Source organism: Podarcis cretensis (genome assembly GCF_951804945.1).
Source record: "Podarcis cretensis genome assembly, chromosome: 8".
Classification (NCBI taxonomy): domain Eukaryota; kingdom Metazoa; phylum Chordata; class Lepidosauria; order Squamata; family Lacertidae; genus Podarcis; species Podarcis cretensis.
In genome coordinates this window covers 78896058-78966924 of record NC_137177.1, presented here as the reverse complement: position 1 = coordinate 78966924, position 70867 = coordinate 78896058, and the positions used below count along the sequence as shown (strand labels likewise).

The 70867-nt window shown below is 47.4% G+C and overlaps 1 protein-coding gene and 1 long non-coding RNA gene across 6 annotated transcripts; one reads left to right on the top strand and one right to left on the bottom strand.

Moving 5' to 3' along the window:
• Positions 1 to 15906: 15906 nt before the first annotated feature.
• On the bottom strand, positions 15907 to 28558 carry LOC307222224. 5 transcript variants are annotated; one of them, XR_013841643.1, is made up of 4 exons: positions 26918 to 26948; positions 26381 to 26576; positions 24235 to 24859; positions 15907 to 16036 (listed from the first exon to the last, which is right to left on the bottom strand). It is a non-coding gene; the product is annotated as an uncharacterized lncRNA (long non-coding RNA). The 5 variants fall into 5 exon arrangements; XR_013841644.1 differs by lacking the exon at positions 26918 to 26948 and adding an exon at positions 26798 to 26908; XR_013841640.1 differs by lacking the exon at positions 26918 to 26948 and adding an exon at positions 28542 to 28558 and having other exon boundaries at positions 16022 to 16036.
• Positions 28559 to 30146: 1588 nt separating this feature from the next.
• On the top strand, positions 30147 to 46095 carry LOC307221971 (uncharacterized protein). The gene is made up of 21 exons (XM_079986926.1): positions 30147 to 30243; positions 32524 to 32591; positions 32739 to 32907; positions 36807 to 36948; positions 37026 to 37144; positions 37276 to 37425; positions 37840 to 37982; positions 38136 to 38250; positions 38362 to 38498; positions 38684 to 38803; positions 38937 to 39051; positions 39430 to 39558; positions 39704 to 39868; positions 40161 to 40319; positions 40428 to 40532; positions 40650 to 40755; positions 41011 to 41073; positions 41324 to 41506; positions 41596 to 41765; positions 44420 to 44641; positions 46027 to 46095. Exons 1-19 carry the CDS (start codon positions 30220 to 30222, stop codon positions 41607 to 41609), a joined length of 2226 nt encoding a protein of 741 aa, XP_079843052.1. The 5' UTR covers positions 30147 to 30219; the 3' UTR covers positions 41610 to 41765; positions 44420 to 44641; positions 46027 to 46095.
• The last annotated feature ends 24772 nt before the right edge of the window (positions 46096 to 70867 follow it).

The window sequence follows — 70867 nt, the reverse complement described above, 5'->3', positions numbered from 1 at the left end:
CTTTGGAGGTCTTTAAGCAGAGGCTTGACAACCATATGTCAGGAGTGCTCTGATGGTGTTTCCTGCTTGGCAGGGGGTTGGACTCGATGGCCCTTGGGGTCTCTTCCAACTCTATGATTCTATGATTCTATGTTTTTACATGAGTAGAAGGTGTGCTTTTATTTAAAATGCATCTTTGGGTTATTTGTGGAGCATAGGAATTCGTTCATCCCCCCCCCAAAAAAAAATAGTCCATCCCCCCCCAAGGTCAGAGGGACAGTGGACCAGCCCCCTGCTGAAAAAGTTTGCTGACCCCTGCTCTAGTTAGCAGCCATCAGCCACCAAAAGCCATCAATGCCCATTTAAGCAAGCAGCCTCTACCTGTCAGTGACCATCCAGGAACCATCCTTAGCAATCAATTAAATAAAGAGAGTAAGCCTTTAGAAAAACAAACTCGCTTTTTAGATGTGTTGGGAAGGAGAACAGATCAGAGCACAAATGTACATATTCTCCTTCTCGGCTCAATAAAACCTGCGCCTTTAAACATCTTCTGAAAGGCAGGATTTCTCGCCCTCCACCCCACCCAGCTGACTGCCCAAGAGTCGCCTTCTGACAGCTTCATTACGAGTGACCTTCAGCACCAGCTTTGTCGGAGGAATGATTTAGAACCAATTTACCAACACATTTTCGCCTTCTGACTCTCACACATACACGCACACACCCCACCAATTCCTGTTTGGCGCATTCAAGTGCAACACACGTCATTCCTCCCAAAGGCACAACAGAACTTGCAACTTCCAGAATACCGATTTCAAAATCATCCCCAAAGTTCCCCTGAGCTTGTCCAATCTTCTGTCCCTATAACCCAAGGGAAGGCACCTTGCAAACGCTGCTGAAGGAGCTCGCTTGTTTGATTTTCACCCTCTGGACATTCCACTGGTCCTCCGGGGATGTCTCGAGTTCCCACAAGTCCAAGTCCTCTGTGGGAAAAGGGCCCAGAGAGAGACAACGCTGTTGTCAGACAGCCCAACATGGTCAGCGGGTGTGGAATGCTCACTGATACTTAGAGGAGGAGAAATAGAAAACAGGAGTATGGAAGGGGAATGGAATGGAGTATCTTAGAAAGGGTATGCCTAGCCTAAAAACATAAGAAGAGACTGCTGGATCAAGCCAGTGGCCCATTTAGTCCATTTGTATCTGGAGATTGCTATGGTTCATCCCGTAAGACACAAGAACGCAGGAAGCTGCCATTTGTCCATCTAGCTTGGTCCATCTAGCTCCGTATTGTCTACACTGACTGGCAGCAGCTCTCCAAGGTCTCAGACAAGGCCTGTCAGGGATGGAACCTGGGATGCTCTACCACAGAGCAACAACCTTCATCTTCTTCCTTCTCACTTTCCCACATGCATATTGGATAAACGGCGCTGAAAAGTCAAATGCCAAATCTCTTTGACATCTGATGTGAGGGCAGGCGCCACTACCAAGAAGGCCCTCTGCCTAGTTCCCTGCAGCTTGACATCTCTCAGTGAGGGAACTGCCAGGAGGCCCTTGGAGTAGGACCTCAGTGCTGGATGGAAGGAGACCCTCCTTCAGGTATACAGGGCTCAGGCCATTTAGGGCTATTAAAGGTCAACACTAACACTTTGAATTGTGCTCGGAAATGTACTGGGAGCAAGTGTAGATTTTTTTGTGATGCCTTCCCAGCTCCACACACCCAGGGTGGGGTGTGAGTGTGCTTGTGGGAGGCAGAACTTCCATCCTCAAACCTTTCTGTGTCCCCCCAAAAAATCATGTAGCAGATCCGCTCTTTTAAAAAGGGCTTTGGATCAACAAATCCTTCATGCCCTCACCCAGAAGAGAAAGGGAGGGTGACAACACAGAGAAACCCAAGCCATGATCGCTCCAGCTTTATTATTTATGATGCTTTAGTTAGTTCACATATAAATAATCCATGACTGCAAAGCGAGGTTTGCACACTGAATATTCATGGCTCATATTTCGTAGGGAGGTTTTAGAGTTGTGATGTCGGGGGTGGCAGTGAAGGTAGGCTGTGTGTGTGTGTGTCGTTGTTGAGAATCCAAGATGTCAAAAAATTCCAGACACAGAAATCATAATAATAGCATTAATAAACAGCAATCAGACAAAAGGAAGCCAAAGAAAGGGAGCTATCACAATAGAGACCTCATCTGTCATCTGGTGCCTTGCAAGTCAGAAAAGGGAGGAATGCAGCGATCCGTCACCGTCCCTCTGCCTCTAAGGACTTGCCTGTGCACAGCAACAGAAGAGGGGGGGTGTCTGGGTTAATTTGCAAGGCAAGCGGACAACTCCCAGCAGGGGGGTGGGGGTAGGTAGGAAGGATGGTGCGGGACTGACTGCAGAACTCTTTGTTTTTCCAAACTCCTTTTCCAGAACACAGGGGGTAGTTTTTAACACCACTGCTGCTCAAAAGTCTCCACTGGGACCCGATCAATTTATTGTACTTTCAGAGATTTTCCTCGCTGTGCATGAAAGCAGCGCGTTAGACCTCGAATCATTTAACTTGCCCAAAGCATTGACGACATAAGCATTAGCTGTCTGCATTCTGTAAATGGCTGGGCATCTTAGGAAGCTGGCTTTTTCTTCTTCTTTCTTTTCTTTTATCAAAAATAAAAATAAAAATTGAAGCTTCTAGCACTTACATTGTTGGCATCCATCTGTCTCAAAAGAAAACCGAGTGTGTCCCTGGGGGTTGGCCCAACCACTGGAGAATCACAGCGCCTGCTGTGGCTGCAGAAACCAGTAACTCGTAACTGCTGCCTCCTGCATTGGTTTTGCTGCATTAGCAGCACCAAAGTGACCTGTCTGAGGTACAAGCTTGGGCAGTGTGTATGGAGATCCTGGGCTGCCCAGATGATAAAACCTCCCTCTCAGCAGCACTGATGTGGTCCAAAGGAAAACAGACCAATACATCTGGCACCAGTTTGGCTGCCAGAATTGCGTGGCAAGTCCCCTCCCCCATGTGAAATGAAGACACTGGACACATTATTTAAGGTTAATGGGCATAAAAAGGCCACAAGTTTATTGATTACAGAATTGAAAGGTATTGGCCTTAGGCATTGGCTCCTATCGACTACCCGGCATGGAGACCGGGAAGGGTTATCCACAAGCCGTGGGAGTCCTGTTGGAGTACGCCAACTAGGATCCCATGGGTGTCACCGCTTGGGGGCGTGCCGGAGGCCCTTACCTCCCTAGGTTACAGACAAGGCAACGCCCCCCGGAGTCCTCTACCGGACTACCCTTTTCATTGGGGGAAGGTGATGGCGCTTCCTTCCCCCCTTCATTTGCATAACAATTAACCCCCTGCCAATGCCTAACCACCAATACTGCGGAAGTTGTGACGTTTGCTACGAGGTAGGCGGAAACCCCCCCCCAAAACCCCCGCTCAGCTGGAAAGGGGAAATAGGGCGGTCCCCGGGCATGCATGGCCTTAAATAGGCTAGGCCCCGCCTCTCCAGCCTGCCGATTGGCAGGCTGGGTCGAAGGCATGCCCGGGGATTCCCTGTTCTCACGGGGGCAAAAGGCCAGCCCCTGCGTGTGTGGGAGGGGATAGCCCCGCAACACCCTCTCCTCCCAAGCTCAGAAATGGCTTTGTCAGAAGGAAGCATACAAGATGCCATCAAACCATCTTAGGGACTCCACTCCAGATTTGTGAAGGGTTGGTTGGTTTGCTTGCTTTACATTTGTATACCACCATTTTATCCATAGATCTCAGGGCAGTTGACAACATAACACAACAACATAAATTTACTCCTTAGCCTTTTCTTCTCCCAAAGATGTCCCGCAAGGCAGCGGGTACGGAGTTTTCCTCTGAGATCCAAACAGGGGCGTCTTACCCATAGAGACTAGTGGCACAGGGTGCCAGGGCGCCAAGATCTGTAGGGCGCCAAAGCAGCACCGCACCCGGAGTCTCCACCTGCCGTGGCCACCATGGCACAAAGTGGCCAGCTGAGCCGGGAGCTGCCACGTCCAGCCTCTGCATCTTCCCCACCGAAGGAGCTGCCCTCCAGCCACTGCCCACCTGTGCTTGTTCCAGGGGTTAACCGTGAGGTGAGGTCCGAGTCCAGTCTGAGGTCGAAGGTGCAATATGGAGGCAGTCCGTCAGAGCTGAAGCAGGGTGCAGGGCAGGGAGTTGGGTGAGGTCAGGAGCTCCAGCAGGAAAGCAGGACAGGGTTCAGGCAGGAACTGGCTACCAACAATGTTGCTCCCGCAACTTGGGACTGGGGCTGGCTGACTTTTATCTGCCCTGCGACATAGGGCAGCCCCGGTCCACAGGTGACTCACCTCTCCTGGCCTGGAGGCAAGCACTCCTCCTGTGAGAACTTAGTTCCCTCCGCCTCTCCGCCTCTCTGCCCTGAGCCTCTGCAGCTCAGGAGAGACTGGAGGGTTACCGGACCCAGAGGCAACCTCAGCTTCCCCTGACGGGGCTGAGAGTGGAGCACCTGCAGGCAATGGGTCCTCCATCACCTCAGGAGCCAGAGCAGACTCATCTGGTGCCTGCACCTGAGGATCCAGCACAGGTGAGGACCCTTCAGGCTCAAGCCCCAGCCTGGGCTCAGCTGGTTCTGGAGGAAGGGAATCCTGTGCAGGCTGGGATTCCTCAGGTTCAGCATCTGAGTCCGAATCCCAGGCCATCACACCGCCTCCTCCAGCCCCACAAAGCTGGGTGCGTCGCTGGCAGTGCCATCCTCCCTAAAAAGGTTGACAACTCTGGGAAATGGGGAGGGGGCCCCACCGGAGGGATCTTTGCACCACAGCACCGGATATGCTTAAGACGGCCCTGGTTCCAAAGCCTCTCTCATGGATGAGAATAGCCAAAAGGCAGTAGAGGTTTAGGAACAGAGTTTACCTTCTCCAAGATGGGCTCCCTTTCCAGGTTGATGAGCCTCATCTGCCCCCCACTTCCCTCTAAAACATGAGCAGAAACTACCTTCTTGAGCATCTAACCCACTATTGGTCTCCTCTGCTCAATCCACTGGAGCCTGTCTTCGCATGCATGGGAAGTCCCTAACTCACTTAGGGTTTGAGACTCATCGGCTACCCTCATCTGGTTTAGCTGGTCATTCAAAGCCATTCCTGGGGTGTGAACACTGTAACATGCTAACAACTTCTACGAGCCACAGGTGACAGCTGAGTGGAGGCTGGCGACCAAAGGTGGACTAACAACCCCTCTTAAGATGACAAAAAAATAAAGGTCGATGGAAAGGATGCAGGCAGTGTGTTATAACCAGAGGGGGGTGGGGATTGAGGCTGTGTGCATACCATATATTGAAAAGCAATTTAGAGCACAGGTCAACAATGTTGGGAACTGTAGTTTACTCCTCACAGAGCTACAATCCCTAGCACCTGCAACAAACTACAATTTCCAGGATTCTTTGGGGAAATCCATGTGCTGTAATTGTATTGACTTGAAATTAATCAGCACAGCTGTGGCTATTCCACCCCTCCACCCCCAAAAAAAGGAAACCCTGCCCTAATACAATCTAGGGATGCCCACCCCTTCATTCTGACTACACCTGGCTTGTAGAACACCAGAAAGAATTTCTGCATCAAGGAACATAGGAAGAGTCCTCTGGGATCAGATCAAAGACATATCTAGCCTAGCATTCAATTTTCAACAGCGGCTGATCAGATGTTTGTGGGAAGCACCACAAGCAGGAAATAAAAAACACTAGCTCGACCCAGTTTGTGGTGCTTAGGTGAGGCACACGACAGGCTGGAAGCTGCAGCTGTACTCAGTTGAGCGCAAAGCTTTTCTGATTCTTCAGGCAGGAAGGAACTACAGTATATCAGCCTTATATAGGAGCAGCACAAATGCCTCCAAATTGTCCCCACCAGAAGGCACTGCTTTGTTTAAAAGGACCCTGACCTCTGCAGCTTAGTGGTAGCACATCTGCTTTTGATGCAGAAGGTCCCAGGTTCAGGTTCTGATATTGGTGTTGAGAATTTCCATTCCACCTTTAGTTACAGACATGGAACTGTTGCATGTCACATGTCTGTTTACATTCCAGCACAGTCTGCTGGAAACTTCCATTTGTGTATAGCTTTTGGGTTTCTCTGTCTCTCCAAGAAGACAAAGAGAGAGATGACACGTTTCTTTGTCCTGATTTATGATTAATAAATCCGTAGTTGTAGTATGCTTCCACAAGCCTCACGCCTATTCTGTGTGTGCAGTTCGCTCTGCTGATATAGTGTGCCCTGGCTTTGAAGCCTGGGTCACTGATTTACGTCGGAGCAGAGGCCAATGGGTCTTCGCAGAGGGACGGCTGGAAGGAGACGACCCAGCTGGGGCTAGCCAGCTGGCATTACGACCCTCTGCATGCTGACAATTGGAACCTGCCTACTGGTGAATTAGGCCCATTGGTCCACCTAGTTCAGTATTGTCTACACTGACTGGCAGTGGCTCTCCAGGGTATCAGGCACAGTTTCTTCCCAGCCCTGCTTGGAGATGTTGGGGTTTGAACCCAGGATCTTCTGCTTGCAAAGCAGATGCTCTGTTATGAGCTAAGGCCCTTCCCTCTATAGGAATATAGGAAGCTGTATTATATTGAGTCAGACCGTTGGCCCACCTGGCTCAGTATTGTCTGCACTGATGGACAGCAACTATCTAGGATTTCAGAGTCTGTCTAAGGCCCACCTGGAGATCCCAGGGATAAAACTTGGGACCTCCTGCAGGCAAAGCATTTACCCTACCACTGAGCTAGGGCAGAAACCCTCAGTTCTGGCATTACAGGAAAGAGGAACCTTTCTTTACCCAGACAGGATATCTTCCTTTCATTTGATGCCCTGATACCCTGCTGACAAGGCACCCGGGTCCAACTTTATCCAGTCCCATTCCTGAACACTAGGCTGTGTACATGGACAGCAACTCAGTAGAGCCATAGTAGAGGGTCAGTATCTTTTCAGCACCATGGATAGCAACCATCGTGGTTCCAGGAGTCTTGTTGTGGGTGGAGTATACCTTAAAAGGTAAAGGGACCCCTGACCCTTAGGTCCAGTTGTGACCGACTCTGGGGTTGCGGCGCTCATCTCGCTTTATTGGCCAAGGGAGCCAGCGTACAGCTTCTGGGTCATGTGGCCAGCATGACTAAGCTGCTTCTGGAGAACCAGAGCAGCGCACTGAAACGCCATTTACCTTCCCGCCAGAGCGGTACCTATTTATCTACTTGCACTTTGACGTGCTTTCAAACTGCTAGGTTGGCAGGAGCAGGGACCGAGCAACGGGAGCTCACCCCGTCATGGGGATTCGAACCGCCGACCTTCTGATCAGCAAGTCCTAGGCTCTGTGGTTTAACCCACAGTGCCATCCGCATCCCCGGAGTATGCTTTACATGTGCTTAAAATGTGTGTTGTGTATCCAGCCCCTGTATCCAGACTCTGAGCACAGAAGTTGTGCTGACACATGAAAGTTGCCACTCTATGACTCACCCTCCTCAGATGGTCTTAATTATTCACAAATGTTCTCCAGGAACCTGGCTCCTCTTGGGAGGAAACCATCAAAGCCACCCTGCTTCACAGAGAGCTGAGTAGACACCTCCCTAAGCACAGTTACTTATCTCCCCCTTTGAGAGTCAAAAGCTTTCTCAAATTGCTTCAGGGGAACATCAAGTGAGAGTAAGATACACCTGAATCAATCAGCAAGCAATGATCATGATTGTCTGGAGATAGAAATGTAAACAGGGATTTGTTCTCTGCTGGTGCAATCTGCAAGAAACTCGATTAAAGCTCCATTGCGCAAAAGAGTATTTAAAGGGTGCCTTTGCTACAGGGAAAGTCTTGTTTAGGGGGCATTGCAAAGGGCTGAGGGCAGGGCAGGGCATGCTGCCACTTCTGAAATTTTAAACTAGTCCAGTATCCTGTTCTTACAGGGGCCAGCTAAATGCTTGCTGGGAAACCTTTGCAAGCCAGACCCAAGCACAACCACACTCTCCCTTCCTGTGTTTTCCAGCAAATGATATTCAGAAGCATTGCTGCCTCTAACTGTGGAGGCAGAGCACAGCCATTGTGGCTATTAGTCACTGGTAGCCCTATCCTCTTTTAAAGCCATCCAAGTTGGTGGCCCTCCCTGTGTCTTGTGGGAGTGAGTTCTGCAGTTTCAGCATAGATTGTGTGAAGGAATTTCCCATGAGTTTTAGTGTTAGGAGAGAAGGAGCCAAACTTTCCTCTAATCACTTTTGCCATGCTATGCATAACTTTAAAGCCTTCTATCATTTCACCTTTTACCTGCCTTTTCTCTAAACTGAAAAGTCCCAAAGGCTGCAGCCTTCCCTTACAAGGAGGAAAGCCCTCTCCAAGAAGCCTAAACAGTAGGTGGAGCCAGAGCCAATGACAGTCAGAACCAGAGCTATTTCATCCTCCTCTCTGCTGAGTTCTTCAAGGGGTAACACTGAGAGTAAAGAGGACGAAGCTGGTCACACTACTGGCAGCCACATGAACTGCTGTGTGATGACAGCCTTACGTTTTTAGTTATATAGGAAGATACATACAGAGTGGTACTCATTGAGACAGGTAGGGAAGAAAGCAAAGAGGCCAATAGGAGGTGGAACCAAAGCCATTGACAGGCAGACCCAACTAATTTCATTTTTGTCCCCATCCTCCCTTCTGAGTTCTACAAGGTGCAGCAATGAGACTGAAGAGGAGGAAGCTGTCAGCAGAGCTATCTCTAGTCTGGTTGTACGTAGGAAGGAATACAGGCTGCAGTTGGTGGGACAGTGCCCCACTGACCCTAATGGACTTGTTTAATAATCCTCATTTATCCTACTACACCTGACCCTTGGGGTCAGCCTCTCATCAACAGCTGGTGACAGCACCCTGCAGAAAGATCCACCGTGCCTTTTCAAAGCGGGTTGCCATCTGGAGTGATTTATGGGCCCTGTCAATCTGGCAGTGTGAACTGTAGCAGTGGCTGGAACACGCAGCAAGCTGAAAAGCAATCCATCAGCGCTGGCTGGGAGTCTCCAGCGAATCCATCAATGGGTTCATGATGGTGACATCACAGGGAAGGCAGAGAAGAGGAACTTGGTAAGAGTGGGGTGGGCAGCTTGGTTGTCAGAGTGAGGAAACCCGGATGAGTTTCTCTGCTTTGTGAGATACATTCTTTTAAAAATATATAAAAAAAATGAGGGCTGAAAAATATTTGCCTATGTTTTTGACAAGAACTTGGAACAGACCATAGGAGCTCTCATACTGCTGCAATTAACACATATTTGGGTAGAGTCTGTTGCAGTCAGATGTCTTGGAAATCAGACAGAGATCCATTGAGGGAAGGTGATGACAAGTCACAGCTGTTTTATAGCTAAGGTGAAGGTGCTAAGAACATAGAAGACCAAACAATTAAACCCCTGTGTTGCAAAAAATCATCAGTAATATCCAAGGCAGCACGATGACCAAGTACAACAATGCAATGTCAATATAAACTTTATATAATCTATACGGAACACTGAACAATATGAAATATATGAAATATGCACTCTCTGCAAGACCAAAGAAACAGAAATCTTATAAATCTCTGAAAGTCATAAAATGTGCATTCTTGATGGTTTCTCTTGAAAACATAGAACCAAATAAACATAAGTTCTATAAGTCTCTGAAAGTCTTTGTAGACTATGCAAGTCTCTGAAAGAAGCAATGGATCAGATTCTTATCTGGTGAAAACAAGCCATAAAGCTTTGTTTTATGATGTCAAACGCTGCTGAAGTGGTCCGCAAACAGACATAGTGAACAGTGATTCTGGATAGTTCTTACAGTTGGCAACCATATGCCCTAATGTGATTCTCAGCAACTGGTATTCAGAGGTATACTGCCTCCAACAGTGAAGGTAGAACATAGCCATTGTGGCTACTAGCCATTGAAAGTCTCATCCTCCACCATGAATTTGTCAAATCTTCTTTCAAAGCCATCCAAGTTGGTGGCCATCACTGCCTTCCATTATAATCTACCTGGACAATATTTTATAGAAGCTCCCTGTGGAACTGGGCAAAGTCAACAAGGATGGTCTTATTTAACAGCACACAGCCAAACTCTCCAGAGGAAAGAGAAGAAGAGTTTGGATTTGATATCCCACCTTTCACTCCCCTTCAGGAGTCTCAAAGTGGCTAACATTCTCCTTTCCCTTCCTCCCCCACAACAAACACTCTGTGAGGAGAGTGGGGCTGAGAGACTTCAAAGAAGTGGGACTGGCCCAATGTCACCCAGCAGCTGCATGTGGAGGAGCGGAGACGCGAACCCGGTTCCCCAGATTACGAGACTACCGCTCTTAACCACTACACCACACTGCAGGTCTTCTTTCCCCCAAAACCTTTGTCATTTATGTTAGAAAGGTGAAGGGTGTTCTGTTTAAAGATAAAGGTAAAGGGGCCCCTGACCATTAGGTTCAGTCATGACCGACTCTGGGGTTGCTGCGCTCATCTTGCTTTATTGGCTGAGGGAGCCGGTGTACAGCTTCCAGGTCATGTGGCCAGCATGACTAAGCCGCTTCTGGCTAACCAGAGCAGTGCACGGAAACGCCGTTTACCTTCCCACCAGAGCGGTACCTATTCATCTACTTGCACTTTGACGTGCTTTCGAACTGCTAGGTTGGCAGGAGCAGGGACCGAGCAACAGGAGCTCACCCCGTCGTGGGGATTCGAACCACCAACCTTCTGATCGGCAAGCCCTAGGCTCTGTTGTTCAATCCACAGTGCCACCCGCATCCCTGTTCTGCTTACATATAGGAATAACAAAATTATTGCAACCTGGTTAATAAGAAACAAGAAAGTAGCTTTGCAGGAAAGCAGCATTGCTTGTCAATAGCACTCAAACATTCCATCCTCCCTTCCACCTTTCACTCACCTTCATTTTGACCCTTTCTTTCCACTCTAAGGGAAATGTGGCTTTAAGATAGAAACCAGCTCAGGCCTTGCAGATCCCAGAACCATACATTTTGCTTCCGCAGGGGCATTGCTGCCTCCAACAATGGAAGGGTGAAGAATTAAAGCACTTGACTTTCCCCAAAGGAACCTGGGAACTGGAGTTTAGCCCTCTCCCACAAAGCTACAATTCCCAACACCCATAACAAGCTACACTTCCCAGGATTCTTTGGGGGAAGCCATGACTGTTCAAAGTGGTACCATAGTGCTTTAAATGCATGATGCAGATGCGGCCTTAGAGTGATATGAATGCCTTGTATACCATTTTCCTATTCCCAAAGTGGAGATGATGTACAGGTAGGAGACAAGAGAACACAGGGCTTACAGAAACCCAGCTATGATGTTTACTAGCTTTAGGCCGTTCCAGCAAACCCTGAGCTCTTTCCAGCTGCGCAGTCCTGATATAGCAATTTTCTGGCGGCACATGTGAGCAGCAGGGGCACTCAGTGCATCATGTCATTATTTCAGAGAGTGGAGAGAAAGATGGTGTACGAGTAAGGGATGCTGGTGAGGAAGGGTTTCAGAAACCCATCAGTCATCTTACGTGATCCTCAGTCCAGAAAGAGACACAAGGTTTGTATCCAAAGCTAGTCCTATACCCAGAGGAGACCCATTGAAATGATGGATTTTGTAGGTAGGATGGGATATATTGTCTTACAATTATTCTCCCTGTTGCATGTGTGTGCAGAACATTTAAAGTAATCAGTTAAGTGTTTAACTTTTTTTTTTTTTAATAATATTTATTGAACATTTTCAAATATAACAGAAAAAAGAAAAGAAATAAAACATCCATTTTATAACCTTATTTCCATTGGCATCTTTCCAGGATTTCCCCACCCCACCCCTCTTGTATTCCAATTCCTTCAAATAGATTCAACAAGTTCTTACCCCAAATTTTAAACTTATTATAATTAACCCAATGTTAAAAATGTTTTTCCATCCCCTAAAATCGACCCCGCTCCCTTCCACGAGTTCCCCTCTTTAATATGCAGAACAGATTAAAATAAAAGAAAATAGAAAATAGAATAAAATATAATTTAACACCCTTTGGATTCCAAATTTCCCTCCCCCCTTTCCCGGTTGCGTTCCCCAATGTCCATCAATGCCTGTCGTCATCCTGGAGATCCCACATCTAGGCCGAAATCCTTCACAAGTCCACTTTGCCGTCTTTTTAATAGTCTTTGCCATCTTTTTAATCATCTTTAGTTTCGAGCGTCCAATCTCAGAAAAAACTCTATCTCAAAAAGATCCATTTTTTCCATCCAGATCTCTGTATTTAAGAGTAAAACTCCAATTTTGTTTCTTTAAACCTTTCAAATCTGGATGTCCCAAATGTTCCCACTTCCAACTTTATCCAATTCTTGTTGTTCATGTTGTTCTTATTATTCTCTCTCCTCACTTTCCTCTAGTTTCTTTTCCTGCTCTCCTGCAAAAATGTTCCAATTCCAAAAGCTTCTAAATCCCCTACAGAGCCTTTGTTATTCAGGAACAAAACTTTACGTCAAGTCCCTTCCATTCTTCAATAGATAAATCTATTGTCTCCTTTAGTGTAGAGACCTCTGTAGACAAAATAGTGTTCCATTTCTGCAGTTTCCCAGGAGATAAAAAGTCCAATTCAAATTCCATGCCAGCAATACTTGTAGTGTCCCACAGCCCCTCTAGAGGGATTATAGTAACTCAGTTTCCTTCCAGATCGCACCCAACAGTCAAAGTAACTTGTTATTCCTTGTTTTAAACAATTTATATCTAATTTGTAACAAATATAACCGGCAAAGTCCTCATAACAAAATTCTCTTTTTATTCTTCAGCTTTGACAGCTCCTTTGACAGCTGTCAAAGCCACTGTTTCTCCTCTCCCGGCGCTCTCGCAGATCGCTCCCAGTTCCCGGGGGGGGGGGGTTGCATTTTAGCTCACGTTCTACTTTTCTCCTCCAGCCCAGTCTTATAATTTTCCATCGTGAAATTAGTAACTTTATCAAACCAAGGTAGCACTCGATCTTAGTTTTTAAATCCTTTGCTTTAAATCCTCTACGACAGGGGGGAGACGGACTTCCTCTTTGCACCTCCCCCGCTCGCTCTGAATTTAATTTTTTTTTCCTTTTTAAGTCCAGTTTCCAATTACTCACGGGTTATTCTTTTTAATCCGAATTTTCAATGGAAGAAGTCAGCGCTCTCCGCCAAATGGCATGCGGCTTCGCTCGGCAGGTGAAGTGGAGGACTCATAGCACCACACCCCCCCTGGCACCCGCTCCGTAGCCTTTAAAAAGGCTCCTTCGCGGGTCGGGGGGGCGCAAACGGTGCCCGCCGAGTCACCATGCCCATGGGTTTCAGCGCCCATGGGTTTTGAGGGTCCCCGCGACGCCGACGCGGTAGAACCCAACCCCTGCCGAGCAGGCTCCCTCCGGAGCTCGGAGGGAGTCCGCCATTTGGCGATGGTGCCAACCCGGAAGTCCCAGTTAAGTGTTTAACTTAAAACACTTAGCAGAGTTTAAAACACCACCCCTTGCAACAGTAAACTGGAAACTTTGAAACTAGGCTGTATAGTCTTATTTTTAGCCAGGCTGTGGTAACAGTCTGGATTTTTCCCCTCCCCCCTTTTCCCTTCTTAATAAAAGACTCACGTAGCAGATTGTAAAGTAAGCATAAAAATAGTGTTTACTTACATAAAGTCTTGCACTCAGTTCCAGCAGCAGCAGTAGTAACCAAAATAAGTCGGGCAAATTCTACTTCTAGATTACAAAACACATAATTGAGTTTTTAAAAAATGGACTCTCCACTGGAGTGGAGACCACATGGGCATCTGTCTGCCTCAGAAGCATGGTGGGAAGAAAGAATGAGTTCTGAGGCAGCAGAAAAAATTAAAACCTTTTGTCTTTTTCCCGCCAGGTAACTCAAGGGAAGTGACATCTCATAGAGCTCTGTCTCTGACAGTTACACTGCTTTTGTTTGCAATCCACCTGTCTAGTAATTTGCAGCTCTGTGGTTGCTACTGCCTAGAATTACTAAACAGTAAGAATGTGCTGTTATTTTGACTGCAAACCCCCACACAAATATGGCTAGTTCAGGTCCATTATTTCAATGGGTCTATGCTGAGTAGGGATAGAAGACTCTGCCAATTTCAATTTCTCCCTCTTTTTCCCAATCTTAAATTCAGTTTTCCACAGTCCCACATCAGTTTGCAATATAAGTCCTCATTCAAATTCACCCACGTGTGTGTGCACGTGCGTGCACACACACACACACACACACACACACACACAACTGCCCCACTATAATGCATTTTTGCATTTTAGCTTCACTAATCGATGCACTTTTACATAACACTTTCCCCAATGTTATAACATTGTTTAGAGATTCAGTGTGGTGTAGTAGTTAGAGTGTCAGACCATGACCTGGGAGACCAGGGTTCAAATCCCCAGTCAGCTACAACACTCAGTGGATGATGCTGGGCCAGTCACTGCCTCTTAGCCTAACCTACCTCACAGTTGTGGGGCTTAAATGAGGAGGGGGGAGAGCGTAACATCTGGCCATTTCTGGCTACCCGTAGGAATCCCAGCAAAGGCAAACCTTCTCCTGTTATGCTGTGAATGGGAACAAAATGATCTTTGATGTCCTGAAAATAAACTGCTTTCTTTCTTTTCTCTTTTCTTTTCCTTTTAAAAAGGCAGCCAGCTGAGATTATGCTAGCTACTGAGCTATCAAGAAGCCGCATTTTTTAATCCCATTGTTCTCTGCATGCAGAAAATCGCCGCCTTCCACCCAGGCCTTCAGGTTTCGGTTACGGCTTGTTATGTTCCTTTCATTATTGCTATTCGGATGTTTTCGTCTGTTTCTGCTCAATGCAGTGGCCTGTTTGTTCTCTAGGCAGTTTCTTGCCCCTCAAGACCGTATCAAACTACCTGACAGCATAAGTCAGCCTGGGCGCTAGACATACGCCCACCACCTGGCTCAGTGGCTTAAAATATTCAGGGGTGGGATTCCCACATTCTTCCTGTGCCTCCGTGGCACATATTTCTCCATTCGGTGCATCCTAGTTGGCTCCGTCTCCGAGCTCGTCGGCAAACCGTTTGGAGGATGTGCATATCAGCCGCCAGGGCATTCTGCCCAATCTCTCTCCCTCTCTCGTTCTGCCTGCATTACCGTTAATCTTGACAAAAACGCATTATATTTAATACAGCTTCTGCAGGCCTCACTTGCCGGATGCATAAAATCTGGGAGACGCTCCGGCGGAGGGACGTAGCGCAGAGGCAAATTGGGCATTGCTAACACTTTGCAACCGGCACAGACATCCCCCCACGAGAAGAAAGATGGAAGAGAGAGGGAGGCGGAAGAAGGCATTCGCACAGCCAGCTCAGGATGGGGTTGACATCGGAAGATGCCTTACACTGAGCCAAGGTGGTCCATTGTTCAGTATTGCCTACTCTCTCTGACAGTGGCTTTCCAGGGTTTCAGGCAGGGTTTCCCCCCACCCCCTACCTAGAGACAGCAGGGATCAGTGATGTGACAAGGGTGGGGCAACAGGGGTGCTTGCCCTGGGCACAAAATTCTTAGGGGCACAAAATTTCAAGTAGTAATAATACATTTAAAAAATAGTACATCTCCCACCTCACAGAGAAAACCTACCAATATTTAAACATTCTACACAGTTTTCCTTTTTTTAAAAAAAAAAATATTCAAAATTAAAACAAGACATATTATCCAAAAACATACCATCCTTGTTTTTTTCCCCATTTTTGCTCCCTCCCCCCCCCTCACAAAACCCATCCGCCCTCACTCAACCCCCCCCCCCGAACTTCCCGAACTTCCAGTCTTTGGTTTCTCTGAGACTGCTGTTTTCTGCATGTTACAAAGCTGTATAGATCCTCAAACTATTTAGCTGATTACTATCACAGTTTTCCAAAATGTCAGGGAAAATAAACATTGTATTCAGAACATGGGTGTGACCAGGATTTATGTTAGTGGGGGCAGGACACCCACCTGCCATCGTCCTCCATCTGCTTCTGTTCAGCAGATTCAGAATGAAATGTCTCCACAACAAAATTCTTTCTTTTGACCCCCAAGCACTCAGAAAAAAATCTGTCAAAATCTTCAGTCATCTGAAAACCAGGAAGTTACCTAAAAAATAAAAAATAATAACATCACAGAGTTCCTTTCATGAAGTTCCTGAATATATTTTGCAAAATTACAAACAGCATGTCTTTTTTAAAAAATCTAAACTAAAACAAGTTTTCCTGGATTTGCTGAAAACCTTTCAGCACTTCCTTCTCAAATTCCTCCTTTTTTTCTGTGCAAACTCACCATTGAGGTGCTTCCCTGTCATTGTCAACCTTAAAGGTAAAGGTAAAGGGACCCCTGACCATTAGGTCCAGTCGTGGCCGACTCTGAGGCTGCGGCGCTCATCTCGCTTTATTGGCCAAGGTAGCCGGCGTACAGCTTCCGGGTCATGTGGCCAGCATGACTAAGCCGCTTCTGGTGAACCAGAGCAGCGCACGGAAACGCTGTTTACCTATTTATCTACTTGCACTTTGACGTGCTTTTGAACTTCTGGGTTGGCAGGAGCAGGGACCAAGCAACGGGAGCTCACCCCGTCGCGTCTGATCGACAAGTCCTAGGCTCGGTGGTTTAGACCACAGCGCCACCCGCGTCTCGCTTTGTCAACCTTAGTCAGGTTCTAACTCTCTGCGAGGTACGGATTTGGGGGGGGCAGCTGCCCCCTGCCCCTCCCCCCCGTCTACACCCATGGATCAGCAATATTGACCCCTCCAACTGTGGAGGCAGAGCCAAGCCATCATGACTAGCACCCATAGCTCTCTAAATCCCTCTTTTTTCATTCCAGCAGTGTTCCAAACGTTTTAAACAAATTATCCTTCTTCCACCTCAATAGCCCAACATGCCTTTATAGACCTTCCATTCTCCCCCCCACTACTAGCAGCCACAGCCCCCTGCCCATGTTTAAAAGCAGCTTTAGGGACTTCCCAATGTGAGTCACCCTACAATGACAGGCTTGAATGTCCACCGGTGTTATAATCTACTTTATCTTAATGCAATCTTTCCCTGCTGAACTCTCTGGGAGCCTTAACAGACTATTTTCGACAGAGGGCCTTTTATATGATTATGATGGTGATGATTCGATACTGTGATTACTCTCACGCTCCTGAACTTTGCGGGGAAGGGGGTGGGAAATTAATAAGGGCTTTGTTTTGTTTTGTTGTGGATTTGTGTTGCTTTCCTATTAAGCACCTGAGGATCTTGCTGAATACCAATCAGCTGCACACAGAGACTCCGCGTTTCCTCTTTACTCTGAAAAAGGTTCATTCTGTTACCAATTCAGGCGAGGATGTAAGGGGAGCTCTGCGGCATCAGACCAGAGGCCCATCGAGTCCAGCATCTTGTTCTCACAGAGACCAGCCAAATAATGATAGGAAGACTTTGGTAGCCTTCTCCTCCATGAATTTGTCCAATCCTCTTTCAATACCATCCAAGTTGGTGGCCTTCACTGCCTCTTGTGGGAGTGAGTTCCACAGTTTAACTATGGGCTGTATGAAGAAGGATTTTCTCTTATTTGTCTTGAATCTTCCAACATTCAGCTTCATCGGATGCCTGCAAGTTCTAGTGTTACAGGGGAGGAAAAAATATATATCTGTCCACTTTCTCCATGCTATGTCACCTCTGACTTGCCTTTTCTCCAAACTGAAAAGCCCCAAATGTTGCAATGTTTCGTCATCAGGGAGTCACCCTTGATTATTTCACTTGCCCTTTTCTGAAAGGCACACACATTGTGACCTGTGTTCTTTCAACAGGGCTAAAGGTAAAAGGTAAAGGACCCCTGGATAGTTAAGTCCAGTCAAAGGCAACTAAGGGGTTGCAGCGCTCATCTCGCTTTCAGGCCGAGGGAGCCAGCATTTGTCCTCAGACAGCTTTCCGGGTCATGCGGCCAGAATGACTAAATCACTTCTGGCACAACGGGACACCGTGACGGAAGCCAGAGTGCATGGAAATGCTGTTTACCTTCCTGCTGCAGCAGTACCTATTTATCTTCTTGCACTGGTGTGCTTTCAAACTGCTAGGTTGGCAGGAGCTGGGACAGAGCAACGGGAGCTCACCCTGGTGTGGGGATTCTAATCGCCTTCTGATCGGCAAGCCCAAGAGGCTCAGTGGTTTAGACCAGCATGATGCCTTGGTTAGTTCAGTTGGTTAGAACATGGTCTGATAATGCCATGGTTGCAAGTTCGATCCCCATATGGGACAGCTGCTGCATAATCCTGCATTGCAGGGGGCTGGACTGAATGACCCTCAGGGTCCCTTTCAACTCTACAATTCTACTAGTCAAACATGTTGCTGGACTCCAACTTCCATTATCCCTTGCTGTTGGCTGGGGCCAACAAGAGGTGTGATCCATGAGGATGCCACATTGGCTATCCTTGCCACACACTTACAGCATTTGGAAGACTGTGGACAGTTCTGGCCTCCTGACCTCAAAAACAATATGGTGTTGGAAAAGGTTCTGGAAAGGGCAGCCAAAATGACCACGGGGGGTAGACGGAAAAGTAAATAAGTAAATAAGTAAATAAGAGGTGACACAATAGACATTTATAGAATTATTCATGAGGTGGAAAAAGTGGATGGGGAAGTTTTTATCCCTCTCTCATGCCTTCCGACATCCAATGAGGTTGAATATTTGAAGATTCAGGACAGGTAAAATGAAGTCTCTCTTCGCTTGGTGCATAAGCTATGGGATTTATATGGGGATGTGGGTGGCGCTGTGGTCCAAACCACTGAGCCTCTTGGGCTTGCCAATCAGAAGGTTGGCAGTTCAAATCCTCACGACAGGGTGAGCTCCCGTTGCTCTGTCCCAGCTCCTGCCAACCTAGCAGTTCGAAAGCATGCCAGTGCAAGTAGATAAATAGGTACTGGTGCGGCAAGAAGGTAAATGGTGTTTCCGTGCGCTCTGGCTTCTGTCACGATGTTCTGTTGTGCCAAGTAGGGGTCTAGTCCTGCTGGCCACATGACCCAGAAAGCTGTCTGTGGAAAAACGCCGGCTCCCTCGGCCTGAAAGTGAGATGAGTGCCGCAACCCCATAGTCGCCTTTGACTGGGCTTAACCGTCCAGGGGTCCTTTACCTTTACCTCTTACCTTTTACCTCTTCCCACAGGCGCAGAACCTTCTGTTGGAAGATTCGAGGCAGGATTTTAAAAATCTTCATGCAGCACATAGTTAAACTGTGGAACTTGCTCCCACAGGAGGCAGTGATATCCACCCACCTAAATGGCTTTAAAAGAGGATTAGACAAAGTCATAAAGAGAAGGTTTCAATGGCTGCTACCCATGGTGCCTTTGCTCTATCTTCAAGCTTGGAGGGAGCAATGCTTCTACAACACAGTTGCTGGAAACCACAGGCGGGGAGAAAGCTCTTGTGCTTGGGTCATGTTTGCTTCTTGCATGCATCCGGTTGGCCCCTGTGATGGGACCCTTTCACCTGTTCCAGCCATCCTTATGTTCACCGTTCTCCCGTAACTGCATTAAAAGTCCTCCCTGCTCCTTCCTACATCCTGCCTCCATCTCCCTCCTGACAGGCGAGGACCAAAACATTTCCTGCCACGCAGTGAGGACTTTATGAATACACCATTAAAAGGAAACATTTCCAAGAAATGAAAGGCACTAATGGAGGAAGCTAAGAATTTCTCCCAAGAGGAGCCTCCGTCCCCTCTGCCAGCAGTACGCTGGTCCTGCTAATGGATTTGGAGAGGAGGGAGAAAGAGAGAGGTGGGGGAGAGGAAATATATTTCCGGAGGCCGCCTGTGCTCTGCTAATGTCCAGGAAATAATGTCTCTTGATGACAGCTTCCCTCCATCCCCAATTATAGCCCTCGCTGATGGGCTCCTTGACTGCAACTTCAGGATTTCAGCTAGGGCCAAACAGGACCTGGAAGCTCGTTCTTCTTCCCCGAGCAAATTAAAGCGATTTGTCATCGTAATCGGTTCTCCATGTGTCGGTGAGACGTGGACGCCGTCAGTCATTATGCCACACTATTAACAAATTAAAGGGCAATTGTACCGTGACTGACCAGCCTTTTTGTGCATGCGTGCGACAGCAGGCACACAGATCTCTCTTTTAACTGAGTCAGGCCATTGGTCAACCCAGCCCAGTACTGTATGAATTTAGGATGGGCCAATCGGCATGCTTCCAGTTGACTTCACTTCTGAATGGCGTTCATTCCTAAAGCCATCACATTCTGCTCATATGCATTTGGGAGACACCCTAATCTTGCAACTGCAGTTCATAGAATCATACGGTAGGGAGGGATCCCATCTGGTCCAACCCCCTGAAATGCAGGGGGTTCAAACTGCTTTTAATGTTGAGTTTTAAATTGCTGTGACCAGCCCTGGGATCTTAGGGTGAACAACAACAACAACAACAACAACAACAAATACATGGAATCTCCTTCCTTGGATGTTGAGAAGCTGGAACAAGTGCAGAGGAGGGTCTGGAAACCAAGCCTGATGAGGAATGGTTGAAGGAGCCAGGTAGGTTTAGTCTGGAAAAGAGGAGACATCAGGAACACCTTTCTGAGGGTAAGAGCTGTACAACAGTGGAACGGTCTCCCTCGGGAGGTTGTAGACTCTCCTTCCTTGAAGGTTTTTAAGCAGAGACTGGATGGCTGTCTGTCATGAATGTTTTAGCTGAGTTTCTTTCATTGGACTAGATGGCCCTTGGGGTCCCTTCCAGCTCTATGATTCTGTAATTTGCATGTGAAACATACTCTGCTACAGATGTACCATCCTTCCCTTAAAACATGGAAAACTGCCTTAAACGAGGTCAGATCATATGTCCATCTAGCTCAGCCTTTCTCAACCTGTGGGTCCCCAGATGTTGTCGAACTACAACTCCCATCACCCCAGCTAGCAAGGCCAGAGCTCAGGGATGATGGGAGTTGTAGTCCAACAACATCTGGGGACCCACAGGTTGAGAACCGCTGATCTAGCTCAATATTGTCTACAATGACGGGCAGCAGGTCTCCAGGGTTTCAGGCAGGGGACATTTCCAGTCCTATATCAGGGATTGGACCTGCCGCAGGCAAAACAGATGCCCTCTCAGCGAGCCCTTCCCTCGCAACATAGGGACACTGCTGTATATTAAAGGTAAAGGTAAAGGTAAAGGGACCCCTGACCATTAGGTCCAGTTGTAGCTGACTCTGGGGTTGCGACACTCATCTCGCTTTATTGGCCGAGGGAGCCGGTGTACAGCTTCTGGGTCATGTGGCCCAGATGACTAAGCCGCTTCTGGCGAACCAGAGCAGCACACAGAAACACCATTTACCTTCCCATGGGAGCGGTACCTATTTATCTACTTGCACTTTGACGTGCTTTCAAACTGCTAGGTTGGCAGGAGCAGGGACTGTGCAACGGGAGCTCACCCCGTCGCGGGGTTTCGAACTGCCGACCTTCTGATCGGCTCTTGGCTCGAACCATTTCTCTATATTAGCTCAGTATTGTCTGCACTGACCGACAGCAGCGACCTCCAGGATTTCAGGCAGCCCTGCTGGGAGACGGATCGCAAAGAGAGACACCACAGGTGCTCCAATCGCCTCCTCCCCATAGCGTCTAGCTCCCCCCCCCCAGCAGCCCTTAATTGTTTAATTCATTCATTCCTCATGGCATGCTCGAGCCATTCCCCATGTGCCGGGCCAATTGAGGGGAAGGACCACTATAAATAATGCATCACCCTGCTTATCGCTAGACTGCCGGCGGGACTCATCTATCACAGCTCCTGCCAATATGCTTACAAGCACCCTTAACACTAACACTGCTCGTGCCTCGAACGGTGGTTTACTGCTTCCGTTCTTGTAAACTGCCGCCTTAAAAAATGCATGAGTTCAAAACAAGAGTCAGATTCTGCCTACTGTGATTGGGCTGGCCCCAAAGGCGGATAATCATCCCGGACTGGAGCTTCACTATTCATCTCAATTCCCTTCTTTCTTTATTTCCCCCCAGCCCTCCCTCCTTAGACTTGTAAAGGTTGCATCCAATGAAATTCCTAGCCGCTGAAATTAGAAACATAGGAAACTGTCTTATACCAAGTCAGACCAGTGGCTCCATCTAGCTTAGTTCTGCTAGCAATGACTGGCAGCAGCTCCCCAGGGTTTCATCCAAGGGCCATTCTCAGTTCCACTAGGAGATGCTGGGGACCTTCTGGCACAGAAGGGGAAAGTGCTGTTGGGCTCAGGTTCTGCTTGTGGGTTTCCCACCGGCATCTGGTTGGCCACAGTGAGAAGAGGGTGGCAGGCTAGATGGGCTGTTGGCCTGATCCGGTAGGCTCTGCTCATGTTCTCATGTTAACTGGCTGAAAGGTCCACCACCCAGCAGAGGTGTGTGCATGAACTTGTTTAACAAAAAGAAAAGTGTCATTCATTCTGAAATGAATGCCTTGTCCATGAGCTTCAGTCTGGAGCAAGATGGGAACTGGGAGCCAGGATCATGGATAAGCTTTCTCTTCTCCATCTCAAGCAGCAAAATGCATGTTGGAGGTCCCTCCTGCTAATTCTGCTGATTGGGACTCTTGGACAAAGCATCATAGAATTGTAGAGTTAGAAGGGATCCCACAGGTCATCTATTTCAATCCCCTACAATGCAGGAATCTCAGCTAAAGCATCCATAGCAGATGGCCATCCAAACTCTGCTTAAAAACCTCCAAGGAAGGAGAGCCCACAACCTCCCGAAGGAGACCGTTCTACTGTTGAACAGCTCTTACCCTCAGAAAAGTCTTCCTGATGTTCAGTTGGAATCTCCTTTCTTGTAACTTGAAGCCATTGGTTTGAGTCCTACCCTCCAGAGCAGGAGGAAACAAGCTTCTTCCCTCTTCCATGTGACACCCCTTGAGATATTTGAAGATGGTTATCAAATCTCCTCTCGGTCTCCTCTTTTCCAGGCTAAACCTACCCAGCGCCTTCAACCGTTCCTCATCAGGCTTGGTTTCCAGATCCTCCTCTGCACTCTTTCCAGCTTGTCAACATCCTTCTTAAATTGTGGGGCCCAGAAGTGGACACAGTATTCCCTCACCAAGCCCTGCCCTGGAGACACCACTGGATTCCCTGCAATCTTATAAAAACTTGCACTTCTTTCCCTCTATAGGCAAAAGGCCTCCAACAGGCAGGGTTTTCTTTATTTTCTTTCTTTCTTTCTTTTTAATGGGAGAGAATGAAATGGGCATTGATTAAAAAACAAAGGAAACCATTTCCATCTTATCTCAAGATGCATCTGTAGCTGTGTTTCACACACTGAAATTGGAACACAAGCAACACATTATGGGTAAGGCCGGCTCTCATTGAGTGAGTGCTACAAGCTGATGGAAGGCTTTCTTATACAGTTGGGGATGCTGTTCCCTCCTTCCCAGTGGATCATCTCTCTCTCAAAATAGCACAGAGCAAAGAGATTGCCAATTTGATCGTATTAAAGCTAAAGGGACCCTCCCTTTCCCAACACTGTCTGTTCATTTCCAGGGTGGAGGCTGCTATCTTTGTCTCAGCTCGATGTGCAAAAGGGCCATAGCTAAGTGACAGAGCACCAGCTTTCCATGCAAAAGGTCCCAGGTTCAATCATCAATGGCATCTCCGGGTAGGACCGGGCAGTGCCTTTTTTCTTTAAAAAAATGTTTAGGGGTAATCTCATTTTCCTACTCATATTGAAATAAATGTAAAGGTAAAGGTACCCCTGCCTGTACGGGCCAGTCTTGACAGACTCTGGGGTTGTGCGCCCATCTCACTTAAGAGGCCAGGGGCCAGCGCTGTCCGGAGACACTTCCGGGTCACGTGGCCAGCGTGACATCGCTGCTCTGGCCAGAGCCAGAGCCAGAGCCAGAGCCGCACACGGAAACGCCGTTTACCTTCCCGCTGGTAAGCGGTCCCTATTTATCTACTTGCACCCGGAGGTGCTTTCGAACTGCTAGGTTGGCAGGCGCTGGGACCGAGCAGCGGGAGCGCACCCCGCCGCAGGGATTCGAACCGCCAACCTTTCGTTCGGCAAGCCCTAGGCGCTGAGGCTTTAACCCACAGCGCCACCTGCGTCCCCATATTGAAATATTGCCCCTCAATGAGGCCAAACTTAGATTCACAAAATGTTTAGGGGTATGCGTCCCCTCAGAAAAAGCACTGGGACTGGGAATGTCCTGTGTGGCCAATTACAGCTAGGATAGACAATGCTGAGTTAGATGGACCCAATGGTCTAACTTGGTATGAGACATCACCCTCATTTCCTCAACCATCCTCTGTTGAGTGAGGGTACATAATTCTGCCCTCTTTCTACAACGTAATTAGTTCACTCAGTTGTCCAAGCATTGGCCATGCTGGCTGGTGTGATGGGAATCCACAAACATCAGAAGAGCTGCACAACTCTCAGTCTTGCTGCATGTCACCAAGAGATTGTTTGGGGAAGGGCCGTAGCTCAGTGGTTAGTGCATCCAGTTGAAAGGATCTCAGGAAGAGAAGATGGGGGAAGACCCCTCTCTCTGCCTGAGCACCACCACCACCACCCCAAGAACTTCTGCCAATCAAGACTGAGCAGACAGCGGAAGAGGGTTAAATGGAGCTCCAAGACAAGACTGTTGCAAGGAACTGGGCAGGGAGCTCATAGAGATGAGCTAAGCTGCAATGAATGCTGGTGGTGATATTGTGTTCTGAGTTTCAGGACCACTGACAGCTCCAGGTGATCCACTCCCTGACTGAACCTTTTGAGGCTCCTGCTCTCGTGCATCCAAGCTCATGCCCTAGAGATTCAGGAAGTTTTCCTGAGAGGCTTGCGTTCCTCAGCCACAGACCGGGTTGCTTCATGGCTGGCAGAACCCTGCATCCAGCCTGGCCTCTTAGCTGGAAAGTCTGCAGCCGCCGGCTCTTGAGTCTTGATTGCTGCTGGGCTCTGGGGTCATAGCAGGCACCCTTGAGCGACCTCTGCTCCAGGAAAAGAAGAGACAGAGCCTGAGTTGATTGTCAGTTGAGAACTTAGGCTTCTGCTATGCATTGCAACTAATCTCACGCCTACTTGGACACCGGCGGGGGAATTAAGCCAGCTAGAGCAAGCAGAGGTTGCAAAAGATGGGATGGAGCATGTGCAACCTTTGCCTAATCCCCCCGCACTCAGAGGAACTGCACCCCGCATTAGCTCTCTCCCTGGCAGGCCTTTTCTCCCATTCCCCCCCCCCCCCATGCAGCACTCCCTCTGGACCTGGGGGTTTGAATCCTATGCACTAGCAGCAAAAACATTCCCCGAGTCTCAGTATTTTTATGCAGCCAAGCCCAGCAGAATGAGCACATATCAGAATTTCAGAAGACCTCCCTTGGATCAGGCCAATACCCCATCTAGTCCAGCATCCTGTTCTCCCAGTGGCCAACCAGATTCCCAATGGGAAACCAGCAAGCGGGATCCAAGGACAAGAGCAACCAGCAACTGATATTCAGAAACATTGCTGTCTCTGACTGTGGAGGCAGAGCCTAGCCATCAAAGCTAGTAACCATCCATAGTCCTCTCCTTTCACACCAGATACTGACAGATTAGTGGGGGAACTCCAAGATTCATGGAAGCTTATATAAATCAAGTGGGAGGTGGAACCCCAAAACAACCCAATGAGTACTGAGCATGCTCAGAATTCTGGCTGACTGGTTTGGGACAGGGGGGTGGAATGGAATGGAGCATCCTGGATAAGGACATGACTATTGGGCTAGCATTTTGGAATCTGAACAGGAGTACTTCATACCGTAACATTTGTTGTGGACCCTACTTTTAATTATCATTGCTTGCTGTTCTGGCCTAGACCCAATATACCTGAAGGAGTGTCTCCAGCCCTATCATTCAGCCTGGACACTGAGGTCCAACTCCAAGGGCCTTTTGGCGGTTCCTTCACTGCAAGAAGTGAGGTTACAGTGAACCAAGCAGAGGGCCTTCACAGTAGTGGCGCCCGCCCTGTTGAATGCCCTCCCATCAGACGTCAAGGAAATAAACAACTATCTGAATTTTAGAACACATCTGAAGGCAGCCCTGTTTAGGGAAGTTTTAAATGCTTGATGTTTTATTGTGTTAAATGAGATTCAGGTGAGGGTCATATGCCTTGTCAATCCCAGCAGATATATAACAGGCTGATGGCCTGCCCAGGTCGTGAAGGATGATCTATTTTGGCAGCCAACTGGTCTGAAAAAACTCAACAAGACTGCCTGGCCTGTTCTGGACAACCTTTGAGATAAGGATTATAGGCAGTATACAGCTACAATGGCTGCTTGAAAACACTACTTGGGCAGAAGGCGGAATCCTTACCCTGCCGACAGTGCTAGCTGCAACCCAACATGGAAACCCTATGCATAATCCTGCTAAATCTAGTTGGTTTAATAGCAGTATTAGGCTAGCAAGATCTTGTGAGATCTTCCTGAAATCTCACAAGATCTCATGAGCTCTGTAAGATCTTGCAGGCGGCCACTCACCTTTTCCAGTCGGCACTGCGTCCAGTGCTTAACGGCAACTTTGTCCTGAAGCCTCCATGTTCCCTCTGCCTCTATGTCAGAGTCCTTCTACCAGCTGCCTGGGGTCATTCACAGGCCGAAGTGTCTCTCCCTTTTCTCATTTATGGCGCTTATGTCCAAGCTGGCATCTCAGAGTAGTCTCGAAGCAGTTTCCTATCTAATCAATACAAAATCATAGAACAAAATTGTAGATTTGGAAAGAACCCCCAAGGTGCGTCTAGTCCAATTGCCTGAAAAACAGGAATCCAATTCAAGAATCCCTTGCAAATGGCCACCCAATCACTGTGTATAAAAAACCTCCAAAGAAGAAGAATCCACCACCTTCTGAGGGTGTCTGAATTGATATCCCATCTTTTACTCCAAGGAGCTCAAGATGACATACATAATCCCCACAACCTGGCCCCAGGTCAGCCAGTGAGCTGCATAGTTGACTAAAGAGGTATTTGAACCCTAGTCTCTCCCAGGGTTTCCCCTTCTGAGAAACAGCTCTTCACTCACAGAAGCTGCTCAGTTCTGCTCCTGGTAAGCATTCTATGATGTCACAGTAGGGGGCTTGCAGGCAGTGGGCAACCAAAGTTGGCATGAGTGTTACACAAATCTGAAGGTGCACACATAGCAGACCTGCTCCCTAGAGAAAAAACAATCCTTCACCATTCAAAAATTATAAAATATTCCCTGAAAAAAAGACACTTTGTTTGAGTTCACAGAGCAATCCTAAAGACATCTTGACCCTCTTAATGACCCCAGATACTTACTCTGCAATTGAAGGAAAAACCTTTCCCAATAGTTCTTTTCACTTCAAAAGCTATAAACATCTCACATAAATAGGGGTAGATCTGTAACAATAGATTCAAGAACTGAGGTATTTACCATTTCAAGGGAATGGCTCAGACTGGCCAGGAAAGGGCAACCAGCAAGCATTGTCAGGTATCATGACAAGAGACAAGCCAGGTGACAAGACTGCCTCTTTCTGTGATGTATGTATGATGCTTGTTGGATGGGCAGTGGTTTTCAACCAGGATGCTGTGGCACCCTTTGGTGCCTTGAATGATGGTCAAGGGTGCTGTGAGCAACACTGGCCTCTGTCCCTCTTTCACTTCCCACCCCCCCATGCCTTCTTGCATCTCTGCCTCCCAAAGGCTTGTGCAGCTGTTTGTTGCAGCACCCCTGGCTACAAGCTGCCCTGGCGAATGGTGCCTCTGGAACCGGCCAGGGGGTACTTCCTAGGCCCCTGTGGGGCAACATGAGGAGGCACCTCTCTTTAGGGAAGGGGCGGGAGCTGCGGCTATTTAGAGGACTCCTAAGGAGAGGGGAGAGGAGAAGAGGGAACACTCCACAAGGGAAGGAGTCAGAAAAAGAACAAAAGCTGCCAGCTCTGCTGGCAAGGGGTGACATAGCTGGGCTCCTGAGCCTCACAGGGCTGCCGCAGAAAGAATGTAGTTGGTCAAGGGAGCCGTGGACTCAAAAAAGTCCAAAACCTCTGGGCTAAGGGAAACCCAGCCAGATTGGGGGGGGGTGTATAAAAATAAATTATTATTATTGTTATGAGCAATTTCTCAAGTCTTTAAAAATTGTTACACACACTTGTCTTGGCTCCTCATCTCCATGCAACATGTAAGGTGAGAAACTCTGTTGCAACAGTAAAATTAAGATCTGCCTTGCTTTGACTGGTTCCTGCCACTGCTCATTTTTCCCTGACCCATCATGGATTTAGCCCCAGCCCCAAGAAACTAGTAACTGAAGGAGGTGGGTCATGGGAATTGAAGCATATGCTTTCTGCATACAACACACCCACTGCCAAGCAGCTCCATCTCATCTGCCCCCAACCCCATACCACCCTCTCTCCTAAAATAGACTGGGGTCACTGAGTCCTTCCCAGCAATAGAATTAGCTGTACTGGAAGATTCCTAAAATGTTATTAATCCAGAGTTCAGAGTTAAGAATTCAAAGGTCCAAATATAAAATAAACGTTCATAAATACACGGCAAACACATAAGTAAGTACAGTGGAGCAATCTCTGTCAGCTGCTTTAGGAGACAACAAGAGTCTGCAAAGCAGGATACAAATAATAGAAAAAGTATTAAACTGTACATTTCAAAGAATATATATATATATATATCACCCTAGTGTTGTATGGCATTAACATTGTTCTAACCACTAGGCCACACGGACTCTCCTAGAACCGTGGCACTGAGGCCTGGAATTCCATGTTCTCAACTGCCGTTGCCTAGCAACGGAGCTTGTGACCATTTGAACTGAGGTTCTGGCATCCTCAGCATCTCGAGGTTGGCAGAGGTGGCCTGTAGTGACCTTGTCATTTGATAGGGTGCCCACTTGCCCTCCTTCTTGACATGGAATGCTCTCTATTGGAGTCTCCAGGTCCAAAATAAAAACCATAAGAAGGGAGAGCAGGGACCTTGAAGTTCCCAACAGGTGTTAATCAAGCAAGCACACAGGTCACCTTTGTCACAGGTGTGTCATGCCTATGTCCTAGCCAGGCCTGTACCCAATCTTGTTTCTGTACTTTCTGGTTTGTTCTCAGTAACCAAAAACATATTATCAACATATACAAGGAGAAAAGTTGTTTTCCTTCATTTGCAAGGAATTGTACAAAACAAAGCGGCACTAATAAAGAAAAATTCCAGGTTGGCAACAGAAAGCAAACTAAAAATGCTTTTGCAGTTCATCAGAACTATCCAACAATATCAAGTTATAGGAAAACTGTTGATATTAACAGTAACCCAAGTTGGTTAATAGATTTGGCAACTTCCATGCACATGACGTCTGATGCTAATCCCCCCCCCAAGAGTTAAATGAGATTCAGGTGAGGGTAATATGCCTTGTCAATCCCAGCAGGTATATAACAGGCCAATAGCCTGCCCAGGCCGTGAAGGAGGAGCTATTTTGGCTGCAGAATTTTGCTGCCAACTGGTCTGGAAAAAGTCAACAAGACTGCCTGGCCTGTTCAAGAGACAGGCCAGGAGACAAGACTGCCTCTTTCTGTGATGTATGTATGATGCTTGTTGGGTGGGCAGTGGTTTTCAACCAGGGTGCTGTGGCACCCTTTGGTGCCTTGAATGATGGTCAAGGGTGCCGTGAGCAATACTGGCCTCTGTCCCTCTTTCTCTCCACCCCCCATGCCTTCTTGCATCTCTGCCTCCCAAAGGCTTGCGCAGCTGTTTGTTGCAGCACCCCTGGCTACAACCTCCCCAGGCGAATGGTTCCTCTGGAATTGAAGCGTACGCTTTCTGCATACAACACACCCACTGCCAAGCAGCTCCATCTCATCTGCCCCCAACCCCATACCACCCTCTCTCCTAAAATAGACTGGGGTCACTGAGTCCTTCCCAGCAATAGAATTAGCCGTTCTGGAAGATTCCTAAGATGCTATTAATCCAGAGTTCAGAGTTAAGAATTCAAAGGTCCCAAATATAAAATAAACGTTCATAAATGTGCACGGCAAACACATAAGCAAGTACAGGGGAGCAATCCTGTCAGCTTCTTTAGGAGACAACAAGAGTCTGCAAAGCAGGATACAAATAATAGAAAAAGTATTAAACTGTACATTTCAAATAATATATATATATCACCCTAGCGTTGTATGGCATTAAAATTGTTCTAACCACTAGGCCACACGGACTCTCCTAGAGCCTTGGCACTGAGGCCGGGAATTCCATGTTCTCAACTGCCGTTGCCTAGCAACGGCAGTGACAGTTTGAACTGAGGTTCCTGCAACCTCAGCTTCTCAAGGTTGGCAGAGGTGGCCTGTAGTGACCTTCGTGCAGTCACTACAGTAGAGGATGGCGTCCCAAAGACTCCTGGAGGTAAGTGGAGGTTGCCATGGCCAGGGGACTTAACTCTGGAACCTAGATTAATGGTATTGAAGGGCCATTAGAATATTGTTCTCTATATTGTAGCACCCTGCTTGTGGTTAACGCTTAGCTGGAATGAAATATTCAACACAGCAATAGAGAAATTAAAATAGTAATTTATTTGTCAGACAAATAAATATGAGGCACAGTGGTATATGGTTACCAAGCTCTGGCCTGGCCTCTTGCCATTCTGGCCAGCACTTATATTTCCTTAATCCAGCCCCCTTGCTCCTCCTGTGGCTGCCTCTGTCCAATCAGCCTGGTTGAAATTCCTATTGGCTGTTTGCTAGAACCAATCACAAAAGATACACCCATTTCCTCTTGCCTTTTATGGGAAATAAAAAGCTATCTATAAATGACAAATAAGTAGTAATATATCTTACATGTGTCTCAACAAGGAATCTTAATTACCAGCTCACCTCTTGCCCTCCTTGCCCTATTGCCTTCCAAAACAGATGGTTAATCTTGAATTTTTATCTTAAGCATATGTCAAGGATTTTGAGTTCACATCAACATTGAGAGATCTCCTTCATTTGAAGGTTTCTAAACAAAAGGCCTGACAACCATATATCAGGAGTGCTCGATGGCGTCTCCTGTCTGGCAAGGGGGGCTGGTGGCTGACTTAATTTCAGGATAGTTACAACTCTTACAACTATATGAAATAAGAATCTAGCATTTCTTAAATCCTTTGCATAATTATATTTAAGCTAATATATTTAATACATAAATAACCTTTTAAAAGGAAAAGAAATCTTAAAAGGATCTTAGTTTAAGAAAGAAACAGCTTTAGAAAAGACTTCCCAAAAATGCTCTGTTTCTGCCAGCCAGACCAGTTGCTTTTTCACTGCTCTTGACCTTTTTAACCTTAGGAAGAAGATATGGCTCATTTTACTATTTATCCACCCTTAATTTGTAGGGTCAGTGTAACCTTGGCTGTCAGCCTGTAATTCCCTTTTTACGACGTTGAGAATTGTTTTCTGCTATAAATCAGGGGGGGCCCTTGTCTAGGAGTAAAAAACATTGCCAAGGTTCTTAGGCAGCTGGTCTTCTGCCTGGCATAAAACATTTGAAGATCTTTAAGCTCATTTTTAAAATACAAGCCCTGATTAAACATATAAGCTTTAATAAAAATTCAGGCTTATGATTAGATGCCTCAATATGATCCCAAAAACTCTTTTAGGCATTTTCTCCTCTCTCAGATGTTAGAGTAAAAATGGGCCTCTCTCTCTCTGGAATGTCTGGCTTAGGCGGATAGAAGATAAGATCAAAGTTGAATGGGTGTTATTGTAACCCCAGACAGGGGGAGGCTGAAAAGGAGGGGGCAAACTGAAAAGGAGGAGGGTAACACAAGAAACAAAGCCCCATCTTATTGCTATTAGTGTAAATCACATGTTTTACATGTGAACACGTGTCTATGCATTCTAAGGGGTATAAAAAGTGGGCGCACCCTTGCTGGGGTGTGCAGGTTGCGAGCTTATCGCTTTGTACCTTTGTTCTGCATATGCATTTCAAATAAAACCCTGTTAAAAACCTGCAAGGACGTTTTGCCGCTTTGTGTGAATCTGTGCTCCAGGGACCCAATAGCAGATATGGAACAGGTCCTACAGTATCACCAAGTTTGGCAAAGAGCTATCCAAAGTCAAAGAAAGGGTTCCATCACAGGAAAGGGCTGCTCCCAGGTGCAGGTGAGGGAGAGACAGGAGCCCTGGTGGAGCTCTGCTCCTGGAGGAAGGACGGATGAGAACAGCGCCATGGGCTCTGCTGAGACAGGCCAGCTCCCTCAGGTCTCCTCTCCCCCAACTCTTACCTGGTGGCAGCCATTTCATCAGGCTGCCTCAGTGGGAGAGATGACAACAGCATTTTAGACACTGGGTGGGGCCTGAGCTTGTGAGTTGTCTTTTCGTCTACCCTCCTTGCCTCCTTTCTTTGTGTGTTGTATTTCTGTTGGTCAGATTGTTTCTTACAATAGAAGTCTGCCATTAGGGAGTTTCTTGCATTTGATTTCATGGAAGTCTCTCTTGGAGCCTTTTTGGCTTAAGAGAGGGGTACAAATGCTCTAAATGAATAGAAGGATGAATAAGGTCTCTAAGGAAATGGAGGACAGAGATTTTCAGTTTGTTTCCCAACCTACCTCATCTGCGCTTTCCTGATCAACACAAGAACATGAATGGGTCTGATCCATTCTTCACGTTCTGATGTTCCTGTTTCTCTTTTCTCTTTTCTCATGGACAGGGAATTGATTTTGATGAAGATCAAATATTGGAAATCAGCCTGGAAGATGGGGAGGATCTTCCTCCAAGGTAATCCTGTGCTAACCCTCTCCCCCATAATCAATTGCTTTAAAAAAAAACACCCGGTCCATTTGTATGGTGGTGGTGCTTGGGGTCTTTGAAGGATGGGAGGCAATAAACCCTTTTTACAAAAGTGCTACTCCTCTCTCCCCTCAGCATCCCAACCAAATGTTCTAAGGATGCGGCTGATCTTCCTCCTGAAAGTGTCAGCAAGGAACAGCCGAAGCCCAGGCTTACGGAGGTCGTCGCCACGATCAAGAGTGGGAAGATCCGAAGGAAGGCGCTCCAAGATCTTTCCGCCCTCCTGCAGAAGATCCAGGAATATGTGAGTTAAAAGTCTGGTAGTTGTTGTTCTCTTTGACATCTGGTGGGAGGGCGTTCCACAGGGAGGGCGCCACTACCGAGAAGGCCCTCTGCCTGGTTCCCTGTAACCTGGCTTCTTGCAGTGAGGGAACCGCCAGAAGGCCCTCGGTGCTGGACCTCAGTGTCCGGATGGAACGATGGGGGTGGAGACGCTCCTTCAGATATACTGGACCAGCGCATCCCCCTGTGGAACATGCCCCAGCCATTTTGTTGGCTGGGACCCACTCCCCGGCAGCCCTGACCCCTCCCCTTAAGATCAAAATAAAATCTTTAAACAAAAACAAAACATAACAAAAAAACCCCAGAAAATAAAACAATACAAACAAAAAACTGTAAAAATTACAAATCCATCAAAATCAAACAAATTCCCAAGCCCAACCAAACATCTACCCCACCCCACCCCCCACATAAGAAAAAAGTCAAAAGGGAAAGGAAAATTTTAAAACATTTTAAAAAGAACTCTGCGCCCCTCCGGGTCCTCCTGGGCAGCAGTAGCAGTGGCAGCAACCGTCCTTGTGAGGCTTCAGGCCCCACCCTGGGCCAGGTGGTGAGTGGCAGGAGCAGGGCCCTCAGGCACTCACACAGGGGAGTCCTCTGGGCAGCACAGCAGTAGCAGTCCTTATGAGGCCTGTCAGGCCCTGCCCTGGGCCAAGTGGTGAGTGGCAGGAGCAGGGCCCTCAGGCACTCACACAGGGGAGTCCTCCTGGGCAGCACAGCAGTAGCAGTCCTTATGAGGCCTGTCAGGCCCTGCCCTGGGCCAAGTGGTGAGTGGCAGGAGCAGGGCCCTCAGGCACTCACGCAGGGGAGCCCCCCTGGGCAGCACAGCAGTAGCAGTCCTTATGAGGCCTGTCAGGCCCCGCCCTGGGCCAAGTGGGGAGTGGCAGGAAGGAGCAGGGCCCTCAGGCACTCACGCAGGGGAGCCCCCCTGGGCAGCACAGCAGTAGCAGTCCTTATGAGGCCTGTCAGGCCCTGCCCTGGGCCAAGTGGGGAGTGGCAGGAAGGAGCAGGGCCCTCAGGCACTCACGCAGGGGAGCCCCCCTGGGCAGCACAGCAGTAGCAGTCCTTATGAGGCCTGTCAGGCCCTGCCCTGGGCCAAGTGGTGAGTGGCAGGAGCAGGGCCCTCAGGCACTCACGCAGGGGAGCCCTCCTGGGCAGCACAGCAGTAGCAGTCCTTATGAGGCCTGTCAGGCCCCGCCCTGGGCCAAGTGGGGAGTGGCAGGAAGGAGCAGGGCCCTCAGGCACTCACGCAGGGGAGCCCCCCTGGGCAGCACAGCAGTAGCAGTCCTTATGAGGCCTGTCAGGCCCTGCCCTGGGCCAAGTGGGGAGTGGCAGGAAGGAGCAGGGCCCTCAGGCACTCACGCAGGGGAGCCCCCCTGGGCAGCACAGCAGTAGCAGTCCTTATGAGGCCTGTCAGGCCCTGCCCTGGGCCAAGTGGTGAGTGGCAGGAGCAGGGCCCTCAGGCACTCACGCAGGGGAGCCCTCCTGGGCAGCACAGCAGTAGCAGTCCTTATGAGGCCTGTCAGGCCCCGCCCTGGGCCAAGTGGGGAGTGGCAGGAAGGAGCAGGGCCCTCAGGCACTCACGCAGGGGAGCCCCCCTGGGCAGCACAGCAGTAGCAGTCCTTATGAGGCCTGTCAGGCCCCGCCCTGGGCCAAGTGGGGAGTGGCAGGAAGGAGCAGGGCCCTCAGGCACTCACGCAGGGGAGCCCCCCTGGGCAGCACAGCAGTAGCAGTCCTTATGAGGCCTGTCAGGCCCTGCCCTGGGCCAAGTGGGGAGTGGCAGGAAGGAGCAGGGCCCTCAGGCACTCACGCAGGGGAGCCCCCCTGGGCAGCACAGCAGTAGCAGTCCTTATGAGGCCTGTCAGGCCCTGCCCTGGGCCAAGTGGTGAGTGGCAGGAGCAGGGCCCTCAGGCACTCACGCAGGGGAGCCCTCCTGGGCAGCACAGCAGTAGCAGTCCTTATGAGGCCTGTCAGGCCCTGCCCTGGGCCAAGTGGTGAGTGGCAGGAAGGAGCAGGGCCCTCAGGCACTCACGCAGGGGAGCCCCCCTGGGCAGCACAGCAGTAGCAGTCCTTATGAGGCCTGTCAGGCCCTGCCCTGGGCCAAGTGGGGAGTGGCAGGAAGGAGCAGGGCCCTCAGGCACTCACGCAGGGGAGCCCCCCTGGGCAGCACAGCAGTAGCAGTCCTTATGAGGCCTGTCAGGCCCTGCCCTGGGCCAAGTGGGGAGTGGCAGGAAGGAGCAGGGCCCTCAGGCACTCACGCAGGGGAGCCCCCCTGGGCAGCACAGCAGTAGCAGTCCTTATGAGGCCTGTCAGGCCCTGCCCTGGGCCAAGTGGTGAGTGGCAGGAGCAGGGCCCTCAGGCACTCACGCAGGGGAGCCCTCCTGGGCAGCACAGCAGTAGCAGTCCTTATGAGGCCTGTCAGGCCCCGCCCTGGGCCAAGTGGGGAGTGGCAGGAAGGAGCAGGGCCCTCAGGCACTCACGCAGGGGAGCCCCCCTGGGCAGCACAGCAGTAGCAGTCCTTATGAGGCCTGTCAGGCCCCGCCCTGGGCCAAGTGGGGAGTGGCAGGAAGGAGCAGGGCCCTCAGGCACTCACACAGGGGAGTCCCCCTGGGCAGCACAGCAGTAGCAGTCCTTATGAGGCCTGTCAGGCCCCGCCCTGGGCCAAGTGGGGAGTGGCAGGAAGGAGCAGGGCCCTCAGGCACTCACGCAGGGGAGCCCCCCTGGGCAGCACAGCAGTAGCAGTCCTTATGAGGCCTGTCAGGCCCCGCCCTGGGCCAAGTGGGGAGTGGCAGGAAGGAGCAGGGCCCTCAGGCACTCACGCAGGGGAGCCCCCCTGGGCAGCACAGCAGTAGCAGTCCTTATGAGGCCTGTCAGGCCCCGCCCTGGGCCAAGTGGGGAGTGGCAGGAAGGAGCAGGGCCCTCAGGCACTCACACAGGGGAGTCCCCCTGGGCAGCACAGCAGTAGCAGTCCTTATGAGGCCTGTCAGGCCCTGCCCTGGGCCAAGTGGTGAGTGGCAGGAGCAGGGCCCTCAGGCACTCACGCAGGGGAGTCCCCTGGGCAGCACAGCAGTAGCAGTCCTTATGAGGCCTGTCAGGCCCCGCCCTGGGCCAGGTGGTGAGTGGCAGGAGCAGGGCCCTCAGGCACTCACACAGGGGAGCCCCCCTGGGCAGCACAGCAGTAGCAGTCCTTATGAGGCCTGTCAGGCCCCGCCCTGGGCCAAGTGGTGAGTGGCAGGAGCAGGGCCCTCAGGCACTCACACAGGGGAGTCCTCTGGGCAGCACAGCAGTAGCAGTCCTTATGAGGCCTGTCAGGCCCCGCCCTGGGCCAAGTGGTGAGTGGCAGGAGCAGGGCCCTCAGGCACTCACACAGGGGAGTCCTCTGGGCAGCACAGCAGTAGCAGTCCTTATGAGGCCTGTCAGGCCCTGCCCTGGGCCAAGTGGGGAGTGGCAGGAGCAGGGCCCTCAGGCACTCACACAGGGGAGCCCCCCTGGGCAGCACAGCAGTAGCAGTCCTTATGAGGCCTGTCAGGCCCCGCCCTGGGCCAAGTGGTGAGTGGCAGGAGCAGGGCCCTCAGGCACTCACACAGGGGAGTCCTCTGGGCAGCACAGCAGTAGCAGTCCTTATGAGGCCTGTCAGGCCCTGCCCTGGGCCAAGTGGTGAGTGGCAGGAGCAGGGCCCTCAGGCACTCACGCAGGGGAGCCCCCCTGGGCAGCACAGCAGTAGCAGTCCTTATGAGGCCTGTCAGGTCCCGCCGTATAGGATGCTAAATGTTTTGGAATGATTGGAAGATTTAATAAAAATGTTATAGGAAAAATGGTGATTTTTCCTTCTCTTATCAGTCCCTTCTCTGGGTTTCTTCTCAGCCATTGGAAGCCATTCCTGCATCCTCCCTTGGCCAGCTGGTGGCTATTTCCTCTCTGTGCGCACTGGATCCGGACGTGGAGTGCAGGCAGCGGGCAGCAGAGGCCCTCTGTCATCTTCTGCCCATCCTGCAGCGCTATGAAGGTAAGACTGGAAGAATGCATCCCAGTATGGGGTGGGGTGAGGAAGACCCAAACTAACCCTTTGGCTTTCCTTTGCAGAGACACTGGCACGAACTTCGTGGAACCAAAGACTCATCTTTAGAGCTCAGAAGGTCCTCAAATCCACCGGAGGACCGGTTCCTGAATTGTTCATGAATAACTGTTACAATCTTGCCAAGGTAAGTCGCTCTCACACAAGGCCCAGCGGTCTCTCAAGCCACATGTTCTGGGTTCTGCAGAGGCAGCACCTGGGCTTTCTGCTCCCCAGTCCTGCCCTGTGGGCATCTCTGACCTTCCTCTCTCGCTTCAGGTGTTTGGCGCCTTTCTCCCTGCGGAGCAGCTCTTGGAGGCCATGTGCTTCCTGGCAAGAGACCTGGTTATCGAGAGCAGCTTCAATCCACTGGATATCTCCCACTTACTGCAAGAATTCATCAAGCAGTTTGGCGGCACAAAAGTGGAGGTAAGGTGTCTGCAAAGGTAGGAGAGAAGAAGATTCTCTGCCTTGGTGTAGGGGAGGCAAATTCATGCCATTGGGTGGCCAGGACACGTGTTAGTTGAGAGGGGCCTGGCAATGTCAGGACAAGAATCTCAGCCAAGGGTCCTGAGAAACATGGGTTCAGGGAATGGGGAATTCTCCTCCTTCTGGGAGCAGACTGGCAAGTTTCTTCTCTTGGCCCACAATGGATAGAGGAACTGGCGCCCTGGAGCTGCCTGGGTCCAATACTCCCAAGGACCCTGAGTGGTACCATGGAAGGAAGATGGCTGTGGTGGCACAGGTCAAGGGTCCCTCTTTCAATGAGGGATGGAGGGATCCGTCTGCAGACAGCCCTGCTTCCTTGTACTCTCCAAGCAACCTTCTCCTTTTCTCTGACAGGTGAAGGTGCTGCTGGAGGCCTTCTATAAGATCGTCCAGGGGCCTACAGTGCAAGGCAGAGACATGGCCATCTTTGCTTTGTCCATCCTGTCACACCAGCACCTGGTGAAAGTGGTGGAATATCTCATCCAGTTTCTCTTCAGGTATGGAGCCCTCCAGGTTCGACTGGGCTAAGGGGAAGGTTGGCAAGCTGCAGGGCTTGCTCAGAAAGCCCTTGCTGCCATTTCCTCTCTCTGGAGCATGGCAGCAAGCAGAAGACTTGAATCTGACCATTGCTTTTGTTTTTGCATTCACAGAGACTGTGAGAGAGTTTGGAAGGAGGTTTTAGCATCGGCCGATCCAGAACAACTGATCCATCTCATGGCCAAGCAGATTTACCAAAGCCCCTTGGCGGAATCTGCCACCCAAGTGGTAAGGACCAACCACCTGCTTTCTGGCTTCCTTCTTCCCAGGGTAATATCTAGGGGTTCCCGTATTCTGCAGAAAAGCAGGGAAAGTAACTTGCACCTCTCTCTCTTCCAGCAACATCTCACCAGCCTGTTGCACGCCATCCTCAGGATGGAGGACTACAAGGCAGCTGTGCGCCAGAACTTCCCACAGCTGCTGATCGCTCTCCTGGGGATGGTTGTCAACTTCCATTACGACCAGGAATTCCTCGGGTGAGTAGTGTGTTGCAAAGGGACCAATGGAGTCCTTTCCCCTTCAACCTTGTGGGGTTTTCAGTCCAGCTTGGTTTTCCAAGGGAGGCTCTCCTTCAGGAGGCTGCTAGGGAGGAAGGATGGGGAAAGAATTTGAGTGTGTGGCAATGACCCTCCTGGTGATCATGGCCTTGCTTTGGTTCCAGAGGGGCTAAGGAAGTTCTGCACCTCCTTCTTGGCACCACTGGAGAGGAAGTAGAGATGGCCATCGTCGACCAACTTTTCTGCCGGGAGAATTTCAGCCAGGGATTGTCTGCCATGGTGAGGTAAGAGGAAGAACACGGTAACCTTCCCCAATGGTCTGGCAAACGGAGCTGAAGGCACGGGGTTGGACTGTGCCCCTGTTTGCTTCCTGCAGTGTCTTTCCCTTCCTTACCAAGATCTGCTTCTCCATTTCAGAGCTATCGGAAAGCGGCGCTGGTGGATCCCTCCCATGGTGGAAAATATCACCGCTACTCTCGAGGACCAGGCGTTTGCCGGAATGCCACAAGTCGCGGCAGCTATCTACATCGAGGTGAGGGGGACTGAGGTGCAGGAGGAAATGTGTGCAGCAAGGAGGCCCTGGCTTGGTTTTTGCCGAATGTTGGTCTTTGTGTTCTTTAGCTCCCTTTGTGTCCTTGGTTCCCCAACCAGCCTTCATCAGAATTTGGACCTTGCAGTTGCCTTTACCTTCCAAATTCTGTGGCTTATGTCAAGGCTATTTTGAGCCTAAGGACTGTTGCCTGTTTTAGTGCTCCTCAGAGCAGACCCATTGGATTTGATGTACGTGACAAACTTTGGTCCATTCACTTCAGTGGGTTTGCTCTGTGCAGAATTGCAAATGGTGGGTAAAAGGAGAACGTGCCTCAGCCTCTCATCACTGAAGAGTTTCTCTCTCTTTGGGCCTCTTTAGCTGCTCAGCTGCCATCTGCTTCCCTGTGAGGATACACTGGAGCAGCTCCTCAACTGGCTGGAACATGACCACCTGCAAGTTCGGAAGCTCAGCATCAGAGGGATATCCCTGCTTCTGGACTCTGACATGGCAAGTGATGCTCAGAGGGAGGGGGGGATACAGATCTCGATTCTAATCATGGCCCAGCACTCTTTTGCTGGCACAATACTGAAGACCCTGTGCTAAAAGGCATGAGGCTTTTCAGACCTTTGAAAAGATTCTCTCTTTTGTGTAGGATCCTTCGCTTCTGCGGCTCTTGCTGCTGGATTCCCTCCTTTATGCAAAAGCCGATGTCCTCCCAGAGTTGATAGAGCTGATAGACCAAGCCTACCTCTCCGGGGACCTGAAAGAGGAAGAGCTGAAGATGCTGGTGGCAACTTACTTCGGTCTGGCTGCCCATGTGAGTATGAGGGAAAACATGACATCACACACGGTGGAGAAGGAATGCTTTGGAAGAGGAAGGGTGGGGTTTAGATTGGGTGCAGCGGAGATGTTCTGGCTTCAGGAGGCTGTTCTTCTGGAGCACCTTCTCTTGGAAGCCTGCCTGGAAAACACAGGGGGAGAGTCACCCCTGCCCCCAGTCTCCCCCAGGAGGAGGATAGGGGGCTGAGCAGCCTCAAAACACCCCAGTGGGCAGGAGAAAGGAAACTGCTCTGATGAGAAACACAGTCTCTGATGTTTTCTGCCTACAGGAGGAAGACTCCGTCCGGGCATCAGCCATCAAACATCTGGGGCTGCTTCGAGGCTGGGCGAGAGACCAAAGGCTTCCCATAACATCAACAGAAGAAGAAGCCATTCACGAACTGGTTGTCGTCCTCATTCACCTCGAAGATGAGGATGAGGTGGCCAAGGTGAGGGCCAAAGAGATGGACTTATGCAGTAGGAGCGAGGGATTGTTCTCAGGAGCTTCCAAGACTATGTACTGCAATTTGTAACCCTCTTCTCTTCTTGTGTTGCAGGCCGCAAGGAGGGCTCTTTCCCATCTAGCCCCAGAAGTCAAGTGGTGGGCTCATCCCAACAAATTTAGCCTCCACTTTGCTCTCCACCAGGCTGCCAAGTATCTGGTAAGTTCCCTCTGCTTCATTGGCAGCTTTGCCCAGGGATGTCTTTGGGAGTGCAAGGCTCTTCTGCCATGCTCTCAAGCCTCTCTGATGCCGATTCTCCTTTGTCTTTGCCGACAGAGCAAGACCTTCAGCAAGGACATCCTTCGGAGTGCTGCCTTGTTATGTACGAAGCTGTCTGCAAGCAGGCTGCCAGCAGTCTCCAGGGTGGCAGCTCTGCTTCTGGGTAAGTCAAGCAACGTCCTTCCCTGGTAGGGATGGACAGAAATGTCTTGGTAATGATGGCAGGGAGGCTGGGCATGTCCCCAGGTCACCTGCTAGGTAGGCCTCCATCTGTGCCCAGATCTTGCTCTGAGTGCTTCGCAAGGGTGGAGGCCTCTAGATGCAGCAAAGCATACCTGTCTTCCTGCCAAGCTGCCTCTGTCTCTGCTTGCTTTGCACCGAGATGACGTCCCTTTTCTTGCCCTCTCTGTCTCTCTAGGTCATCTGGCTTTTCGGGATGCCGGTTTCATCCACAATCAAGACATGGCATCCTATGGCACATGTGAGTGAGACGTACGGAGGGCAGGGAGGGATGCTTCTGCTGAGAAAGGTCTTCAGGGGAAGGCAAATTCCCAGATGTATGTTCAGACAGAGGTGCCACAAGATGAACATGCAAAGAGGAATGGAATGTGACTTCACTGCTCTCTCTCACACACAAACACACCTGATGGCTGTTTTCATATTGTTGATGGATGGCTCTTTTCCTGTGCATCTTCACCTTGCTCAACCTTTCTCCCTTTCCTTCTCTTCAGGGCTGGAAGAGATGCAGCAGCACGAGGAAGAAGGGCTCAGGCAGACAGGGAGGAGCTGCCTGAACATCATGCAGCGGGCCTATAAACATCAGCAGAAAGGCAGGGTCCAGCGCTTTTTGAGGAGGCTGCTCTACTGTGTTCACAGGGAACCTTACCCACAGGACTTCCTGAGCTGCATGCCAGGTGAGTGAGGCATCTGGTGGGCTGTTGGGACACCTGGTGGGCTGTTTGGATGGGACGTTTCTCAAGGAGCCCCTTTCTCCTCCTGACAGAACATCCGCAGTAGCTCCAGGCCAAGGCAACGTGAACATCAGAGTTGTGCTGCAGAGATACCATCTTCTGCTCTCCACGGGATCCAGTCTGGACCAGCGCCAAGAACATCAACACCATCAGGATCGACCAAGAGGAGTGGTGCTGCCCTCACGACCCTCCGTACACAGTGGTAGGAAACCTTTTTGTTGTTGTTTTGTTTCTTGTTGATGTTGTTTTTGATTGTTGATTTTATTGATTTGAATCTCAGGGTGGTTCACAACACCAAGTATACGAAGCACAAAATACATAATAAGAATAATCATGGCACAAAATTCATAATAAAAATATCAGAACATAATATAAATTAAAATAATAAAAACATACTAAAAATAGCCACAAGACTAATGTATGCACACTAATAAACAATACAAGAGCCCTCAAACAACACTCCAGCCCACAAATACAAAATCTAAACATAACACATTTAACAACCATTTAAAACAACCCCACCTTCTTGAAGAAGGCTGATATATTAGATTTAGAAGGTTGGAATATGAGGTTTGGATGGCACGCCTACCTAACATACAACAAAGTGGCAGTGCATAAGGACTTTTTAAATCATATAGTCAGAATTTCATTATACAAGGTCTGGGATAAGTACCACAGACTATTAGAGCCCAAAATACCCTGGTGGGTATCCCCAGTGGAGATGATAATGGTAAAAAAAGACAAACATGGACACAAATTGAGCAACTTACCAACAATTAATAAAGGTAGAACAGGGCCAATTAAAAATCAAATTGTATGAAGAAATTAAACAGTATTGTAACGGCTGGATTCAATATCACCAAATAGTGCATATATTTAATCAGGATAAGAAAATTGGTTTGGGAGAAAAGAAGTCATTATTACAAAAGGAATTAGTACAAACTAATAAAAAGACCCTATCTGGGATGTATGATCTACTTTTGAAATGGGAACTCAAGGATGAGATGCTAAAGGATGTTATGATAAAGTGGGCACAGGATTTTGGCCACAACATAATGTTAGAACAATGGGAACAGCTGTGGAAATTTGACCTCAAGTTCACAGCATGTTATATGATAAGGGATCTAATGAAAATGATCTACCAATCGTACCTAACCCCCGCCCCAAGGAATCGGCAAAAATCTATAAGCAAAAAACCAATGTGTACTGGAGATGTAACACCGAGATAGGAACAATGTACCATATATGGTGGGGTGTAAGGAGAACAAAGGTCATGAAGAACAAAGGTCATGAAGAAATCATTAAGATTTTTTAAAAATCATTCAACAAGGAACCAGAAGCGTATGTTGCAAGCATATAATCTTGATTCTTAAGATTTTAGGCACTTCTAGCCTTAACAATTTAAGCATTATTAGGATACATGGTTATACATAAAACGTAAAGGTAAAACTCTTCCAGGTGGCCTTGCCACATTCCCCCCTTTCAAGCTTAGAAACAAGTCACAGTTGTTTCTCCAGCTTGACTCCCATGTTGAACCCTGGTGTAGACAACTGTGTCTCTCAAGGGGATCTTTTCAGGAGGCATTTCATGAATTAGTCAAGCGTACTCATGCTCTTCTTCTGGCAGAGGGAGCAGGGCTCGGTATATGGCCATGATGTGGGTTTCGGTGAGATTCTTCATGCTTCGGGCCACCATTCCTCTGACTAGAGATATGCAGCAAGGGGTGATGCAAAGAAGTATTAGGAAGACTAATCCTCCTACTGCAATGGTGGTCAAAAGGCTATGTAACCATTCTACTCCTGGGACCCAAGACCACATCCATTCCCAAGGATTCTGACTGGGTTGGTTATCATTTATAAGGGCCTGTAATTTTGGCAACTCGTCCTCAATAGTGTTGTTGAGGTCATGAAACTTCACTCTGCATTTGCCTTCTGGGACTATTTTACAAAAACCTCCTGATTTGGCAAGGAGACAGTCAAGAACAAGTCTATTAGCTGCTGCTATCTGGTTCAAATTCTCAATCTCAGACTGCAACTGTCAGAGTATATGTGTAGTGGCATTGATGGTTTTCTCCAAACTGCATGTTAGGGCAAATAGTGCTTCACGATTTTGTTCAGCCACAACTCCGAGATGCATGCCGATGGCGAGGATGCTAACGAAGCCTCCACCAACAGCACCCACAGACCGGGCCAGGAAAATCTCATCACTGCACTGTTCCCCTTGGACTTCTCTCCTCTTTCTGTTTCTAGGAGAGGGTAGATGAGGAAAAGCCTCCACAGTCACAGGGAAAGTAAAGGCACCTATTCCCACACACTGGTAATTACCAGGGTGGTAATTAGTGGCTAGTCCATCATACAAGAACCAACAGATGGATCCCTGTCCAGTGAAGTTGACTGTATATTGGGGAAAGTATGGATACAGATCTGAGGATGTGGTGTTGCTTTGGTAAGAGGAGTTGAAGGAACCCCACAACCAAAACTTATCAGTGCACTGTGTGTAATTTCCCAGCCAACCTTTATGTTGGTGGTGCTGGACATGCGGCCAATCTTTCCATTTGTGTTCCATGATCCAGAGGCATAACAACAAAAGCACAAGCCCTGGGTGGTTCTGGAGAACCGGAAATATCAGTAGGAGGTAACATTCATTTCAGAAGGAAGTGTCGCGAAAAGGCCACTTTGATTATACAGCAGGCCTGCCAAGACAATGTCAGGGTCCGTGATTAGTCCTGGGATGAGGGACATGTCAGCTACCTTTCTAGGGTGTTCATAATAAAGGGTGACATTTTCGCCATATATTTGAAACATCTGCTTAGCATGCTTTACAGAAACATTTTCTTTTGTCATTGGTCTTCTCAAGGTCAAGATGCACATCAGGGTTAACATCAACTTCATCATGATCAAGGAACTCCATGGGTTCAAGGAGACCAAGTATATCAACAACTCCTCTTTCTGTGCTGAGGTCCCTACAGGTAAAGTGTTTGACCTCTACTATTTCTTCTAGGGTCCCTATTGCATATCCTGACTTCCTTTTCCCTTCCCAGATGAAGCTGCTCCTGTCCATGAAATATTCCACATCAGGGTTCTTCAGAGGCTCATCTTTCCAGTCAGGGTGACTGGAGTACACCTCATCCATTACTTGGAGGCAGTCATGGGGCTCATAGTCCTCTGCCTCGGGGAGGGGCAATAGAGTGGCAGGGTTCAGGGTATTTACAATTTGCAGGTGCACCTGCGGGTTTTCACACAAGAGTCCTTGATATTTAGCCATGCGATCATTGGAAAGCCAGTATCTCTCTTTGTATTCCATAAGAGTTAAGACCGCAGGTGGCACATTCACCTGATATTTTCTGTCCAAATGTGAATTTGAATGCCTTCTTGACTAATAGAGCCGTGGTGGCTACTGCTCGTAGGCAAGGGGGCCATCCTTTAGCTACTGAGTCAATAGTTCAGACAAATAGGCCACGGGTCGCTTCCAGCTGCCCATCCTTTGGGTCAGGTCTCTTGCTGCCACCCCCCTTTGTTCATGTACATACAACTGAAAGGGCTTATTTGGGTTTGGCAGTCCTAGGGCTAGGGCCTGCATTAGCTTGGATTTCAACGCATTGAAGACCTCCCTCTGCTCGGTGTGTCACTCAAAATGAGCATTCTCTTTCCCCTTAGTGCTTTCATAAAGGGGCCGGGCAAGGTTACTGAAATCTGGGATCCAGGTGCGGCAGAAGCCTGCTGCTCCCAGGAATCTGCGGAGCTGTCTGCGGTTAGTGGGTTCTTTAATAATGCAAATAGCTTCCTTCCATTCAGGCCTCAATGCCCTTTGTTGATGGGAAATGTCAAATCCCAAATATCTCAGTCTTTTGGCAAATTTGGGCCTTTTTGAGGGATGCCTAATATCCAGCCTCCCATAATAGGTGCAACAATTCCTCTGTGACCTCCTTTCAGGTCTGATACTCATCACAAGCCACTACCAAGTCATCAAGAAGAACTGAAGAAGCACCATTTTCTCAGGTACTGATGGGAATTTAGCCATCCATACTTCAAAAATTTATTTAAATGTGCCTTTATACTTTATATTAATTCTTTATACTTTTCTATTTTAATATTGTTTATATTCTTCATCAGTTCTTGGGCCGTGTTGGGATGGATCATACCTTCCTGCTCCCATTTAATCTGAATTATCTTTATCATTCTTTCTTTGTCGCTTATCATCAGTTTATATAACATCCATGCTATCCCTTTCTCCATCATTTGTCTTTTGTTCAGCATCATATCTATTTTCATTTCTGTCCTCATCGTTTCCTCTGCTCTTTCCATTTTTATTAAATGCTTGCACTTTTATTAAGTGCTTGCACTTTCAGCCAATATTGTTTTCCTATTTTTTCTAAAAAAACTTTTTTTGTAATTAAATTTCCCTCATCATCAAACATATCTTTTAATTTATAAAATCCCTGATCTTCTAATTTCTTCCACCAGCCAGGTTCCCTTTGACCCTCCTGCATATATTTTAACGGCATCCACCTTGAGTATGTTGGCATCCATTTCTTTCTTTTTTAAAATAATATTTATTAAAGTTTCAAAAAAGTTACAAAAATGAAAAAGAAAAAATGCGAAAAAAAAGAAAAAAAAACAAAAAATACAAAATACAGAAAAATAAGAACAATTAAAAACATTTCCCTCTTTCCATGTTTTGTCTTTCATTTACTTATTTCCCTGACCTCCTCACACCTCCCTTTTTTGTATTCTAGTTCAATTAAATATTCCAGCAAATCCTTTCCAGCTTGGTTTTTATCCTAATAGTTTATCTTAATGTAGTATAATTTTACATTCTCGTCTTTCAACAGTTAAAAAATCAATTTTTACCTAATCTTTTGTATCATTTCTGCTAAAACCACTTTGTTGGCATCCATTTCGTATTCCAGTTCTTCCAGATTCCTAACGCAGTTTTCCTTGGTCCTATTGTCTTCTTAAAAGCCGTGTTAATATCTCTATTAAATAGCCCTTCTTTTCCTATTCCTTCATTTATTTTATTCTCCAGCCTTATCCATTTAATCCCTTCCTTATATCCAATATCTATTAGATTTTTCAATTGGAATGTTTCATAGTAAAATTCTAAGTTCGGTATTCCCCATCCCATCTCTTCTTGAGATGAATAATTTACTATGTCTGGGGTTCTAACTCTTTTACTTCCAAAAATCCAATTTTTATATATTTTATAATTTATATGTTAAAATCAATAAAAATTATATATATATATATAAAATCCAATTTTTAAATACCTTATTCCATGTTTTGAACCCTATTTTCCTAATGGGTAGTGTAATTACTTGAAATAAATATAATAATTTTGGTAGCAAAAACATTTTAACTGCTCTAACCCTACCTAGAATAGATAAATTCTTATTTTTCCATGATTTTATATCCTTCTTGATCTTTCTCCATGCTTCTTTGTAATTTACATCTGGAATCCTAGCAATATTTTTAATAACATTTACCCCCAAGTATTTAATTCTTTTCCTATTGATATCCATCTTTGTCATTTTTGCAATTTCCTTCTTCTCCTCTTTATTTACATCCCAAAATAAAATTTCAGACTTCTCCAAATTTACTCCCAATCCCGACTCCTCTTTAAAGTCCTTCAGGATTATCATAAGTTCTCTTACACCCTCTAAGGGTGTATTATTGTAAATAATAACAGGATATCATCTGCATACATGTTTAACTTCATTTCTTCCTTTCCTTTCTTAGATCCTTTTATCCTTACTGAGTTTCGTATTCTGTCTGCCAAGTACTCCATACCCAATACAAATAGTAGTGGTGAGAGTGAACATCCTTGTTTAACTCCTCTTTGTATATTGAATTGATCTGAAACCCCCTCAATCACTCTGACCACAGCCTTCCCTTCTCTATACAATTCCTGGATTGCTTCCACAAAATTCTCTCCTAATCCTACCTCCTGCATAATATTCCATAAGAATTTATGTCTAATTGTGTTGAAAGCCTTATACACATCCAATTTTAAGACCATCAATTTTCCTTTTACCCTTCCTTGTTAATAAATGTATTTATTAAAACAATAAAAAATAAAAAATAAAAAAAAATAAAAAATAAAAAAAATAAAAAATAAAAAAAATATTTATTAAATGTATTTATTAAAACACATTTATTATATGATGGCCTATGTATCTTCCCTTAAAAAATCCATATTGATCTTCTTTAATTATTTTAGGTAGTACCTTTTCTAGTCGCCTTGCCAGGATCTTTGTAAATATCTTATAGTCTTGATTTAATAGGCTAATTGGTCTGTATGACCCCACCTCTGTAGCGTCCTTTTGTAGTTTTTCAATTACTACTATTACCACTAGTTTCCAAGTATCTGGGGCTTTCCCCCCTTCTAAGATATTATTAAATACTTTTTTTCAGTTTTGAGCCCAGGATATCAATTGTTTCTTTATAAAAGTCTGCCGTAATTCCATCTAATCCTGGGGATTTCTTACTTTTAAATGATTTAACTACATTCTCTATTTCTTCCAGAGAAATTTCCTCCTTCAGTCTTAATCTATCAGTTTCTTCGATTTTAAACCCTAAACTTTCCCTACTTATATTTTTATTTTCTTCTTTATATAAAGATTGATAGAATTCTGCAAATTCTTTCCTTATTTCTCTAGAGCTTTGTGTAAGTATTTTCCTTCGGGTCTTAATGGCCTTCACCCTCTGTTTATCCCTTCTTTTCTTTAAATAGTTTGCAAGTCTCTTATATGATCCTATTGAGGTTCTCTGAAAATAATTTTGGATCATATTATCTCTCTTCCAGCTATATCCAGCTCATCCAATTCCTGTTTTAACTTTCTTAACTGCTCCTGTCTTCTCCTTAGAAATTTAACCTGTTGCTGTTGTTGCAAGATTTAATTTTTTCTTGTCTCCCCAAGTACCAATCCTTCTTAATCGCAATCTCTTTCAGGATACAATGTCCTCTTATAATGGCTTTGAAAGTGTCCCATACTACCGGGATCTCGGATAAAGCATTGTTTTCTTTAAAATACCAACCAATTTGTTTTCTAATATATTCCCTGTCAATCTCTTTTGCCATTATTAGGTTATTGTACCGCCATCTCCTACTTTTTCCATCCTCTTCCAGTCCCAGCTCCACAAATAGTGGAGTATGGTCTGAAATCCATATCCCCATAGTCTTTGCTGTTCTAACACTAATTTCATTCCATTCTTTAATTAGCTCGTAGTCAATATAAGAGAAAGTCTTATGTCTTTAAGAATATAAATCTACCATCATTATCTTTTTTCTGGCTCAGAACCTGTGGCTTAAGATTTGCATTACATAGTATAGCGACCCCTCTAGCCTTGTTCGTCGCTTTCGATTCTGCTATTAGGCCCCATTGCTTAGAGCATAACAAAGGTCTATTGTTTGCTTTGGCTCTATGAGTATCCTGAAGGCATAGTATATCCACTTTCATTTTCTTTGCCAATGTCAGTACCCTGTAGCGTTTGGTGTTTGAGGCCAGCCTGTTAATATTTAAAGATAAAACCTTTAAAGATCTATCCATTATCCCAGCTACTGTTTATTTTTTGAATCCCTCTGTGTACATATATTATATTTTCAATTCTGGCCCATTCAACTCCCCCCTGAGACTCAGTTAGGGATCTCCATGATCCCTGTCTCATGGTATCTTGGAGAACCACACTCCTCTCCCTTCGCTCTTGGAAAGTTTATATCAGAAAAAGCAACATATATATATTTACAAAAGACCATTTTAGATGTCTCTAGTATATATTATTTCTTGCTGTTTCCTTCCCCTCTTGACTTCCATCTTCTTTTATTCTCTTGTCTCTGCACTGGAGATTCTTGAGATTCTTCACTCAACTCTCCCTGTTAGTCTACCTGTAATTCTTCCGAACATGAGAGTTCTTGCTCAGTCTGTCCTTGTAGTCCAACTCCTAAATCAGCTAGCATTTTTTTTTGCTTCACCAGGGTTCTTAGCAGAATCTTTCCTGCCATCTTTAAAAACCAACAGTGTAGCAGGGTAGGCCCAGATAAAGAGGATTGTGATGTGAACACCCAGTGCACTCTCTCAATTTCATTCTGCTTAATTTCAATTCCTTGTTCTTAGAGCCATTGTAACATCTCCTTTTCCAGGTCCTGATTCCCAATATCTTCAGAAATACCAGAAAATTTTAAATGCCTTCTGCACTGTCTATCGTTCATTTGTGAAATCCTTTTCGTCAGAGATTCTCTTTTGTTTACGTTTGCATCAGCTGCCTCTTTTGCATACTCTGCTATTTTCATAACTTTTTCTACTGTAGCAGTCATTCTTCGCATCTCTCCTTTCAAGTCTTGCATATCAGTGTGGACATTTGCTTCCGAACGCTGAATCATTTCACCCAGCTCTTTCAAAGACTTGGCCATCTTGTTAAGTCCTTCTCAAGTCTTTCCCAAATAAATAGATAAACCACCGCTTTAAACACTAACTCAGGACTTGGACCTAAGACCAGTTTCCAGTGAGTTAGTTCAGCTATCAGTTTGCAGAGTTATTTGTTTTTCAGGCTTCTAATTAGTAAAGTTCCAAGAGCGAGACGGGTGTGCGTCTACCCACGCCGACGCATGCGCAGTTCTGCTTGGACCTGGCTTTAGAGCTACTACAATTGGTGGTAATTTCAATTCTGCCTATTTAGGCGTGAAGGCTATTTGAGCCTGAATTTTAGACAGAAAATCATGTCCCAAAAGGGGAATGGGATATTCTGGTACATAAAGAAACTGATGGGTGAGGGGCCTCCCTTAAATCTGGCACTCTTGGGGTTGCAGAAAGGGTTTTAGGGTTTTATTGCCAGCTCAGACTGGTGTGAACATGTCTAGGCTGGTTTGAACTGGTCCAAGCTGGGTGGTATAGGTCCTAACCTGCTGGAACTGGTTCAGACCGGTTGGAACTGGTCCAAGCCGGTTTGAACCAGCTGAAACTAGTTGGGAAAAGTCCAGGTGGGTTCCAACATGCCCAGACCAGTTTGAACTGGCCCAGACTGGTTGGAACTGGCTCAGACTGCTTGGAACAGGTCTAGGCTGGTTTGAACCGGTCCAAGTCGGTTGAAATAGGTCCAAGCACCTTGGAACCGGTCTAGGACGGTTTGTGCCAGTACAAGCCAGTTTGAACCGGTCTTGGCCAGTTTGAACAGGTCTAGGCTGGTTTGAAACGGCCCACGCCAGTTTGAGCAGTTCTAACTGGGTTGGAACTGGCCCAGACAGGTTGGAGCAGGTCCATACCAGTTGGAGCAGGTGCAGGTCATTTGAAACTGAATTTGACTGGATCAAACCAGCCTAGATCAGTTCAAACCGGCTTCGACCAGCACAAATCAGCTTGAACTGGTTCAAACCAATCTAGACCTCTTCCAAACAGTCTGAGCTAGTTCCAACCAGTCTGGGCAAGTTGGATCCCGCCTGGACCTCTTCCAACTGGTTTGTGCTGGTTCCAACTGGCTTGGGCTGGATCCAACTGGTATGAAATGATTCCAACAGGTCAAGGCTGGTTCCAAGCGACATAGACCTGTTCCAACCAGCCTGGACCGTTGTAACGAACTTGGGCCAGTTTCAAATGACCTGCACCTGCTCCAGCCTGTCTGGCCCATTTCCAACCCATTTGGAACTGTTCAAACCGGCCTAGACGGGTACAAACCTGCCTTGACTGGTTCAAACCGGCTTGGACTAGTTCATACTGGCCTAGACCAGTTACAACCAGCTTGGACCTGTTTCGACCAACTTGGACCGGTTCAAACCAGCCTAGACCTGTTCCAACCAGTCTGAGCCAGTTCCAACCAGTCTGGGCCTGTTCCAACTGATCTGGGCAAGTTGGAACCCACCTGGACCTTTTCCAACTGCTTTGGGCTGGTTCCAACCGGCGTGGACCGGACCCAACTGGTATGAACTGGTTCCAACTGGTCTGGGCTGGTTCCAAGTGACATAGTCCTGTTCCAACCGGCCTGGACCTGTTCTAACCAGCTTGGGCCAGATTCAAATGACCTGCACCTGCTTCAACTGGCCTGGACCTGCTCCAACCTGTCTGGGCCAGTTCCAACCCACTGTCTGGGCCAGTTCCAACCCCACACCGGTTGGAACCAGCCCAAAATAGTTGGAAAAGGTCCAGGCAGGTTCCAATTTGCACAGACCAGTTGGAACAGGCCCAGACTGGTTGGAACTAGCTCAGACTGGTTGGAAGAGGTCTAGACTGCTTTGAACCAGTCCAAGCTGATTTGTGATGGTCGAAGCTGGTTTGAACTGGTCTAGGCTGGTTTGAACCAGTCCAAGTCGGTTGAAACAGGTCCAACCTGGTTGTATCCGGTCTAGGCCAGTTTGAACCAGTCTAGGATGGTTTGTGCTGGTCCAAGCCGGTTTGAACCGGTCAAGGCAGGTTTGTACCATTCTAGGCCAGTTTGAACAGTTCCAAATGGGTTGGAACTGGCCCAGACAGGTTGGAGCAGTTGCAGTTGGAGCAGTTGCAGGTCATTTGAAACTGGCCCAAGCTGGTTACAACGGTCCAGGCTGGTTGGAACAGCTCTATGTCGCTTGGAACCAGCCCAGACCACTTGCAATCATTTCATACAAGTTGGATCCAGCCCAAGCCACTTGGAACCAGCCCAAACCAGTTGGAAAAGGTCCAGGTGGGTTGCAACTTGCCCAGACCAGTTTGAACTGGCCCAGACTGGTTGGAACTAGCTCAGACTGTTTGAAAGAGGTCTAGACTGGTTTGAACCAGTCCAAGCTGGTTTGAACCTGTCAAATTCAGTTTCAAATGACCTGCACCTGCTCCAACTGGCCTGGACCTGCTCCAACCTGTCTGGGCCAGTTCCAAACCACTTGGAACTGCTCAAACTGGCATGGGCCATTTCAAACCGACCTAGACCTGTTCAAACTGGCTTGTACTGGCACAAACCGGCCTAGACCGGTTCAAACTGGCCTAGACTGGTTCCAACCGGCTCGGACCTGTTTCAACCAACTTGGACCTGTTCAAACCAGCCTAGACCTGTTCCAACCTGTCTGTGCCTGTTCCAACCAGTCTGGGTCAGTTCAAACTGGTGTGGGCAAGTTGGAACCTGCCTGGACATTTCCCAGTTGGTTTCAGCTGGTTCAAACCGGCTTGGACAGGTTCCAACCGGTCTGAACCGGTTCCAACCGGCTTGAACATGTTCCACCCGTTCAAACCAGTCTTGGGAACTTGGAATCCGCCTGGACTTTTTCAAACTGCTTTGGGCTGGTTCCTACTGGCTTGGACCGGAACCAACCAGAATGAACGGGTCCCAGCAGGTCTGGGCTGCTTCCAAGTGACACAGAGCTGTTCCAACTGGCCTAGACCTCTTCAAACTGGCTCGGACCAGCAGAAACCAGCCTGAACCAGTTCAAACCAACCTAGACAAGTTCAAACCAGCTTGGACCGGCACCAACTGGCCTAGACCGGTTCAAACTGGCCTAGACCAGTTCCAACCGGGTTAGACCGGTTCAAACCAGCCTAGACCGGTACTAACCTGTCTTGACCGGTTCAAACTGGCTTGGACCGGCAGAAACGTGCCTAGACCGGTTCATACTGGCCTAGACTGGTTCAAACCAGCCTAGACCTGTTCCAAGCAATCTGAGCCAGTTCCAACCAGTCTGGGCCAGTTCAAACTGGTCTGGGCCAATTGGAACCCGCATGGACTTTTCCCAACTGGTTTCAGCTGGTTCCAACTGGCTTGGACTGGTTCCAACAGATCTCAACTGGTTCCAACAGAATTGATGGTAACAGGGCGCCGAGGCACTGAATGTGGACCTTTCAGTACCGCATTCCCAAATCAGGTGACTGCATTTTCATCGGGAACAAATGGAAGCGAATCTCTGAGAATCTGGTGAGAAGCACTTCACAAAGGACATAGCGATGTGTGGGGGGGGGGTGCTCAACAGCTTGTAATCCAAGCACTCCACCAGGCTGTATGACAGCAAATTTCAAAAGGGCTTTCTCATGGGACTATGGTGTCAAACTGACCCCAGAGACTTTGAGAATGGATTGTGAGCTGAATTGGCCAAGCCAGGCTGTGTGGCGAGTTCCCACCTCCCACCTATCTGACTATCCGGCTTCAGCCTGCTTGCTTGAAAATCCGGAAGGGTTAACACCAGCAGGGGGAGCCCTGCTGATGCACATCTACTAGGCACTCCCCCAGGGTCACTGCTCGGGGGGGTGCCTTGGGCCCTGGGCTCCATAGGCTTCAGACGGGGCCATGCACTCCAGAATCCTTTGTCGGACTACCCTTCGATATCCGGGGGAGGTGATGGCGCTCCTCTCCCCATACATCTACTTAACAATACCCATACCAATGCCTAACCGCCACTCGAGCAAAGCTCGCCGCCAATACCCTCAGACCTGCAACCAATCCCTAATCCCTGCAGATCTGTCAGCCAACCAAACATCGTTTCCTGCATTGGAAGGATGCATGCCATCCTCGTGGTAGAGGGTCACCTTGCGGAACTGGATGTTGGGCTGGTCAATGTCCCGCCCCCCAGTGCTGCCACTCTATGAACCACTGAGCGTTCCAGGATCTTTCTGGATTTGTTCATAGCAATAGGACATTGGCAGTAACTCCAAGTGCGCCTTTCCAACAGTGATGACCAAATTATGACTAAATTTGGGAAAGAAATCCTCAGATCATCAAAATCATTGAAAATGTTCCACATTAAGTCCACGCCCTTCCAGTAGGCCAAATCTAACCAGCTTGCTCAAGTTTCAAATGACATCCACCTGTTCCAACTGGCCTGGACCTGCTTGAAGCTGTCTGGAACTGTTCAAACTGGCTTGGGCCTGTTCAAACCAGCCTAGACCTCAGACTGGTTGAAACAGGTCTAGGCTGGTTTGAACCGGCCCAAGTCGGTTGAAACAGGTCCTAGCCGGTTAAAACCGGTCTTGGCCCGTTTGAACCTGTCTAAGCCAGTTTGTTCCAGTCTAAGCCGGTTTGAACTGGTCTTGGCTGTTTTGTAGCGGTCTAGGCCAGCTTGAACAGGCCAGTTCCAACCCCCTTGGAACTGTTCAAACTGGCTTGGGCTGTTTCAAAGTGGCCTAGACCTATTCAAACCAGCCAAGACCAGTTCAAAGTGGCCTAGACCAGTTCCAACCGGCTTGGACCTGTTCCAACTGACTTGGACCGGTTCAAAAAAGCCTAGACCTGTTCCAAGCAGTCTGAGCCAGTTCCAACCAGTCTGGGCCAGTTCAAACTGATCTGGGCAAGTTGGAACCCACATGGACTTTTCCCAACTGGTTTCAGCTGGTTCCAACTGGCTTGGACTGGTTCCAACCGATCTGAACTGGTTCCAACAGAATTGAGAATCTCTGAGAATCTGGTGAGAAGCACTTCACAAGGGACACAGCGATGTGGGTGGGGGTGTGTTCAACAGCTCGCAATTCAAGCACTCCACCAGGCTGTATGATAGCAAATTTCAAAAGAGCTTTCTCATGGGACTATGGTGTCAAACTGACCCCAGAGACTTTAAGAACGGATTGTGAGCTGAATTGGCCAAGCCAGGTTGTGTGGCGAGTTCCCACCTCTCACCTATCCGACTATCCGGCTTCGGCCTTCTTGCTTGAAAATCCGGAAGGGTTAACACCAGCAGGGGGAGCCCTGCTGATGCACATCTACTAGGCACTCCCCCGGGGTCACTGCTCAGTGCTGCCACTCTATGAACCACTGAGCGTTCCAGGATCTTTCTGGATTTGTTCATAGCAATAGGACATTGGCAGTAACTCCAAGTGCGCCTTTCCAACAGTGGTGACCAAATTATGACTAAATTTGGGAAAGAAATCCTCAGAACATCAAAATGTTCCACATTAAGTCCATGCCCTTCCGGTAGGCCAAATCTAACCAGCCTGGGCCAGTTTCAAATGACATCCACCTGTTCCAACTTGCGTGGACCTGCTTGAAGCTGTCTGGAACTGTTCAAACTGGCTTGGGCCTGTTCAAACCAACCTAGACCTCAGACTGGTTGAAATAGGTCTTGGCCCGTTTGAACCTGTCTAAGCCAGTTTGTGCCGGTCCAAGCCAGTTTGAAACCGTCTTGGCTGGTTTGTACCAGTCTAGGCCCCTTTGAACAGGTCTAGGCCAGTTTGAAATGGCCCAAGCCAGTTTGAGCAGTTCCAAGTGGGTTGGAACTGGCCCAGACAGGTTGGAGCAGGTCCAGGCCTGTTGGAGCAGGTGCAGGTCATTTGAAACTGGCCCAGCTGGTTAGAACAGGTCCAGGCCAGTTGGAACAGGACTATTTTGCTTGGGACCAGCCCAGCCCAGTTGGAACCAGTTCATACCAGTTGGGTCTGGTCCATGCTGGTTGGAACCATCCCAAAGCAGTTGGGAAAGGCCCAGGTGGGTTTCAATTTGCACAGACCAGTTGGAACTGGCCCAGACTGGTTGGAACTGGCTCAGACTGGTTGGAACAGGTCTAGGCTGGTTTGAACCAGTCCAAGTCAGTTGAAACAGGTCCAAGCCGGTTGGAACCTAGGCCGGTTTTAACAGGTCTAGATAGGTTTGTTCCGGTCCAAGCCGGTTTGAATCAGTCAAGGCAGGTTTGAACCGGTCTAAGCCGGTTTGTGCCGGTACAAGCCAGTTTGAACCGGTCTTGGTCTGGCCCAAACCAGTTGGAAAAGGTCCAGGTGGGTTCCAACTTGCCCAGACCAGTTTGAACTGGCCCAGACAGGTTGGAACTAGCTCAGACTGTTTGAAAGGTCTAGACTGGTTTGAACCAGTCCAAGCTGATTTGTGCCGGTTGAAGCCGGTTTGAACTGCTCTATGCTGGTTTGAACCAGTCAAATTCAGTTTCAAATGACCTGCACTTGCTCCAACTGGCCTGGACCTATGCCAACCTGTCTGGGCCAGTTCCAACCCACTTGGAACTGCTCAAACTGGCTTGGGCCATTTCAAACTGGCCTAGACCTATTCAAACCAGCCAAGACCAGTTCAAACTGGCTTGTACCGGCACAAACCGGCTTAGACCGGTTCAAAGTGGCCTAAACCGATTCCAACCAACTTGGACCTGTTTCATCCGACCTGGACCAGTTCAAACCAGCCTAGACCTATTCCAAGCAGTCTGAGCCAATTCCAATGAGTCTGGGGTATTTCAAACTGGTGTGGGCAAGTTGGAACCTGCCTGGACTCTTCCCAATTGGTTTCAGCTGGTTCCAACCGGCTTGGACCTGTTCCAACCGGTCTGAACCGGTTCCAACTGGCTTGGACCTGTTCCACCCGTTCAAACCAGTCTTGGTAACTTGGAATCCGCCTGGACATTTTCAAACTGCTTTGGGCTGGTTCCTACTGGCTTGGACCGGAACCAACCAGTATGAACGGGTCTCAGTGCTACAATATGAGAGCAACGCAGCTGCAAACTTGCTGCTTGGTGAAAACATTACATGATGTGGCTAGCTGTGGGAAAGAATCTTCCCGGAAGTTCACAGGCTTCACAAAGATGAGACCTTCCTGTTGCGTATGTAAAGGAAGTCTTTGTCACTTGGAATTGTTTTCTACGTTTGAGAAGCAACGCTTCACTGTGAAACAGGCCAATGGCCAGGAGATGGAAGCGACAGGGATCGGGACTGTATATTTGGAAAGCCTAAACTTGACTATAAACAATGTGTATTTTGTTTCTGATTTAAAGTTCAGTCTGTTGAGTGTATCTCAGATGACAAAGAAAGGACTGGTATTGTCCTATGATAAGCAGAGTTGCAAAATCTTTAAAGATGAAGAACTGTATCTTTCTGCCAGAGAGAAAGACGGACTGTATCTCTTAACTTATCAAAAGAATGATTACAAAAGTTGTACTGCATGTGAGTCTAAAATGCTTTCTCTTGTAGCTATATCGGACGGAGCCAAGGATAAAAAGGCACCTAAGATTACCAGTGTTTTTCAGTGAGTGTATGCTGATGTAATTGGTCCTCTAGCACCATCTAGAGGCAATGCAAAATACTACCTTGTATTGGTTGATCACTATTCTCAATATGTATGGCTATATATATTGGAATCACCCAGAGAAACCTTAGCAAGGTTTAAGGATTTTTGTGATGAGGTTAAGAGTGTTGATGATGCTAATATTGATTATCTTTTCACAGATGAGAAGCCCATTTTTCTTTCACAGGATTTTCAGGATTTCCTCAAAAGACAAGGGATAGAGCATAATATTGCTGTCTCAGAAGCTGCATGGAACAAAAGTGTGTGTGTAAAGGTGAACAAAGAGTTAAAAATGGCATGAATGCACAATTGCTGAGTTCACATTTGCCACATGAGTATTGGGCTGAATCTTTATCGGCATTTTGTTATACTTGGGTGAGAGAGGTTTCAAAAGGTATGGAAAGTTCTCCTTTTGAGAGGCTGTTCCACAGGAAACCTCCTGTAACGCATTTTAAGGTTTTTGGATCTCACATCTGGACAGAAACTCCAGATGGGATAAAGAATGCCAGAGGCATTTTTTGTGGGTTATGAAAAGGGTCTCTACAGAGTAATTTTGTCTGAATTTGGTCAGGTGATTCTCACAAAGTTTCTAGAGAGCACTCTGAGACAGGAGACAGAGGTTTTTCACATATTTCCCACTGATGACAATTCAGATGATGATTCTGATGATTCTGATTATTCTGGTACTGAGTGACACAGAAAGCTCAGGAAGTTCTGTTGACAGAGTCATTGAGAGAGGTTCACACACAATGGCTAGACCTTCACAGGTTAAGGTTGAACCACTGTTTACTGTTGGAACTGGTTCTCCAAAAGGTCCTGAAGATGAATCAGTCAGCAGAGAGGATCAGCACCTCATTCGCAGGCGCAGCACCTCATTCCCAAGGCGTACCATTCTCTAAGAGTTTGCTAATTCAGCTGTTGCATGTGTTACTATTGTTGACAACTCAAGCCTGGTAAAAAGTCAGAGACAAAGACACGACAGGGAGTTGCTAAGCGTAACACTACCTTCCCTAGCCAAGGTAATGCAGATGCACTCATTCCTTGGAAAACAGACAACCAGAGAGTTACATTGGTGAAAACAGTGGTGGGTAGTTCCAAGGGTGGAACTGAAACAACAGGGGATTGTTACATGTATAACAACTGTTTGTTTTCTTCTCTGGATCAAGCTTTGTTCGCAGCTAACGTTGATTCATATGGGGGAGGATGTTACGATATGAGAGCAACGCAGCTGCAAACTTGCAGCTTGGTGAAAACTTCACATGATGTGACTAGCTGTGGGAAAGAATCTTCCCGGAAGTTCACAGGCTTCACAAAGATTTGTGCAGTGTGTAATATGAGACCTTCCTGTTGCGTATGTGAAGGAAGTCTTTGTCACTTGCTGCTGATCATTGAACTCTTCGGACATGTTTTCTGTAGTGCTGCTAAGTCAGAAATAAAGAGATGTAAATAGACTTTCTGACTATCTCCTTTCCCTGCTAGGGAAGCAAGGAGGGAGGGGGTGTGCATTTTCCACGCTGGGAAATGTTGCCTATCAAGATCTTCCTTGACTGCGGGGATGCCAGCCAGGGCAGATCACCGGTAAACAAGCTCCGGGAACCGACGAGGGGGCCCAGCCTCTCTCGAGGGGACTTGTTTTCCAACACCCAGCAGGTCTGGGCTGCTTCCAAGTGACACAGAGCTGTTCCAACCAGCCTAGACCTCTTCAAACAGGCTCGGACCAGCAGAAACCAGCCTGGACCTGTTCAAACCGACCTAGATGAGTTGAAACTGGCTTGGACCGGAACCAACTGGCCTAGACCGGTTCAAACTGGCCTAAACCAGTTCCAACTGGCTTAGACCGGTTCAAACCAGCCTAGACAGGTACAAACCTGCCTTGACCGGTTCAAACTGGCTTGGACCAGCAGAAACCTGCCTAGACTGGTTCATACTGGCCTAGACTGGTTCCAACCGGCTTGGACCTGTTCCAACTGACTTGGACCGGTTCAAACCAGCCTAGACCTGTTCCAAGCAATCTGAGCCAGTTCCAACCAGTCTGGGCCAGTTCAAACTGGTCTGGGCAAGTTGGAACCCGCATGGACTTTTCCCAACTGGTTTCAGCTGGTTCCAACTGGCTTGGACTGGTTCCAACAGATCTCAACTGGTTCCAACAGAATTGATGGTAACAGGGCGCCAGGGCACTGAATGTGGACCTTTCAGTACCGCATTTCCAAATCAGGTGACTGCATTTTGATTGGGAACAAATTGAAGCGAATCTCTGAGAATCTGGTGGGAAGCACTTCACAAGGGACATAGCGATGCGGGGGGAGTGTTCAACAGCTTGTAATTCAAGCACTCCACCAGGCTGTATGATAGCAAATTTCAAAAGGGCTTTCTCAGGGGACTATGGTGTCAAACTGACCCCAGAGACTTTGAGAACGCATTGTGAGCTGAATTGGCCAAGCCAGGTTGCGTGGCGAGTTCCCGCCTCCCACCAGTATGAATAAAGACACATGACACCGTTATTTTAAGGTTAATGGGCTAAAATTGGCCACAACTTTATTGGTTACAAGTGATGAGTGATATTGGCTTAGGCATTAGTCCTATCTCACTATCTGGCTTCAGCCTGCTTGTTTGAAAATCCAGAAAGGTTAACACCAGCAGGGGGAGCCCTGCTGATGCACATCAGCTAGGCACTCCCCCAGGGTCACTGCTCGGGGGCGTGCCTTGGACCCTGGCCTTGGACCCTGGCCTCCATAGGCTTCAGACGGGGCCATGCCCCCCAGAACCCTTTGTCGGACTACCCTTCAATATCCGGGGGAGGTGATGGCGCTCCTCCCCCCATACATCTACATAACAATACCCATACCAATGCCTAACCGCCACTCGAGGAAAGCTCGCCGCCAATACCCTCAGACCTGCAACCAATCCCCAATCCCCACATATATGTCAGCCAACCAAACATCGTTTCCCGCATTGGAAAGATGCACGCCATCCTCATGGTAGAGGGTGGAATATGTCCAGGCAGGTTCCAACTTCCCCAGACCAGTTGGTACTGGCCCAGACTGGTTGGAACAGGTCTAGGCTGGTTTAAACCAGGCCAAGTTGGTTGAAACAGGTTCAAGCCGGTTAGAATTGGTCTAGGCCAGTGTGAACCAGTCTAGGCAGGTTTGTACCGGTCTAGGCCTGTTGCCATGCAATATGTGCCATTCACTACTACTGACCTGCTAAACTGGAAAACCCATACCCTGCCTTTTTCTGAAAAGCCTCAAGCTATGCAGGACCTAATGGCCACGTGGCAAGATTGCAGGCATCTTTTAATGATCCTCTTCACCACTCGGGAAAGTAGGAGAATAGATGCCACCTCAGAGCGAAACCTAAGGGGGGAGGTGCCACCAGCAGAGCCAAACCCCAATGGAAGGGTCTGTATTTCGTACACCCTTGCAGATTCAAACCTGCTTGGACCGGCACCAACCGGCCTCGACCAGTTCAAACCGGCCTCGATTGGTTCCAACCTGGGTTGGGCTGGTTCCAACTGGCTTGTTCAAACTAGTCTGACCAAGCCGGAACCCACCTGGACCTTTTCTAACTGGTTTGGGCTGGTTCCTACTGGCTTGGGCCGGTTCAAACCATCCTAGCCCGGTTGAAACTGGCCAAGACCAGTTCAAACCGGCCTCGACCAGTCTGAACAGCTTCCAACCAGCTTGGACCAGTTCAAACCAACCTAGACAGGTTCCAACCAGTCTGGACAAGTTCAAACTTGTCTAGGCAAGTTGGAACCCACTGGGACCTTTTCCAACTGGTTTGTGCTGATTCCAACCGGCTTGGACTGCATCCAACTGGTATGAAATAGTTCCAAACTGGTCTGGGCTGGTTGCAAGCGACATAGATCTGTTCCATCCAGCCTGGACTTGTTCTAACCAGCTTGGGCCAGTTTCAAATGACCTGCACCTATTCCAACTGGCCCGGACCTGCTCCAACCCGTCTGGGCCTGTTCCAATCCACTTGGACCTGTTCAAACAGACTTGGACCAGCACAAACCGGCCTAGACTTGTTCAAACTGGCTTGGACCAGTTCCAGCTGGTCTCAACAGGTTCAAACCGGCTTGGACCGGTTCCAAACGGCCATGACCTGTTCCTACCAGCTTGGGCCGGTTTCAAATGACCTGTACCTGCTCCAACTGGCTTGGACCGACTCCAAACTGTCTGGGCCAGTTCCAACCCACTTGGAACTGTTCAAACTGGCTTGGGCCGGTTCAAGCCATCCTAGACTGGTTCCAACCAGTCTGGACCGGTTCCAACCAGTCTGGACCAGTTCAAACTGGTCTGGGCAAGTTGGAACCCACCTGAACCTTTTCCAACTGGTTTGTGCTGGTTCCAACCGGCTTGGACCAGATCCAACTGGTATGAATTTGTTCCAACTGGTCTGGGCTGGTTCCAAGCGACATAGACCTGTTCCAACTGGCTTGGACCTTGTCTAATCAGCTTGTGCAGGATTCAAATGACCTGACCTGCTCCAACTGGCCTGGACCTGCTCAAAGCTGTCTAGAGCTCTTCAAACTGCTTTGGGCCAGCTCAAACTGACTTGGACCAGCACAAACCGGCCTGAACCTGTTCAAACCGGCTTGGACTAGTTCAAACAGGTCTCAACAGGTTCGAGCTGGCTTAGACCGGTTCGAACAGGCCTAGACCTGTTCGAAACAGCGTGGGCCAGTGTCAAATGACCTGCACCTGCTCCAACTGTCCTGGACCTGCTCAAAGCAGTCTGGAGCTGTTCAAACTGACTTTGGCCGTCTCAAACCAGTCTAGATCTGTTCAAACTGGCCTGGACCAGCACAAACCGGCGTGGACCAGCACAAACCAGCCTAAACCCGTTCAAACCAGGCTTGAAATGTTCAAACCGGCTTGAACTGCTTCCAGCTGGTCTCAAAAGGATCCAAACTGCTTGAACCAGGTCAAAACAGCCTCAACCAGTTCAAACCTGCTTGGACCACCACAAACCAGCTGAGACCAGCACAAACCAGCCTAGATCTGTTCCAAGCAGTCTGAGCTAGTTCAAACCAGTCTGGGCCAGTTCAAACTGGTCTGAGCAAGTTAGAACCAGCCTGGACTTTTTCCAATTGGTTTGAGCGGGTTGAAACTGGCTTGGACGGGCTCAAACAGGCCTAGACTTATTCAAAATGGCATGGAAAGGTTCAAACCGGTCTGAACATGTTCCAACCAGCTTGGACTGGTTCAAACCAACCTAGACCAGTTCCAACCAGTCTGGATGAGTGCAAATTGGTCTGGGCAAGTTGGAACCCGCCAGGACATTTTCCAACTGGTTTGTGCTGGTTCCAACCAGCTTGGACCATATCCAACTGGTATGAACTTGTTCCAACTGGGCTGGGCTGGTTGCAAGCGACATAGACCTGTTCCATCCGGCCTGGACCTTTTGTAACCAGCTTGGGCCAGTTTCAAATGACCTGCACCTGCTCCAACTGGACCGGACCTGCTCCAACCCGTCTGGGCTGGTTCCAACCCACTTGGACCTGTACAAACTGGCTAGGACCAGCACAAACAGGCCTAGACCGTTTCAAACCAACCTAGACCAGTTCAAACCAGCTTTGACGGGATCAAACCAGCCTAGACTTGTTCAAACAGGCTTGGACCGGTTCCAACCGATCTCAACAGGTTCCAACTGGCTTGGACCAGTTCCGACCAGCCTGGACCTGTTCCATCCAACTTGGCCACTTTCAAATGACCTGCACCTGCTCCAACTGGCTTGGATCTCCTCCAAACTGTCTGTGCCCTAACCCGCTGGGTCATAATTTCACACAAAAATCTGACATTCTGCAGTTCACTCAAAAATTGTGCCAAACTGTTGCAAATGCTCCCCTGCAAGGTTTTGCGGTGAAAGCAGAAGGGTTTTTATCCTAGGCCAAGAAATCAGCCCTCGATGACTTAACCTGTGAAAAAAAAATTCTAAGCCCCGGGGTTACAATTTCAGCAACAATCTACAATTCTTCAATTCACTAAAAAATGGTGCCAAACTGTTGCAAATTCCCCCCGGAAAGGGTTTTTATTATAGGCCAAGAAATCAGCCCTCGACGACTTAACCTGCGGAAAAACATTTTTCTGAAACAATCCCTAAGCTGCAGGGGCGACAATTTCAGCAAAAATCTGACTTTCGGCAATTCACTCAAAAATGGTCCCAACGCTTGCAAATGCTCCCCTGAAAGCTTTGGCGGTCGAAACAGAAGACTGTTTCTCACAGGACAAGAAATCAGCCCTTGACAACTTAACCAGCGGAAAATGAATTTTTTGAAAAAAGTCCTAAGCCCTGGGGTCACAATTTCAGCAAAAATCTGACGTTCTCCAATTCACTCACTATTGACTTTGTAGATTATATAAGGCAGTCTCCTAGGTAAGTCAACTCTATCCTAAGACAAGTAAATAATAATGTGTTTCGGTACAAGCAGCTTTTCCACATTCACTACTTCCAAAGTTTGAGTAAGAAAGCCACTAATTAGGTTAAATTGGTTCCTTCACATCTTTCCAGCTTTCTTAGTCACATGAGCTTGAGCTCAAAGAATGTTAGGGGTTTCCTCCATAACTCTGACAGGCAAGTTATCAAGGTAGTCTTCCAGCTCCTGCACCTGCTGATCTCGCTTTGCAATCACATCTTTCTGCTTCAAGACCAGCTGGATCAGCTCGCTGTGTGTCAGCTGACCATAAGCGTAGGCGGGATCTGAAGGATCTTCGATGTTATGCTCTGGTTTTTTTGCAGATGATTTGCTTGTTGTAGTATGTATTGGTTTCAAAGGATGAAGTCGGAGCTCAGCAGGATAAGTTGCGTCACTCTGCAGATTTTGACTGAGATGTGTTTCAGAGGGTGAAACCCATGCCTGGAGCAGCTTCTTCTTGCCAGAGGGATCCACTTTGGTAACCAAGCCCTCTGCTGTAGCTTTCTTCGTAGGTTTTGCTCTATTACAGCCAGAAGTATAAGATTGGAAACAAACAATAGAGTGAGAAGAATGGACAGAGGGGAAAGATGAACAGGCTTAAGAGAGAACTCAGGACTATCACCCTGTCAATATTCTTTTAAGCTGTCAGCATTCGTCTGCTCCAATCCCTGTACATCATGGCTTGCATTTTCATGGAATAGTGCTGAAGGTGCAACCAATGGTTTGTTTCGTTCAAATCCATCATCAGGAGCACTTGTCTTCATGAGAAGCGATACTGTCTGCGAAAAAATATTTTTTAAAAAAAATCCCGAAGCCCAAGTCAGAAAAAAATCTGATGTTCTCCAATTCACTCAAAAATGGCGCCAAACGGTGGCAAATGCTCCCCTGAACGGTTTGGCAGTCGAAACAGAAGGCTTTTTATCACAGGACAAGAAATCAGACCTCAAAAATTTAACTGGCGGAAGAAGATTTTTTTGAAACAATCACTAAGCCCCGGGGTCGCAGTTTCAGAAAAAAATGTGACTTTCGGCAATTCACTCAAAAATGGTGCTCAACGGTTGCAAATGCTCCCCTGAAAGGGTTTGGCAGTCGAAACAGAAGGCTTCGACTGGGCAGTCGAAACAGAAGGCTTCACAGGACACGAAATCAGCCCTCAACAACTTAACCTGCGGAAGAAGATATTTTTCAAAAATTCCCTAAGCCCCGGGGTCACAATTTCAGAAAAAATCTGACTTTCGGCAATTCACTCAAAAATGGTTCCAAATGGTTGCAAATGCTCCCCTGAAAAGTTTGGCAGTCGAAAAAGAAGGCTTTTTATCACAGGACAAGAAATCAGCCCTCGACAACTTAACTGGCAGAAGAAGATTTTTTTGAAACAATCACTAAGCCCCAGGGTCACAGTTTCAGAAAAAAATGTGACTTTCAGCAATTCACTCAAAAATGGTGCCCAATGGTTACAAATGCTCCCCTGAAAGGTTTGTCATTCGAAACAGGAGGCTTTTTATCACAGGACAAGAAATCAGACCTCAACAACTTAACCTGAGGAATAAGATTTTTTTGAAACAATCACTAAGCCCCGGGGTCACAGTTTCAGAAAAAAATGTGACTTTCGGCAATTCACTCAAAAATGTTGCCCAACGGTTACGAATGCTCCCCTAAAGGTTTGTCGGTCGAAACAGGAGGCTTTCTATCACAGGACAAGAAATGAGACCTCGAAAACTTAACCTGCGGATGAAGATTTTTTTGAAAAAATCTCTAAGCCCCAGGGTCACAATTTCAGAAAAAAATGTGACTTTCAGCAATTCACTCAAAAATGGTGTCCAACGGTTGCAAATGCTCCCCTGAAAGGTTTGGCGGTCGAAGCAGAAGGCTTTTTATCACAGGACAAGAAATCAGACCTCGAAAATTTAACTGGCGGAAGAAGATTTTTTTGAAACAATCCCTAAGGGCAGGGTAACAGTTTCAGAAAAAAAATTGACTTTCGGCAATTCACTCAAAAATGTTGCCCAACGGTTACAAATGCTCCCCTAAAGGTTTGTCGGTCGAAACAGGAGGCTTTCTATCACGGGACAAGAAATGAGACCTCGACAACTTAACCTTCGGAGGAAGATTTTTTTGAAAAAATCCCTAAGCCCAGGGGTCACAATTTCAGAAAAAAACTGACTTTCGGCAATTCACTCAAAAATGGTGCCCAAGGGTTGCAAATGCTCCCCTGAAAGGTTTGGCGGTAGAAACAGAAGGCTTTTTATCACAGGACAAGAAATCAGACGTCGACAACTTAACCGGAGGAAGAAGATATTTTTGAAAAAATCCCTAAGCCCCGGGGTCACAATTTCAGAAAAAAATCTGACTTTTGGCAAATCATTCAAAAATGGTGCCCAACGGTTGCAAAGACCTCGACAACTTAACCGTCGGAAAATATTTTTTTTGAAAAAATCCCTAAGCCCCGGGGTCACAATTTCAGAAAAAATCTGACTTTCGGCAATTCACTCAAAAACGGTTCAAAACGGTTGCAAATGCTCCCGTGAACGGTTTGGCGGTCGAAACAGAAGGCTTTTTCTCACAGGAGAAGAAATCAGACCGCGACAACTTAACCGGCATAAAATTATTTTTTTGAAAAAATCCCTTATCCCCGTGTTCACAATTAAAAAAAAAATCTGACTTTCGGTAATTCACTCAAAAATGGTTCCGAACGGTTGCAAATGCTCCCCTGAAAGGTTTGGCGGTCGAAACAGAAGGCTTTTTATCACAAGACAAGAAATCAGACCGCGACAACTTAACCGGCATAAAATTATTTTTTTGAAAAAATCCCTAAGCCCCAGGGTCACAATTTCAGGAAAAAAGTGACTTTCGGCAATTCACTCAAAAATGGTTCCGAACGGTTGCAAATCCTCCCCTGAAAGGTTTGTCGGTCGAAACAGAAGGCTTTTTATCACAGAACAAGAAATAAGACCTCGACAACTTAACCGGAGGAAAAAAATTTTTTTGAAAAAATCCCTAAGCCCCGGGTTCAAAATTTCAGAAAAATCTGACTTTCGGCAATTCACTCAAAAATGGTTCCGAACGGTTGCAAATGCTCCCCTGAAAGGTTTGGCGGTTGAAACGGAAGGCTTTTTATCACAGGAGAAGAAATCTGACCTTGACAACTTGACCGGAGGAAAATTATTTTTTTGAAAAAATCCCTAAGCCCCGGGGGGGTAACAATTTCAGAAAAATTCTGACTTTCGGCAGTTAATTCAAAAATGCTGCCCAACGGTTGCGAATGCTCCACTGAAAGGTTTGGCAGTCGAAACAGACGGCTTTTTATCACAGGACAAGAAATCAGACCGCGACAACTTAACCGGAGGAAAAATATTTTTGACCTCGACAACTTAACCTGCGGAAGAAGATTTTTTTGAAAAAATCCCTAAGCCACGGGGTCACCATTACAGAAAAATTCTGACTTTCGGCAGTTAACTCAAAAATGGTGCCCAACGGTTGCAAATGCTCCCCTGAAAGGTTTGTCGGTCGAAACAGAAGGCTTTTTATCACAGGACAAGAAATCAGCCTTAGACAACTTAAACTGCGGAATAAGATTTTTTTGAAAAATTCCCTAAGCCTTGGGGTCACAATTTCAGAAAAAATCTGACTTTTGGCAATTCACTCAAAAATGGTGCCCAACGGTTGCAAATGCTCTCCTGAAAGGTTTGTCGGTCGAAACAGGAGGTTTCCAACACAGGACAAGAAACCAGACCTCGACAACTTAACCGGAGGAAAAATATTTTTTTGAAAAATTCCCTAAGCCCCGGGGTCACAATTTCAGAAAAAATGTGACTTTCAGCAATTCACTCAAAAATGGTGCCCAACGGTTGCAAATGCTCTCCTGAAAGGTTTGTCGGTCGAAACAGTAGGTTTCCAACACAGGACAAGAAATCAGACCTCGACAACTTAACCGGAGGAAAAATATTTTTTTGAAAAATTCCCTTATTCAGAAAATATGTGTCCTTCGGCAATTCACGCAAAAATGGTGCCCAACGGTTGCAAATGCTCCCCTGAAAGGTTTGGCGGTCGAAACAGAAGGCTTTTTATCACAAGACAAGAAATCAGACCTCGACAACTTAACCGGAGGAAAAATATTTTTTTGAAAAAATCCCTAAGCCCCGGGGTCACAATTTCAGAAAAAATGTGACTTTCGGCAATTCACTCAGAAATGGTGCCCAACGGTTGCAAATGCTCTCCTGAAAGGTTTGTCAGTCGAAAAAGGAGGCTTTCTATCACAGAACAAGAAATCAGACCTCCACAACTTAACCGGAGCAAAAATATTTTTTGGAAAAAATCCCTAAGCCCCGGGGTCACAATTTCAGAAAAAATGTGACTTTCGGCAATTCACTCAAAAATGGTGCCCAATGGTTGCAAATGCTCCCCTGAAAGGTGTGGCGGTCGAAACAGAAGGCTTTTTATCACAGGACAAGAAATCAGACCTCGACAACTTAACCGGAGGAAAAATATTTTTTTGAAAAAATCCCTAAGCCCCGGGGTCACAATTTCAGAAAAAATCTGACTTTCGGCAATTCACTCAAAAATGGTTCTGAATGGTTGCAAATGCTCCCCTGAAAGGTTTGTCGGTCGAAACAGAAGGCTTTTTATGACAGGACAAGAAATCAGACCACGACAACTTGACCGGAGGAAAATTATTTTTTTGAAAAAATCCCTAAGCCCCGGGGTCACAATTTCAGAAAAAATCTGACTTTCGGCAATTCACTCAAAAATGGTTCCCAATGGTTGCAAATGCTTCCCTGAATGGTTTGGCGGTCGAAACAGGAGGCTTTTTATCACAGGACAAGAAATCAGCCCTCGACAACTTAACCTGCGGAAGAAGATTTTTTTGAAAAATTCCCTAAGCTCCGGGGTCACAATTTCAGAAAAAATCTGACTTTCGGCAATTCACTCAAAAATGGTTCCGAACGGTTGCAAATGCTCCCCTGAAAGGTTTGTCGGTCGAAACAGAAGGCTTTTTATGACAGGACAAGAAATCAGACCTCGAGAACTTAACCGGAGGAAAATTATTTTTTTGAAAAAATCCTAAAGCCCCGGGGTCACAATTTCAGAAAAAATCTGACTTTCGGCAATTCACTCAAAAATGGTTCCCAATGGTTGCAAATGCTCCCCTGAAAGGTTTGGCGGTCGAAACAGAAGGCTTTTTATCACAGGACAAGAAATCAGACCTCCACAACGTAACCGGAGTAAAAATATTTTTTTGAAAAATTCCCTTATCCCCGGGGTCACATTTTCAGAAAAAATCTGACTTTCGGCAATTCACTCAAAAATGGTGCCCAACGGTTGCAAATGCTCCCCTAAAAGGTTTGTCGGTCAAAAAATGAGGCTTTCTATCACAAGACAAGAAATCAGACCGCGACAACTTAACCGGCATAAAATTATTTTTTTGAAAAAATCCCTAAGCCCCGGGGTCACAATTTCAGAAAAAATCTGACTTTCAGCAATCCACTCAAAAATGGATCCAAACGGTTTCAAATGCGCCCCTGAAAGGTTTGGCGGTCGCAACAGACAGCTTTTTATCACAGGACAAGAAATCAGACCTCGACAACTTAACCGGAGGAAAACTATTTTTTTGAAAAAATCCCTAAGCCCCGGGGTCACAATTTCAGAAAAAATCTGACTTTCGGCTATTCATTCAAAATTGGTGCCCAACGGTTGCCAATGCTCGCCTGAAAGGTTTGGCGGTCGCAACAGAAGCCTTTTAATCACAAGACAAGAAATCAGACCTCAACAACTTTACCGGAGGCAAAATTTTATTCTGAAAAAATCCCTTATCCCCGGGGTCACAATTTCAGAAAAAAATCTGACTTTCGGCAATTCACTCAAAAATGATTCCGAACGGTTGCAAAATCTGCCCTGAAAGTTTTGTCGGTCAAAACAGGAGGCTTTCTATCACAAGACAAGAAATCAGACCGCGACAACTTAACCGGCATAAAATTATTTTTTTGAAAAATTCCCTAAGCCCAGGGGTCACAATTTCAGAAAAAATCTGACTTTCGGCAATTCACTCAAAAATGGTTCCCAACGGTTGCAAATGCTCCCCTGAAAGGTTTGGCGGTCAAAACAGAAGGCTTTTTATCACAGGACAAGAAATCAGCTCTCGACAACTTAACCGGAGGAAAAATATTTTTTTGAGAAAATCCCTAAGCCCCGGGGTCACAATTTCAGAAAAAAACTGACTTTTGGCAATTCATTCAAAAATGGTGCCCAACCGTTGCAAATACTCCCCTGAAAGGTTTGTCGGTCGAAACAGAAGGCTTTTTATCACAGGACAAGAAATCAGCCCTCGACAACTTAACCTGCGGAAAAAGATTTTTTTGAAAAAATCGCTAAGCCCCGGGGTCACAATTTCAGAAAAAATCTGACTTTCGGCAATCCACTCAAAAATGGATCCAAACGGTTTCAAATGCTCCCCTGAAAGGTTTGGCGGTCGCAACAGACGGCTTTTTATCACAGGACAAGAAATCAGACCTCGACAACTTAACCGGAGGAAAACTATTTTTTTGAAAAAATCCCTAAGCCCCGGGGTCACAATTTCAGAAAAAATCTGACTTTCGGCAATTCACTCAAAAATGGTGCCCAACGGTTGCAAATGCTCGCCTGAAAGGTTTGGCCGTCGAAACAGAAGGCTTTTTATCACAAGACAAGAAATCAGACCTCGACAACTTAACCTGCGGAAGAAGATTTTTTTGAAAAATTCCCTAAGCCCCGGGGTCACAATTTCAGAAAAAATCTGACTTTCGGCAATTCACTCAAAAATGGTGCCCAACGGTTGCAAATGCTCCCCTAAAAGGTTTGTCGGTCAAAAAAGAAGGCTTTTTATCACAGGACAAGAAATAAGACCTCAACAACTTAACCGGAGGAAAAAAAATTTTTTGAAAAAATCCCTAAGCCCCGGGGTCACAATTTCAG

What these genes read in the sequence shown, in the direction of transcription:
- LOC307221971 (XM_079986926.1), top strand. Translation starts at nt 30,220, where the DNA reads ATGGCGTCCCAAAGACTCCTGGAG. An exon ending in ACTGTTACAATCTTGCCAAG is followed by an intron (nt 37,145 to 37,275) that starts GTAAGTCGCTCT and finishes CTCTCGCTTCAG; the next exon opens with GTGTTTGGCGCCTTTCTCCC. An exon ending in GGATTGTCTGCCATGGTGAG is followed by an intron (nt 38,804 to 38,936) that starts GTAAGAGGAAGA and finishes TCTCCATTTCAG; the next exon opens with AGCTATCGGAAAGCGGCGCT.